This window comes from Mauremys mutica, chromosome 5, assembly GCF_020497125.1.
Source record: "Mauremys mutica isolate MM-2020 ecotype Southern chromosome 5, ASM2049712v1, whole genome shotgun sequence".
NCBI classification, from domain to species: Eukaryota; Metazoa; Chordata; order Testudines; family Geoemydidae; genus Mauremys; species Mauremys mutica.
The window spans coordinates 14111018-14183106 of record NC_059076.1 but is presented as its reverse complement, the minus strand read 5'-3'; the positions used below and the strand labels follow the sequence as shown (position 1 = coordinate 14183106).

General features: G+C 48.1%; 1 protein-coding gene across 2 annotated transcripts; it reads right to left on the bottom strand.

Annotated features, from left to right (window-relative positions):
- Positions 1–30540: 30540 nt before the first annotated feature.
- On the bottom strand, positions 30541–60958 carry BTC (betacellulin). Of its 2 annotated transcripts, none has more exons than XM_045019081.1 (6): positions 60807–60958; positions 51013–51108; positions 40080–40197; positions 34116–34262; positions 32003–32110; positions 30541–30648 (listed from the first exon to the last, which is right to left on the bottom strand). In XM_045019081.1, the coding sequence occupies exons 1-5, from the start codon at positions 60859–60861 to the stop codon at positions 32005–32007; spliced, it is 522 nt and encodes a 173-aa protein (XP_044875016.1). In that variant the 5' UTR covers positions 60862–60958; the 3' UTR covers positions 30541–30648; positions 32003–32004. The 2 variants fall into 2 exon arrangements, with proteins under 2 accessions (XP_044875016.1, XP_044875017.1); XM_045019082.1 differs by having other exon boundaries at positions 51013–51109; positions 60814–60925.
- Positions 60959–72089: the final 11131 nt, after the last annotated feature.

Below are 72089 nucleotides of genomic sequence, written 5' to 3'. Positions count from 1 at the left end.
ATGTGTTCCTTTTTTTATAAAAGGATTTTAAAACTCAAAGAATTAAAAAAAAAGTCATTTTTGTTTTAGCACAAGAGACGAGATGCAGAGTTAATGTTAAAGATGGATCCTATGCACATCCCAAGAGTTTGAGGGTCTGGTGCTTTTTTGCCAGATCTCGGTGGCTCAGACCTGCTTCCATAAGCTGGATTTTTATTGGGATGGGCAATCCGAATCTCTTTGGAAACATTCACATTCAGATCCCAGCTTTGTGGTCTGAGTGCCACCATTAGTCAGCATAGCTGGGATCTTATTAACGGGAAGCTCAGGGCAGGGTTCTACAATATTTCCCAGCTGTGGAGTGATTTATTAGTACATGCATTGCGGTAATACCAGGAGGCTTCAGCCAAGAGAAGTGCGCTAGGTGCTGTACAGAACCTAGTGAGACATATACCTCAGAAGCTTCCAATCTACATGCCAAGAAGGAGCAAGGGCGGGAGGTGAAGCAGAGAAGGGCAGTGACTTTCCTGAGGCCAAACAGCAGGTCAGTGGCATATCCAGGGCTAGATCCCACGCCTTACCCACCTGACCCTACTCTTCCCCTTCCATAAAGGGATTTGTAAGCAGCCTTTCTTACTGTTTCACTGGCTGCCACCAGCTGCTTCCCTTTCCTCTGGAGCTTGCTAGTGCTACATGTGTCTCCACCCAACTCTGCCTTAAACCCAAGGGGGAGGTCCAATGTATCAGGCTCTTGGGGCCAGGAGAACCCCATGGCAGAGCATGATCTGTTTAACCCAAATACACAAAGATTGCAGCACTTGCTCAATATGGAATTTGGTAAGAAACTAAACAGGATTCTGTTTATTCGGGCTAAAGCCCAATGAACCTGCTAACCTGAGGTTGTAAGCAAGCGGCCACTCACGTTACTGCCCGGGCATTTGTGTTTACCAGAGGAACCAGCAAAAAGGTTGTTCTTGTAGATTAGCAAGCATGGGAAAGGAAATCCAGAATGTTTGTGTGGACGTACCAAATGCACTTTTAGCCCATGGCTTTGGAAATTAGCGCCAATAGCTGGATGAAAGCCTTGAGCCTACACTGGCTCAAGGAGAGGAAGCCAGCACCAGTGTCTGATCTAACAGTCCTTGTTCAAGGCTATGATGAAAGCAACATTTTTCTGACCCTAAACATGAAGGAGAGAATCCCATCCTTGCCTTTGCACCAACAGCCCTCAGCATGGGAACCAGGGCACCAGCTATAGCGTGATGCACAGCTTGCAGGGCACAGGTGCCGGTTGAGGGCACAGAGAAGCCAGAGGGTGAGGTAGGGCTGGAGGCCCATCTGCCCACTATGTGCTGAGGGCTCGACTTATTCTAGTGCCCTGTCAGCTGTAATGGTTTGGTCTAATTTTGGTGCTTGGGTTTAGCCTGCGGGAGCTGGGTGGAGTTGGTAGCCTGTGGCATGCAGGAGATCAGCCTAGATGATCTGGTGGTCCCTTCTGGCCTGAACCTCCAGGCGACGAGGACACATGTAGGGCCACAGACTCAGCAGTGCTAGCCATGGGTGGCTATGCAGCTTCTCAGCATGCCAGAGAGCAGTCTGACCTCTATGCACCCACCCAGCCCCACAAAAAGCAGATCCACGTGTAGCATGAGAAGATGGATGGTCCATCCAGCGTGACCCACCATTAAGGACAGACTGAGATGCTTTCCCAGGTCACCACTTCCAACAGGAGAGCAGGGAAAGCCTCAGTACCATGCAACACAGCCTGTCTGGCTATTCACATTCATTCCAAAAATGGCCAAGAGTTATGCTCAACTGAGGACCATCCAGGCTATGAGTTCATACGGGACCAGCATCCATTGCAGCCACATCTTCCATGTGGGTTATTGTAGCGGTGTTTGAATAGGCTGGGTTTGAACTTGAATGGGATAAATCGTAGTTACTGTAGCTGGGTTACTGTCACTGGTCAGCCGAACTAAGCGTCTCACATTCATTCTCCTGGGCCGGCCAATGCATCACTGTGCTGGTGTTCAAGCAGGTCCATTATTAGTTGAATAAAGAAGCCACAGAACTGAGTGAATAATGGGTTTTTCAGCATAGCAGTCAAACAAAACATCTGGCAGAACAATTCTATTATTTTAACTGAAACTGAAGTTTTTCCTTGCCCCAGTAGAAAAATTGTTTCCAGTCGAACAAAACATGTTGTTCAACCCTAAATGAAACTTGCAGTTTTTCCATTTCATTTTGGAAGGGTTTCACTTTTTTTTTTTAAATTGCTAAATTTCTTAATTAAATCCTGTTTTGAAATGAAAAGTCAGTGTTTCATTTTGAAACTGTCAAAGTGAAATGCTGACACCGATTTTTCTTCCTTTTTTTTTCCAGCTGAAACTATTTGCAGAATTTGATCCCATGTCACAAATAATTTGGATGGGCCCAAAAATGCATTTTTCAGAAAAAAAAAATTTCCCCCCCCTTCTCCAGAGAAGGAATCACCCAGCCCTAGGACTGAGGTGTTATGGCTCAGGAAGCTCCTTAAAACAGGATAATCTCATGCTCATCTCAGGCAATTGAAAATAAAGCTTACATTACAGTACCCTCTTGTGGTAGAATGACAGACCTACATGGCTGTAGCGTACATAGAAAATATCCCAGAAGTGATGCGCACTTCAAAGTACCCAGGCCTTTATTTCTCACCGGGGACAGAATTGTCCCCCTGGCTTGTCTAACGTCATAGAACAGGAAGCTCTCTGGAGTTAGAGATTACAACCAGGTTCTGGTACTAGCCCTAGTTTCAGATAAACCCTTTGTCCCACAAATTGACTGATGCAAGTGGTTTAGCTTGAAAATTGCTAGGTTTATTCTGACAGGTTTCAGAGTAGCAGCCGTGTTAGTCTGTATTGGCAAAAAGATCAGGAGTCCTTGTGGCACCTTAGAGACTAACACATTTATCTGAGCATAAGCTTTCATGGGCTAAAACCCACTTCATTGGATGCATGGAGTGGAAAATACAGTAGGAAGATCTCACACACACACACACACACCCAAAAAATGTGTGTTGCCATACCAGCTCTAATCAGACTAATCAATTAAGGTGGGCTATTCTCACCTATTACCTTAATTGATTAGTCTTGTTAGAGTTGGTATGGCAGCACCCATTTTTTCATGTTCTCTGTATATATATATATATATATATATCTTCCTACTGTATTTTCCACTCCATGCATCCGATGAAGTGGGTTTTAGACCACAAAAGCTTATGCCTAAAAAATTTATTTAGTCTCTAAGGTGCCACAAGGACTCCTGTTCTTTAGGCTTATTCTGTAAGTGCAGGAGAATTTTTCAGCTGTGTTTGAAGAGAATTTGTCTTGTGTTTGAGTTACAGGTCACTTAAAAAAAAAATTTAATCCCAATAGGAAACTGACTCTTCTCTGTCCTTCATTTCCTGCTAGCCAGCTAACTTTCCATATTGTTTACATCTCCTGGAAAACTTCTCCACCAGCTGTATTTGCTTAATTATCAGGGCCGGCTCCAGACCCCAGCGCGCCAAGCGCACGCTTGGGGCGGCGTCCCGCAGGAGGGCGGCAGGCGGCTCCGGCGGACCTCCCGCAGGCATGCCTGCGGAAGGTCCGCTGGTCCCGCGGCACCAGTGGACTTCCCGCAGATGTGCCTGCGGAGGGGCCGCTGGTCCCGCGGCGCCGGTGGAGCATCCGCAGGCATGCCTGCGAGAGGTCCACCGGCACCGCGGGACCAGCGACCGGCAGAGCACCCCCCGTGGCGTGCCGCCCTGCTTGAGGCGGCAGAAATCCTAGCGCCGCCCCTGTTAATTATAATGAACTTTCTTCAAAGTTATTTATGCACCTACTTGTAGTGAGCAGAGATGTGCATGAACAGTCTGACTGCTAGAGGGGGAACCTTAAAGAACATATGGATTTGTTAGCCCTGTGTCACCACTGCAGAGGTTTGGCCTCAGCTCAAGGGGCAGACATCTGAGGTTCAAGAACCAGCATACAAACCCTGGATTTACACCCTTGTGTGGATTATTTAGTACCGGTGATTATTTGCAGAGGTGGATTTGTTGCAGAATGGTGCCCCGTGGTATTTTTTCTGCAGAATAGGCAGATAATTGGTCAAGCTCATCTTACGTCACCCTGATTAAGTAGTGGAGCCAAGAAACTTCTGAACACGATTTGCTTCAGAGGAAGGCTCAGCAAAACTATTCAATAAATAGTTATGGGACAACCTGGCCCTAGAGAACATTCCTCCAACCCCCACAAGTTAGAGAGTGACTCATGCCTTGAAACAAGAGGGTTTAGATTTCCCTTCCAGACACTCATTTGGTTTCTTAGTATTTATTAAAACTCTGGCTATTATTCTCCATGTAAATGTCTAAGCCCTGTTTCAATCCTGCTAAGCCCTTGGTTGCTGTGATACCTAGTGGCAATGAGTTCCACAGGCTCATTGTGTGAAAGTTCAGTACAGCTCTTGGGATTCACAAACATTTGATTACACAGAAGTCATCTGAATGCTCCAGTGTAATAAGACCTCATATGAAGCCTAGTGAACCAACCCCAGCATTCTGAGCTGCAAAAATATCTACACATCTGGTGTTTGTTTTGTTTTTTCACTGGAACCAGGGACACCGGTGTATCTTCCGGTCAGCCAGTTCTACTATCACCTGTCTGAGCTGCTGCATCCAAAGTGAATCTAATTCTTAAATGCCTGGGGCCCATCCTGACAACCCATGGGAGTTGAGTTGCAGTCTTTACTCAGGCTTTTCTCTTTTGACAGTGGGAGGGAGGAAAGTGATCAGAGAAGCAACGGACAGATGGTGATGAACTGGTCAGAGTGAACCATTGCAGATTCTGGTGATGTCACCTAATGAGGATGCTGAAGCTGGTGAGGAGGTGTGGAGAGGAAAAGGAGGAGGACCTGTTAGACTGAGGAGTCTTGGTTTGATGCCTTTGTTAAGAGGCCTCAGGCTGCTAAAGGAGGGCATCTGAGGGGAGCTGGAGCTCAACCATTCATTTATAATTGGTTGATGAATTAACCAGCCCTCCCACTATCTCAGACAGCAGCTGAATAGCCAGATTCTCTCAATGCCTGGGATGGGGCCAGCTGGCCACCCTGCAAAGCCATTGGGAGCAGGATGCTGGCTGCTGTGTACGCAGCAATCCCTTCCATGATCTCTTCACCATGAGGGACACTTTACAGGCCCTCAGTCAGCACCCCACAGAGATAAAAGGGAGTCAGGGATCTGTCAGGAGCAGGCTGGGAGGAGTAGCTGGGGGGGGAAGTTGTGACTTTCCAGGCTGAAGTTACACAGCTCACCCATTTCACACGAGGGTGACAGCAAACCAGGTACTGGCTGAGTTTAGGTAGAATCTCAGTGAAAGTCCAGGGGCACCAGCTTGAAAAAAAAACCCACAAAAACAAACCAGGCTTATGCTATATCCACATTTCACAGGGCTCTTGTAATAACCAGCCTGGACCATTCCTCCTTTGGCTTCAGGTCATAGCTACTTTACAGGAATAAAGTGGCCATTTGTGGAGTCTGATTCTCCACTGGGTTTCAGTACAGTCTAAAACAGGCAATATGGCCAATCAGCTGAACCTGTACAGCTAATAATGCAGGCGCACTGGAGCTTGGTCATTCCCATCACTATTGCAAAGGATCTGAAATATTGTGGTATTCTTCAGAATCGTTTCTTCTCATTCCTTCCTGCACGCTTCCCCTCTCTGCTGCCTGAACGATCCCGGCCATGAACCACAAATAGCACCTGGGACCAATGTGAATACAACCAAAGAAGGACATTTCTACAGGGAAGAGTCGTCAGCTCCGCATCTTCTGCTCAAGCTATAATTTGAGGCAGCTAATCTGCACTGATGGACTCTCCTAACTTGTGCGGAAAGAGGAGCTCATTCAGTCTGATCAATGCCCAAAAGCCCACTGCTTACTCCAGTGTATGGCAGGAAGGCAGACAGCCCAGTGGGGACTGAATTTTAAAATGGAATCACTATGGCTTGAAACAAGCAATTGTAACCTCAGGAGTGTGTGTATTGGGTGTGGGGGGGTCCTGTGCCTTTCCTCTCCCGGTGCTGAAGGCAGGACACTGCTCAAAGAAAACTCCCCTATGGATTGGCTGATGGGGCTGCAGCTGGTTTTCCTATTTCTACTGTTCTGCTCAGCGTAGCCCATCCCAATCAACTCCTAGGGCTAGTCCCGGGGCACACTGGACACCAGGTACGTATCAGCTGCCTGCTTTCAAGTGCGTTTTATGATTCACTTTCCCTCCTTTAAGAGAGGGTTAGTCTCCAGCTACACCCAGCGCCCCAGAGAATGACTGCACGTCACAACGACCTTCAAACGCACTTGCCCAGCACACGGTCATGTTGCAATCACATTGTTCCGGCAACTTTTAAAAGGCTCATTGGACATCTTCACTTCAAGCTGAAAAAGCAAACAGCCTTGTTTGCAAGCATCAAGTACCACAATGATCCCTCATGTCAGAGCAGCTGGGAACTGCAGGAGATACCCAGGAACTCTCTGTGTTATACAGAAGCTTCCTTGTAACTTTGACACTATGCAAATTAATTTAAATTGGGGGAATAAGAACCTGATCCAAAAGTCAACAAGCATCTTTCCTTTAGCTTCAGATCTGTGTGGTTGATTTTCATGTCTTACCTAATAGCATCGTAGGTGCAGGCAGAAACTAGCAAGTACAGTGACAAGAGGCAAAGGCTTACATTTTTAGTTGTAACCTTGACATGAAACAGAAGCCTCGGTCGGCACAACTGCAGGGTGCAGCAAGAGGTACTGGAAAACACTGAGTTAAATGTTGTACAACTACTACTGACTGTCCTTGTACAGCCATATAAAAATGCTCAGTCTCTCCATTTTTACAGGTCTGGCGAGTCAGTAGTAAAAAGGTTAGATCCTTCGGAGACTCGTTCAGTTCCTGAATGGCAGCAACCGTTAAGAGACAACCTTGGCCCACATTGCCTTATGGTGAGTAGTACTTTACTCCATGAGGTTGTTGTCCATTATAGTAGCTAGTGGCTCCGAGATTGGGGCCCCAGGGGCGGGCTAGGCAAAACAAAACAGATGAGCGGCAATTCACAGGATGAAACTAACAGCAGAGGGTGGCCTGTTTACGAGTGAAGACAAGGTATTGGTCTGGTCTATCTTGGAGTGCCAAGTGCCACACTGAATCCTACACCGAGGCAGCAAGCGGACAGCCCGCTTGTCTCATGAAAGGAGGATCACAGCCAGCCTGGCCATACTGCGCTTCAAAGATTTGGAGCCAACAATACTCTACAAGCCATGAGAGGAACTAGTTAATTAAGTCCCAACTCTAGAACGTGTGTTGTGATTTAATTTTATATGTAACCATTTGTTTCCAGCACTTCTACTCGAATCTCAGTTCTCTGAGAAATAACCCCTAGCTGTTCTTACTATAAACACATCTAAGTGCTGTTTGTCCAGCAGAGCAGTGATTGGAGGTGGAACTGGTAAGCTGGGGGGGTACCATTTCTTTGGAAGCAGTAAACCTGTGAATACTGAGAGTCTCCAGTGAACCAGGGGCTGGACACTCCAGGGAGTTGGCCTGTAGACACAGTGGGGCCTGCAAGGCCCAGAGGGGAGGGCTTGTGTTGATGGTGGTTTCCTTGCGGCCATGTGCCCTGGGTGTAAGGGGCCTCACAATCCCGGGTAGCATTAGGGTTGCCAACGTTCTAATCGCACAAAACCAAACACCCTAGCCCCGCCCCTTTGTGAGGCCCTGCCCCGCCTCTTCACCAAGGCCCCGCCCACCACTTACTACATTCCCCCTGCCTCAGTGGCTCACTCACTTTCATTTCAGGGGGCAGGAGAAGGCTCCAGGCTGGGGCAGGGAGTTGGGGTGCAGGAGGGGGCTCCAGGCTGGGGGGGGTGGGGCTGAGGGATTTGGAATGTGGGAGGGGACTGTGGGTTTGGGCAGGGGGTTGGGGTGTGGGAGGGGGTATGGGCTCTGGGCTGAGGTGGGGGATGATGGGTTTGGGGTGTGGGAGAAGGCTCTGGGTTGAGGCAGGGGGTTGGGGTGTGGGAGGGGGTGAGGGCTCCAGGCTCTGGGGTGGAGCTGAGGATGAAGGGCTTGGGGTATAGGAGGGGGCTCCAGGCTGGGGGGGTGGGGCTGAGGGATTCAGAATGTGGGAGGGGACTGTGGGTTTGGGCAGGGGGTTAGGGTGTGGGAGGGGGTATGGGCTCTGGGCTGAGGTGGGGGATGATGGGTTTGGGGTATGGGAGAAGGCTCTGGGTTGAGGCAGGGGGTTGGGGTGTGGGAGGGGGTGAGGGCTCCAGGCTCTGGGGTGGAGCTGAGGATGAAGGGCTTGGGGTATAGGAGGAGGCGCTCCAGGCCAGGGGGCGAGGGATTTGGAGTGCAGAAGGGGGCTGCAGGTTGAGGCAGGGGGTTGGGGTGCAGGAGGGAGTCCATGTTTGGGGGGCTCAGGGTTGGGGCATGGGCTTACCTCGGACAGCTCCTGGTCAGAGCTCCTTGTGCCCCTCCCCCAGCTCCCACTGGCTGCGATTCCTGGCCGATGGCATTGTGGAGCCAGTGCTCGGGGCAGCATGCGGCGCTGTTTTGCCCCACCCTCCTAGGAGCTGGACCTGCAGGCCGCTTCTGGGGCGCAGCGCGTGCCAGGACAGGTAGGGACTAGCCTGCCTTAGCCCTGCAGCAGCACTGGCCACACTTTTAAAGGCCCGATCGGCAATGCTGACCAGAGCCACCAGGGTTCCTTTTCGACCAGGTGTTCCAGTCAAAAAACCAGACACCTGGTCACCCTACGTAGCATCACACTCGCCCACACCAAACGTGAGGGAGGGAAGCGCCAACAGGCGAGTTCTAAAGGCCTGCTCCAGCTAAGGTCAGCTGAAAGAGCTTTTACCATTGATTTTAATGGCACCTGCCCCCATTCTCAAGGGTCTCTCTGCCCCACCAGTGATTATTGACTTCAGTGGGAGCTGTGGGTATTCAGAACCCCCAAAAATCAGGCTGCAGGGGTCTGCCGTCACTGCAATGTGAAGTCAGGCTCTTGGGTATTGCCTAACCCCCCCCATCCTGCCCAAACAAAACCCTCTCACCTGAATGTGGTGGTGCTTTAGGCACCAGGTGGAGGCAAGTTAGAGCCCAGGTTCCCCATTCACTTGGGGTAATCTTTGCAGATAGGAGGTAGGCTCACCCACTCGAGTGCAGATATTCCTCCAAAATTCTATCGCATTCGGGGGTGCAATCCAGACCAGTGAGAGGTTGTGTTACCACCTGGCCTGCAACCATGGGTGCCTCCCAATGCTTTGCTGCTGCAGCTCCCAACCTGGGCCGTTCACGAACAGCCTGCAGGTCACACCCTGAGTGTCTGCGTGTAGCCAGAACCTGCCAGCCACAGTCCAGCTTCCAGCAGCCTTGCTTACCACCTCCAGGGTGACCCCAATCCATTCCTCACAATGGTGTTCTGCACTGTCCAGCCCTCTCCTGGAGAGTGCAGATATCAGAGGTCCAGTGCCCCTGTAAGGGGTCAGTGCACAACGGCTTGCTACTTTAATTGGAGTTACCAGACATTCAATTTACACACGACATTGGATTAGTTTTGATAAATGAACTTTTTTAATTCATGTTAACTACAAAAAAGTGGGTCTTAAGTGTGTACAAGTATAAGGTATTGAAGTCAGCAATGGTTACAAGAGCCAAAGATAAAATGCTTTCTAGTAACTAAAACTTAAACTGGACTTGGCGCAAGGTAAAATCCTTCCCACATGTTCCCAGCAACAGATCTGACCAAGTTCTCAGGTCAGGATGCCTCCCAAAGCCTGGGGCCTTTGTCTTCGGTGAAAGAGAGCAATACCTGGGGTATTTTTGCCTCTCACTTTTATAGTCCAGTCCCTCTTTAATGTGGATCCTTCTGAGGATTACCCCTCAAAGCAATATTTATTCAGAAAAGAAAGCAACATGGAGCCGGGGGATAAAGGTTACCCTATGTTCTTTGTCTTCTCCCCTGTGTACGCCTAAATGCAGATTTGCCTTGTCTCCCTCTTGATGTCTCAACAACCTTGTTTGCTACATACATGTAAGTTTAGGTAGACACACACACACACCCCTTTGTTTAAGATAACCCCTCCTGCCTAACTAGGGCTACACAGGTCTATGTGGGCTTGAACCTGTGCTACCAATACCATACAGAGGGAATTCATAACATTACACATAATGTTGCTTCATACATTTCATCAGGACATTACTGGCCAGCGAGTTATTAGTTTTCAGATGGCTCCTCACAAGGCATATTTTGCACAAAGATAATTACACTAGTGTGTAAGGTGTGCCTATAGGGGTGCATTTGGTCACACCCTCCCACCATCCCTACTGTGCACCTAGGAGGACAGACAAGTTCCCCCACAAGTCCTTGGGAAAGACTCAGAGCAACTCAGCTTACTGCAGCACAAAGCACCATGAGCTAGGCCCCCAGAGGCCCCAGCAGCACTCCTGGGAGAATGCAGCACCAGTAACTCCAGTATGGCTGCTCTCAGATGGGTGCTGATCACCTGAGTTCGCTGTGCAGAGAAGATTCACCCTACACATCTAGTTCTGTAGTGCACACACCCCATAGGCAGCTCTTGTAAACCACAGGTAGTTGAGGAATGACTGTCACATGACCACCCATAACAAAGAAGTTGCCACAATACACCAGACTAATGATCCAACTCACATACCCTGACTCTAGCAGTGACACGTACCAGATGTTTCAGAAAGTGCAGTAGGCAGTTAAGGGATAACCTGGGAAAGCTTCCTCCTAACCCCCCACTAGTTAGATGTTGGCAGGGACAGAAGAGGTTATTACATCCCTTCCAGAACACCTAAGGAGAGCCAAGTTACAACAGTAGTTATTTACATAAACAGCTGATCCTCCTTTTGAAGCCTGCTAAGCTCTTGGCTCAATACCACCTTGGGACAGTGAGCTCCAAAAGTTAATTGTTCATCATGTGAAAGGGTTTCTTCGTATCATTTCAAATCTGCCACCCTTCAGTGCCACTGAATGTCCGCGTTCTCCTCTGAGACAGGGCGACTAAGAGTCCCTCATCTACCTTCTCCCCACCCGTCATTATTTTGCATACCTCTCTAACACGTCCCCTCACCTCTAAAGTGAGCACTGTCTTTTCACAAGTGTGCTTCCATTCCCCTAATCACTCATTGCCCATATTTACATTGACCACAGTGCCACCCTGAACACCCTGTTTCTGCACGGTTTTGAGATGGGTGCTGAAGATGAGTGATGCTCCTGAGTGCCCCATCATGTCCTGGGATGGTCCTGCAGACACCCTGCCTCAATTTCCCAGACAGGTTTCCGGAAATGACCCACTCAGAGTCTTTACAACAATATTCCCCCACTCTTGGGGCATAATATATTCAGCATAGGCTAGGTCCCAAAGTGAGCCCCCTTTCATCCACCTCAGGTTCAGGCTTTCCACAGCCCTCCTTCCTAGGACTGTGTGGTTCAAGTCCTGTCCTCCCCCACCTGCAAACCCTCCCCTAAGTTCAGGGTTTCCACAGCCCTCCTGCTGGGACTGTGTTCTTTACATATAGCCTCTCCGGCCTGGAAACTCACCCCTTTAGATGAGGGTTGCACAACCTGCCTGCTGAGGACTGTATCCTGGCAGCCTACTCCTTCTGCTGCATTCCTAGTGGCTTGGGCTCAGAACCTCCTTTTGAATCAGCTTCCCAGCCAACCACACAACCAACCACTTGATACTCCCCCTGAGTCTAATCACCTCAAACACCTGTCTGTGCAGGCTGGGAGAGAGGGGAGCCTTGCCCCACCCACTCCACACAGTCCCAGGCATTTAGAGGAACAATGGTTGCTCGGACAGAAAGGCCCAGAGCCTCGGATGGTATTTAGGTACTTAACTCCCATTGAAATCAAAGTTAGGAGCCTATATGTCTTTGAGGATCTGGGCCTAACCATTCCCCAGGACCCTCTTCCTCTCTCCCAAACACTGTTTCAATTATTTTTCCAGCCTTCATGTATTTTCCCAGGACACTTGGAATAGGATAACTGGGCTCCAAAGCTTCCTCTTCTGACCTTAAAGGCAGTACCTGTTACTATGTTCCATTCTAGTCACCTGTTTTTCAAATGAAGGCAGGCTATTGGTTTGTATAATTTCTGTTCTCTTCATCCCACCCCATATACATCCAATAATTTGTTTCCTTTTTGGGGGGGGGAACTGATGCTGCACATTGAGGAAAGGCATTGGTGGAGCTGTCCACAGAGATCCCCAATCCCAGGTGGTTACAGTTAACTCAGAATCTAGCCTGGGGTAGGAGCAGCTCACATAATTCCCTCCAACGTGCATTACTTGCATTCACTACTTTGGTTAGGTCACTCTGAAATTGCTGAGTCTAACTAGGTCTCAACACAATTAGTTAGGTTCATCATCTGCATATTTCACCACTGCAACCATCACCCCCCCTTCCAAAAAAATCATTAAATATATTAAACAAAACACAGTCCTAGCATAGACCCTCATGGCAACCACACTTGAACTAGGATACAAATTGACCCTTTATTGATTGGTTGAAGCAGAAAAGCTAGTTTCTGATCCAGGACAATATTTTGGCCTCGCACACTATGACTATTTAGGCTTGGTCTTCACTAACCCAAAAGGTGTTGGGGAACGGTGAGAGAAACAGCACAAGGTTATCTCATTGTAAAATCCTAAATGGGGACACAGCATGTGTCATTTTTGCCACAAGGCAGCTTGGCAACGTCAGCACTAGAGAGTCAGTGATCCCACGGTAGAAACCAACATTTTTTGAAGACATAGCTTTAGGTTTTTTTCCAGTAGCCTTTTTTAAGGGACTCAGGCAGAGACCCTTTGGAAATCCTCATTAGTTACGGCATCTGGTTCTCCATTATCCATTACTTTGACATGAGCAAAAAATTCTAAGAGGTGAACCTCGAGGAATGTCCAATTCAATCAACTGATTGTATATACTACTACTGTACTATAAATGTGTATTGAGTAACGTCGCTTACGAAAGCTGGTGTCACTCTGGTGATCAGTATCATTGTGAAATGTGCATATTAAACACTAAGTGAGGAATTATGGATGCTCACTAATATTACGGCTTTGAAGTCCGTGCCCAAACAAAAGGAGAAACAGGTTTTCTCCCAGACAGCAGGGAAGGTAGCTAGCTACCTGTCTTCAATGTAAATTAAGCACTATGGAATCATCAAAATGGAAGCCCTATATACAGAATGATCAGCAGGGGGATGGGACATCACCAGGAAGGGAAGAACAGCAAGAAGTCATCCTGCCCCATGGAGACAGACAATGAATGTTGGGGCATATAAAGACAAGCCATTTGGGGATCCGTCAGTGAGGGGACAAAGAGGGTCCCTAGGGTTGTTGGGTCCTCTGGTCTGGAGGACAGGGGATGCTGAGAACTCAACGTAAGTAAGGAAACATGGAGGCAAAGGTTGTAACTCGTTAGAATTATATTTTAGTCACTAGAAGTGTTTGGTTTGTAGTCTTTCCTCTCTCTGTCACTTACTGGTGATCACTTCAACCTCTGGGCCTGAGCGTAAACTTGGGGTACGTCTACACTACGGGATTATTCCGATTTTACATAAACCGGTTTAGCAAAACAGATTGTATAAAATCGATTGCGCGTGGCCACACTAAACACATTAAATTGGTGGTGTGCGTCCACGGTCCAAGGCTTGCGTCGATTTCTGGAGCGTTGCACTGTGGGTAGCTATCCCGTAGCTATCCCATAGTTCCCGCAGCCTCCCCCGCCCCTTGGAATTTCCGGGTTGAGATCCCAGTGCCTGATGGGGCAAAAATCATTGTCGCGGGTGGTTCTGGGTACAGCCTCACCCCTCCCTCCCTGAAAGCAGCAGACAAGCGTTTCGCGCCTTTTTTGCTTGGTGAACTGTGCGGACGCCATAACACAGCAAGCATGGACCCTGCTCAGCTCAATACCGCAATCGTGGATGTTTTAAACACCTCGCGCACTCTCGTGCAGTATATGCTGAACCAGGACCTTCAAACCGAGGCGAGGAGGAGGCGGATACGGCAGCACGGCGATGACAGTGATGAGGACGTAGACACAGAATTCTCTCAAACCGCGGGCCCCTGCGCTTTGGAGATCCTGATGGTAATGGGGCAGATTCTATCCATTGAACGCCGATTTTGGGCCCGGGAAACAAGCACTGACTGGTGGGACCGCATTGTGTTGCAGGTGTGGGACGATTCCCAGTGGCTGCAAAACTTTTGCATGCGTAAGGGCACTTTCATGGAACTTTGTGACTTGCTTGCCCCTGCCCTGAAACGCCATAATACGAAGATGAGAGCAGCCCTCACAGTAGAGAAGCGAGTGGCGATAGCCCTGTGGAAGCTTGCAACGCCAGACAGCTACCGGTCAGTCGGGAATCAATTTGGAGTTGGAAAATCTACTGTGGGGGCTGCTGTGATGCAAGTAGCCAAAGCAATCACTAAGCTGCTGCTACGAAAGGCTGTGACTCTGGGAAACGTGCAGGCCATAGTGGATGGCTTTGCTGCACTGGGATTCCCTAACTGTGGGGGGGCGATAGATGGAACCCATATCCCTATCTTGGCACCGCAGCGCCAGGGCACCCAGTACGTAAACCGCAAGGGGTACTTTTCAATGGTGCTGCAAGCACTGGTGGATCACAAGGGACGTTTCACAAACATCCACGTGGGATGGCCAGGGAGGGTTCATGACGCTCGCGTATTCAGAAGCACTACTCTGTTTAAACGGCTGCAGCAAGGGAATTACTTCCCAGACCAGAAAATAACAGTTGGGGATGTTGAAATGCCTGTCGTTATCCTGGGGGACCCAGCCTACCCCTTGATGCCATGGCTCATGAAGCCATACACAGGCAGCCTGGCCAGTGGTCAGGATCTGTTCAATTACAGGCTGAGCAAATGCAGAATGGTGGTGGAATGTGCATTTGGCCGTTTAAAGGCGCGCTGGCGGACATTACTGACTCGCTCAGACCTCAGCCAAACCAATGTCCCCTATGTTATTGCTGCTTGCTGTATTCTCCACAATCTCTGTGAGAGTAAGGGGGAGACCTTTATGGCGGGGTGGGAGGCTGAGGCAAATCACCTGGCTGCTGATTACGTGCAGCCAGGGAGATTAGAAGAGCACACCAGGAAGCGGTGCGCATCAGAGAAGCTTTGAAAACGAGCTTCATCAATGGCCAGGGTACAGTGTGACTGCTGTGTTTGTTGATGAACACCCAACCCCCCTTGATTGACTCATTCCCTGTAAGCAACTCACCCTCCCCCTTCGAGTACAGCTTACTTATGCAAATAAAGTCACTCTCGTTTAAAAATCATGAATTCTTTATTAATTTATTATAAAAAGAGGGAGAGAAGTAAGGGTTTGGTTTGGGAGGAGGATAGGAAGGATGGAGAAGGCCATTAAAACAATTTCACAGTAACGACAGCCTTCTGGTTGGGCTGTCCACGGGGGTGGAGTGGGCGGGTGCACGGAGCCTCCCCCGACGCGTTCTTACACGTCTGGGTGAGGAGGATATGGAACATGGTGAGGGTTGAGGGTGGTTATACAGGGGCTGCAGCGGCACTCTGTGATCCTGCTGCCGTTCCTGAAGCTCCACCAGACGCCAGAGCATGTCAGTTTGATCACGCAGCAGCCCCAGAGTTGCATCCCGCCACCGCTGATCTTCCTGCCGCCACCGCTGATTTTCCTGCCGGTCTTCCTGCCGCCACCTCTCATCTCGGGTGTCCCTCCTGTCCTCACGTTCACTGGCCTCTTTCCTGTAATTTGATACCACGTCCTTCCACTCATTCAGATGAGCTCTTTCATTGCGTGTAACTTCCATAATATCCGAGAACATTTCATCTCGCGTCTTCTTTTTCTTTTTCCTCCGCCTTATCTGTGCTAGCCTTTGGGATGGAGGAGGGATGGTTGAAAAATTTGCAGCTGCATGAGGGAGATAAATATTTAGAAAGATACATTTTACAGAACAATGGTTATAGTCTTTCACAGTGAACAGCACTATTCACCTTACATAGCACATGTGATTTCCCTACAAGGTCGCATTTTTCATCTTAATAGTGAGTGCCTGCAGCTCTGGAGTTACAGATCTCACAGACACAGGGCCAGGCATCAGAATTCAGCTTGCATGCGGCCATGGTAAGCCACTGTCTTTCGGCTTCTGCAGTGATTTACCCCTCCCCCCAATGCATGGCTAATACCACGCTAGCTCCCTGCTAATCAACACCCTTCCCACCCCCCCCCCCACCCACTGCGTGGCTGGTAGCTTGGGGAAGCCCCGCTGACCAAACACAAAAAAGATCATCGGCATTTCATTCCTCCCCTCCCCCCGCTTGGCTACGTGGAGGAAAGGATTTTTTTTTAAGCTGCTGCAGTCCACAAACCCAGTAGGAAAATGGCCATCCCCCTTAATTAAATTCCTGATTTTTAACCAGGTTATCCTGAACGATATCACTTTGCTGAGGATAACACAACAAGATAAAGAACGGATGCTTCTTGAATGCCAGCAGTCACCAGGACCATACGCTGCTATGCTTTGCCACGCAATGATACCTGATTACTTGCTACATGCATGGCGTGGTAAAGTGTCCTACCATAGTGGGCGGAACAAGGCTGCCTTGCCCAGAAACCTTCTGCAAAGGCTTCTGGAGTACCTACAGGAGCGCTTCATCGAGATGTCCCTGGAGGATTTCCTCTCAATCCCCGGACATGTTAAACTTTTCTAAGTAACTATACTGTCTGCGAATGCATCCCAAGTCCTCAGGGCAAATCAATCATTAAAAAACGCTTGCTTAAAAAACAATGTTTGCTATTTACAAAGGTACACTCACCAGAGCTCCCTTCCATGCATGCATTGTCTGGGATAGTGGCTTGTGAGGGCTGGGAGGACGGTAATTCCGTCAGGGTGATAAAAAGCTCCTGGCTGCTGGGGCTCACGGAGTGCTGTGTGCTCTCTGCTAGGTCTTCCTCCTCTTCTTCATCTTCATCTTCCCCATCTGCATAATCCTCAGCCATGGCAGAGATTACAACCCCCACCTCGGAATCCACGGTCAGGGGTGGGGTACTTGTGGCGCAGCCCCCTAAAATTGCATGCAGCTCAGCATAGAAGCGGCATGTTTTTCGACCTGCCCCGGACCTTCTGTTTGCTTCTTTGGTTTTCTGGTAGGCTTGTCTGAGCAACTTAACTTTCACTCTGCACTGCACTGAGTCCCTGCTGTGGCCTTTATCCGTCATAGCCTTAGAAATTCTTTCAAATACTTTTTCATTTCGTCTTTTGGAACGCAGTTCTGTTAGCACTGAATCCTTTCCCCATATAGCGATCAGATCCAGTACCTCCCGTGCAGTCCATGCTGGGGCTCTTTTTCGATTCTCAGGAGACTGCATTGTTACCTGTGCTGATGAGCTGTGCGTGGTCACCTGTGCTGATGAGCTCTCCACGCAGGGGAAGCAGGAAATGAATTTCAAAAGTTCGCGGGGCTTTTCCTGTCTACCTGGCCAGTGCATCCGAGTTCAGATTGCTGTCCAGAGCGGTCACTGGTGCACTGTGGGATACCGCCCGGAGGCCAATACCGTTGATTTGCGGCCACACTAACCCTATTCCGATATGTTAATCCCGATATTAGCGCTACTCCTCTCGTCGGGGAGGAGTACAGAAACCAATTTAAAGAGCCATTAAAATCGATATAAGGTGCCTCCTAGTGTGGACGGTTGTGGCGTTAAATCGGTTTTACGCTCCTAAAACCGATTTAAACGCCTAGTGTAGACCAGGCTTCAGTCTTGTTTTATTACCAACCCACCTCAGTGCAGCATATGAAACTGAGGGGTGGGTCTTCAGCCCGGTTGGTGTGTGCGCTCTGTCACTCTAAGGGCAGTGAACGTGAGGGCCCAGTGAGGGCCTGACCACTGCAGAGGAGGAAGTTCTGGGGAGACTTGGGCCTGGAAGGGCTGCTGGTGTCACCCCACAAGGAGTAAGCTGGCTGGTGGGAGCCGGCGTCAGGCCACGGTGCTGGGAGCAGGCTGCTGGAATCGGGGCTCTGAGCCAAAGCTGCCAATAATTCCATGCATTGGCTTCTTTAGCCTGAACTCTTCGGGAGAGGGACACTCTCTTACCGTGAGTCCATACAGCACCTTGCACTTGATCTCAGTTGGGGTCTCCAGGTGCTCTATGATACTAATAGGGGACATTTGCAATAACATCTTAGCATGTAAATTTGCCATTCCCAGCAGCCGTACCAGGGACCTGCTGGACATTCCATCGCAGGAGGTGGCATTTCGCCCACCGAGCAATGAAGCCTGAGCATTCCAGAGCCTCTTATAATTTCCGGTGAATCACAAGCTGCATTTAGAAATAGTAATAGCCTGATGCTGTCCCCACTTCCATCAACTAAGAATTTTAAGAGCCAAAGCCAAGCACCACAATGATATTTTCAACCTCCTTCCACTTCACTATCAACCTCAGCCTGAGAGGCATGAGTCCATTTCATTTAAGAAACAGGATCCAGCATTTCCCCCCCGTCCCAGGCAATGTTTCATAAAAGCACCCTCATCATTTGGTTATTGTCTGAACTACGTGGTAGGAGAGAGTCAGGTTTAGCTCCAGGCTAGTTTTTCATTTCTGCAATATTATGTGGTCCATGTATTATACTTCCACTAAACCATAGTTCTACGTGGCCCTTCACAGCCTGTGAGCTATACACACGCACAACATACTCCGAGCTTAGCATGAAAAGCAAAAATACATAGAACTAGAAAATATAATACTGCAGAATCTGCAGTTACTGGACTGATTACACTTCTTTATGCTCAAATAAATTTGTTCATCTCTAAGATGCCACAAGTGCTCCTGTTCTTTTTGCGGAAACGGACTAACAGGGCTGCTACTCTGAAACTTCTTTACCATGCGTCTCAACGAGAGTGAAGGCTCAGGGAATGCACTCAAAAAAATCCGTGTTTGTTTAGGCCTTGTCTACACTTTTGCTTTCCTGACAGTTTCCCACTTATGTATAGCATGAGCGGGCGTGCTCATGGAGGATGTTGCTGCTGTTTAGACCACTGCTATCTCCATCTGCGCTGAGCACGCTCGGACAACACTGGTTAAAATGCTGGCTGCCAATCTACGCTACCCGTAAGGGGGCTGCTTGGTGAAATCTTAAGTGCTAGTGTGAACAGTGGTAGGCCCTCTGCTGCAAAGTCTGAGAACTCTATTGCAGGCAGCAAGACCACTCATTTGCATGAAAGTCAACATTTGCTGGATTAGCAAAAACCTACAAGGAGCCCTTGTGGCACCTGAGAGACGAACAAATTTATTTGGGCATAAGCTTTCATGGGATATAAACCACTTCATCAGATGCATGGAGTGAAAAATACAGTAAGCAGTATATATATACACAGCACATGAAAACATGGGAGTTGCCTTACCAAGTGGGGATCAGTGCTAACAAGACCAATGCAATCAAGGTGGACCTCAGCCATTTCCAACAGTTGATAAGGTGGTGTGACTATCAGCAGAGGGAAAATTACTTGCTGTAGTGACCCATCCACTCCCAGTCTTTATTCAGGCCCAATTTGCTGGATTGAGGCCTTCCTCCACCCAAAGTATTAAACCAGTGTCTTATTATGAATGAACCACTAGATGGCACTTCAGGAGGACATGACTCCGTATCAGAACTCCAGGTGGGGCGGCTACAAAAACTCATTGAAGGTAGGGTCGAATAATCAGGTTGATTCATGCCAATGCCATATGATCAGACACAGCAATCCGAGACTTGCAGAAGTGCTGTAGAAACACTGTTAGTGATTTAGACAGCGACCACTGAATAATGAAACCGGAATCAAGCATTTGAGTCTCATTTTTCAAATAGGCACAACAGAAAATATTTTTAAAATAGGTTTTATTACTGGCCCTTAGGCTAGATTCTGCCATCCTTACTCCTGCTGCAGGACATCTTGCTACAGAATTAGTGCACAGCATGAGGTGCTAATCTGGCCACTAGGTGGCAACTCTAACATCCTGCTCTGAGGAGAAACTTTGGTGTTTGCGATTCTCTTTTAAAGGGAAGCCCATGGCCCAGCTCGACTGCCCTTTTGGCAGCTGCAGCAGCCTGACGCATAAGGGTAGCTAGTGCCTCAAAGCGTGCCAAATTCCCTGCACTCGGCAGGGGGCTGACTTTCAGAGGGCGGGTGCTCATCATCTTCTGACAGTTTCAAGGTGGGCTCCCAAAGCCCTTCTCTCTTGCAAACTTAAGCCAGTAACTTGGCAGAACTGCCTTTCCTAAAACGAGACTGATCATTTGAAGGGACACCTTGGTTATTGGGAACATTACAAGCCACTTTTAGTCCAAACTGCTGACCGGCCCTCTAACCAGACACTGTGGTCTAAATATTATTTAGAGCAAATAAAGCCCTGGGGCCAGCATCTTAAACCTACTGTTTTTCCTTCATACCTTATTATAACAAACCACGAATTACACTCCGTGAACCATATAGAAGCAGAATCTTAATATAAAGGGTTAGCAAATTTTATCAGCATGTTACAGGCATGAACAGTGTCCATTATAGGTTATAAGCACAGTGATTGGTGTTCGGGTGGTTACAAGCAATTTATTCACATCTAACAACCTGCAGCAATCGATGCCCATTCAGGGTGGTCCCACCTTTTCAGTGCTGTGGGCCAGGTGCTAGGTTTGGGGCACCTCACCAGGCCACATCCTAGAGTCAGATCTTGCTTTAGGATTTAGCCATTACAGCATTAATGGGGTGAAGAACTACTGACATGAGAGAGGAGAGCTCCCCACTTAGTGAGAATCCGGAGGAAAAGGTTTTCCTTACAGTAGCGCCCCAATGTCAATATTTCTAAACTATTCACAGTGGCAAGCTGGAGCCAGGGGCTAAAGGTAGCCTATCAAGGCAATAGCACGTCCAGGCATTTTTCAGATGGTACACTTGCCACACTCACTCCTGACTTAGTGAGGAGCCTCTGCAGCAGCCTCACTCATTAGTGTTGCCAACTGGCATAATCCTGGCTGCATTTTCCTTCGGTAAGACACAGATGGATACTACCATTCTTATTTTCCATCCTTGCTCCGTTAACCAAGTGCAATTAACATGCCCCAGGTAAAGAACGCGAGGCAACATTCTTTTTTATTCTATGCATCACTCAGTCATAACTTGTCATTACAACTTCGCGACGGCCTGGTGCTGGAGATTAGACACTTAGATTATGGACGATGCATCAGGTTCTCTAGAACTGAGAGTCTTGGACCTGAGATTTGCCCAACTGGTACCTGAGGTACTGGTTACAAAGGCTCCTGCGTGGAGGGCTAGATTAAAATCTCTCATTTTTCCGTATCATGTTACTCTAAGTAGCCTCATTTAAAGCAGTGGGCCCACGGGAGAAGTAAGGTAAATAGTCAATAACACTGAAGTAACAAGAACAGGAGTACCTGTAGCACCTTAGAGACTAACATTTATCTGAGCATGAGCTTTCTTGGGCTACAGCCCACTTCATCGGATGCATATAGTGGAAAATATAGTAGGAAGATTATACACACACACACACACACACACACACACACACACACAGAGAGAACATGAAACAATGGCTGTTACCATACACACTATAAGGTGAGTGATCAGTTAAGGTGAGCTATTATCAGCAGGAGAGAAAAAGAACTGTTTGTAGTGGTAATGAAAATGACCCATTTCCATCAATTGACAAGGAGATGTAAGGAACCGGGGCGGGGAGAGGGGGAGATAAGCATGGGGAAATAGTTTTACTTTGTGTAATGGCCCATCCACTCCCAGTCTTTATTCAAGCCTAGTTTGATGGTGTGCAATTTGCAAAGTTGCTAAAGTATCAGCATCCAGTCCTGAGGGAGGATGTTGAGACTCTGCCTACGTCTTCACTACCCGCCGTATCGGCGGGTAGCAATCGATTTCTCGGGATCGATATATCGTGTCTCATCTAGACGCGATATATCGATCCCCGAGCGCGCTCCTGTCGACTCCGGAACTCCACCAACCCGAACGGCGGTAGCGGAGTCAACATGGGGAGCCGTGGACATCGATCCCGCGCCGTGAGGACGGTAGGTAATTTGATCTAAGATACTTCGACTTCAGCTATGTTATTCACACAGCTGAAGTTGCATATCTTAGATCGATTTCCCCCCGTAGTGTAGACCAGCCCTCTGGCAGGAAGTCACTGGCTAGAAGAAATTGTTCTCTGGCACCGCACTACTATGAAGAAGGGCTGTGGGAAGAGGCTAAGGAGACAGAGCTAAGAGGCCTACATCACCTGAGGGCAACCTAGAAAACTGGTCCGGGCAAGGGCTGCAGACCTGCTTTGAATTCATGAGAGGGCATCACCATTCCCAATCAGAGCAAAACAAGGTTTTCTTAAGAGTTAGCACACAGCAGTTCTCTCAATCCGCCACTGCAAAGGCAGAGCTAAAGTCAGCAGTGGTGGTTCAGAACCCAGCCCCAAAACTGGGAGAGGCTCCAACATTTGGATGTGACGCCCACAGACAAGTCGTCATCACTGGAGTGACACGATATGGTCCGCACTTGTCAGGCTTTCCACCAAACCCTGAATTTACAGGAAGTCTCTACGGCTGTTAGAAAAGAGATTGAGGGTGTTTGAAGCAAAGGAAGCACTAAGGGAAGTAAGAGGTGTTCAGGGCCGGCTTTAGGAAGCGCGGGGCCCGATTCGAACAGTTTCAACGGGGCCCCGGCAGGGATGACTTAAAAAAAAAAAAACACGTGGCGCTTGTACTCACCAGGCGGTGCTCCTAGTCTTCGGCAGCGGGTCCTTCACTCGCTCCAGGTCTTCAGTGGCACTGAAGGACCCGCCGCTGAAGTGCTGCTGAAGACCTGGAGCGAGTGAAGGACCTGCCGCTGAGGACCCAGAGCGCTGCTGGGTGAGTAAAAATTTTAAAAGGAGCCTCTAGCCAGGGAAGGGATTCTCCGCCACTTGCCCCACCCCCCGGCAGCTCTGCCACTGGGCACGGGGCCCGATTCGGGGGAATTGGCCTAAAGCTGGCCCTGGAGGTGTTACAGCAAACATTCTTCTGTCTGAAGAAATGACACACTGTTTATTGCAGACCGCTCAGGAGAATGGATTCAGCATGGGGCCCAAAGCAAGTTCTTTTAAGCAGCCTGGAACTGCTTACCTCAGAACATATACACAAAATTTAAGCATGGGAAACTCTAGCAGCATAAACTCAACAGCTCCTTCCTGCAGATTTTTTTTAATGCATGGAGAAAAAAACACCACACCCAGGCTTGTATTACATGGAGTCTGCTCAGATAGAATCTCTCTGTGCTGGAATAGGCTGCATAACGGAATCACTTGTTGCAGTGTGAAACATGACAAAAATGACTATTTTTAAATATCCCACAGGGGAAACAAACAACTAAAGCTTACATAGGGAAGCACCCCAGAGAATCAGGAAATGGCAAATGTCATGTTGCCTACCCTGTGCATGTATAGAGTATCTCTCACAGCACAACGGTTTTCCCCATAACCTTACCTTACGTGCAGCATTTTGTACTTCTGTGCATGACAGATCAGGAATGCCACACATTTCTATGAAAGTACTTAGCACAATCAACCAAATTAAGATGCAGCTATCCTCAACAATGGGGGAATAAACTCACCATCTTAATTAATTACCTCAGAGTTGGTATGGCTACTTCCACTTTTTCCATGTTCTCTCTATGCAGATATATCTTCTTAATATGTTCCATTCCATTTCGTGCTGTAGCCCACGAAAGCTTATGCTCAAATAAATGTGTTAGTCTCTAAGGTGCCACAAGTACTCCACATCCATCACTGCTGTTGCCAGCGATTGAGAAACAATGGAAGATTTCCCCCAAATGAATAGCACAAACAGTGCAAGACTTGGGGGTTAATCGCACCAAAACAAAACCCCTACTTGTACATACCAGGTCAGCAATGGCTACTGAACCATGCTCCAGCTGCAAGTGGAGATAAGCCAAGCAATGTGCAGCACCAATTCAGTCACTTGCATTGCCTATTGCAATTAATAACTGGAACAGCTGTGGGAGTAGTACATTAACTAATTGCCTTGCAGACAAGGGCGGCTCTAGGAATTTGGCCGCCCCAAGCACGCCGGGCCCACGGCTCCGGGGGACCTCTTGCAGACGTGCCTGCGGAGGGTCCTCTGGTCCCACGCTCCGGTGGACCTCCTGCAGGCATGACTGCGGAAGGTCCGCCGGAGCCGCCTGCCGCCCTCCCGGCAAAATGCCGCCCCAAGCGCGTGCTTGGCGCGCTGGGGTCTAGAGCCGGCCCTGCTTGCAGAGAATTGTCCCATTTACCTACTTTAATGAGAGACACCTGCTTAAACAGATCTTTGCTTGAGTTCCTCTTTGTCCTAACCATTCACCATCAGATGCCGGCCTATGCATAGTCCTGTATTGCTGCTCTGAAATGGAATGTGATCAGTAGGCCATTCAGTGCGTTTCAGGCATATTTTGCGGCAATTAATCAGTTAAACCAGCAGGACTGGCTGAATCCCCTCCTGCTAAGTTCAATTCAATAAAGCTTTTACTTAAGCAATCTACCTCAGAGCATATGGAAGATGGTACACACATCTGCATTTAGCTCTGATTGCATTGTGTGCATGCTTTGAACTTGCCAGCGCCGATATGAAGACAGTAGTGCGGTGACACCTCTTCCACTGCCAAACAAACTTGCGGGGGGAGGGGAGCGTGAAATCCAGGACAGAAGAAAAATGGCTTTACCTGACAGGCACAGGAGTACTTTTAAAAACCAACTCAGGTTTATAATGAGGCAGCTGCTTGCGTACGCCATCCTTTGTGCAAAAATGGCCCCGTTAGACGTGGCTATTGAATTGAACGGAAAGCCAAAGTCTGCTTTAGAAGTGGGTGTTCAGGACGGATTTCTTACATGCATCTAGTTGAGATTAACCCCGGCTGCTTTCTGGAATCTTCCGAGCAGGGGCCCGCTCCTTCCATAAAGCTGATGGCCGCTCACCAGATGAGGCAGTCAAACTGATTTCAGACCCTGGATTGAGCAGGAGGGGTTCCTGGCTCCATATGCGAACAACACTCATTTAGGCGTTATGCGATGTGCTACAGACAGGTGGATTCAAACAGTTCCACAGCAGGACATACATTTGGAAAATATTTTAAACATGAGGAGATTCCTGTCTTAGGAAAACACGAAAGGCAGAAAAGTTTAAACACGAGCATACAGTCAGTCACTCTTCAAAGCCCCTTCACTAACTGGCACACTCAGTTCATTTATACAAGCACAGATCACATAGTTCAAGCTTTTACAGAAGGTGCTGAATAAAAAAAAACCCAATGTTTAAAGAACTGGGGGGAGGGATGCAGGTTCATTCCCCACCCCACACACACTTTAATACAAATCTGGCATAAGAACAGGATACCAAAATGCCATTTAAATTAGCATAGACTATTACGTACATCTTTGGTCTTCTCCAGTGACTACATGACACGGATGTTTAAAGCAGACTGCACACAGAGATAAACAATCTCAACTGCCCAATCGCTGATGGACTCCAGTATAATTTACCTGTTAAGATAAACTGTAATGCTGCACTTGCAGCTTCACTTTCCTAATATAGAGATTTGAAGAAGCCATCGCACACAGAAGAACGTGTTCTGTTTGCACAGTTCTACCCTTCAAGGCAAGAATGCACTGAATAAAGTACGTACTGCTTTGGGGTCAGTTATAACACACTATATTTGCCTAACGGTACGTCCAACTAGCATGTTAACAGCTGGTAACGCTTTCAGCGCTAGCACCAGGAAAGGTGTCGCCGTAGCAATGGCAGCGTTCTCCTTTGAAAACAGGATTTGGTGCAATTGCGCAGTAGACGCTTGACAGAGTGAAGGAGAGATTCCCAACTAGAAGCGATGCCTTGGGAGAATCCTAAAACTCAGCCACAAGCGTGATGCAGAACACTTCGCAAAATGCTAGTTAAGATCCACCAGGCAGCAAAATACTAACAAGAGAAGGGTACTGCCTGTGATCCTACAGAGCAGAGTGTAGTCAGTAAAGACTTTCTGTTTTTCTCGGAGTAGGGGTCACAGAGCTCTATTAAACGCTATTGCTTTCCATTCTATTTCCATTACCCTCCAGAGCAGATCTATCAAGGCACTCCCTGTCTGCACACGTCTCACTGGCTCACAAGATAATGAAAATGAAGGCAAACTTGAAAACACATGTTGCACTAGTGTCACCACCTCCTAGGCATGGCTGCTGAAAGTTAAAGCCCATCTATGCTTTGGGCTCAGGGTCATGAGGACTATCCCAACAGCGCAGACGTCATCTACTGAATATGGATCAAAGGACCAAGATGCAAAGCTGTTCAGCAAAGGACTTACGCCTGTGTTTAAAGCTGTATTAACAGATACACAGTTACTCCAGAAATAAAAAGTTACTTTAGACAATGTACAATTTTCCCTTGGCTTTAATAATACCTCTTATACAGCTTTTTTCATCCATAGATCTTGAAGTGCTTTTCAAGGGAATTAAGCATTTTACTAATGGGGAAACTGAGGTGCAGGAAAGGGATTTGCTGGAGGTCACTCAGTAGGCCAGTGGCAGATCTGGGAACAGAACCCTTGTCTCTGGAGTCCCAGGCCAGGGCTCTAGCCACTCAGCCATGCTGCCTCCTTTTATGAAAAAAGGGAGCCTGTTTTACTAGTCTGTTGCCTACTGCATGCAAAAGGCAGCTCCTGTTTTCGTGGACTGGTACCTGGTGTCCTTGAGAGCTTTGCCCTACTATGTACTGTAGCTCCTGTGTGTGCGCGGTGACCCTCACTGGTGACTAGCAAACTCTCAAAGCAGCACACTGGAAGCTTTAAACGTGGCAGCAGCACCCACACCGGAGCCACCAACTTGTTCCCCTCAGAGAAGAGGGTCCCCACAGTTCCTCTGGACGTGTTCACCGCTGGGTTCCTTAGGGCACCTATTTTTAAGCATTCTGAAACCAAAACCTCTCTGTGGGACAGAAGCCATCCCGTATGGCACTCTGCCCTGGTGAGGGCGTCTTGACGTAGGTTAATGCCACCATTCCCTAACAGACTCTGCTTTCAGTGTGTACGTACTCTCGAGCGACGGCAGGGAAATCCCCCTCCGGAAGATGAGTCGCCACACAACGGACGTGAGCCCAATGAGTGCCGTCCGACCTGCGAGAGCACCATGCTGTGAGAGCGACTCCACAGAACGCCTTTTAAAAGCGATGGCACCAATTCATCCCCAGGGTAACTCGCTTCACTGGGACGGTGCCAGGGAGCAGCAGCCCTGTGTGTTTACAGAGAGGCTGGTCTCCAATGTGCTGCACAGTAGGCCCTTCTCTAAGCCAGTGTGAACGTAGCTACAGCTCTACAACTGCATCAACTCACCCATGCTTCAAACACATTTTCTTTGCTGAGAGTTTACAGTGCTGCAAGGGACCACTATCCAATAGCAGAATTCTTTTCCGTTGATAAGCCACTTTCAGGTGCACCAATCAACGACATTATTTTGGCTATTTTCTAGGCAGTATTCATAGATTCTAGGACTAGAAGGGACCTCGAGAGGTCATCGAGTCCAGTCCCCTGCCCTCATGGCAGGACCAAATATTGTCTAGACCATCCCTGATAGACATTTATCTAACCTACTCTTAAATATCTCCAGAGATGGAGATTCCACAACCTCCCTAGGCAATTTATTCCAGTGTTTAACCACCCTGATGGTTAGGAACTTTTTCCTAATGTCCAACCTAAACCTCCCTTGCTGCAGTTTAAGCCCATTGCTTCTTGTTCTATCCTTAGAGGGGAAGATGAACAAGTTTTCTGCCTCCTCCTCATGACACCCTTTTAGATACCTGAAAACTGCTATCATGTCCCCCTCTGTTTTCTCTTTTCCAGACTAAACAAACCCAATTCTTTCCGCCTTCCTTCGTAGGTCATGCTCTCAAGCCCTTTAATCATTCTTGTTGCTCTTCTCTGGACCCTCTCCAATTTCTCCACATCTTTCTTGAAATGCGGTGCCCAGAACTGGACACAATACTCCAGTTGAGGCCTAACCAGCGCAGAGTAGAGCGGAAGAATGACTTCTCGTGTCTTGCTCACAACACACCTGTTAATGCATCCCAGAAGCACGTTTGCTTTTTTTGCAACAGCATCACACTGTTGACTCATATTTAGCTTGTGGTCCACTATAACCCCTAGATCCCTTTCTGCCATACTCCTTCCTAGACAGTCTCTTCCCATTCTGTATGTGTGAAACTGATTGTTCCTTCCTAAGTGGAGCACTTTGCATTTGTCTTTATTAAACGTCATCCTGTTTACCTCATACTGGTTCTCCAATTTGTCCAGATCATTTTGAATTATGATCCTGTCCTCCAAAGCAGTTGCAATCCCTCCCGGTTTGGTATCATCTGCAAACTTAATAAACATACTTTCTATGCCAGTATCTAAGTTGTTGATGAAGATATTGAACAGAGCCGGTCCCAAAACATATCCCTGCAGAACCCCACTTGTTATACCTGTCCAGCAGGACTGGGAACTACTCTCCGAGTATGGTTATCCAGCCAGTATTCCCGCGTGTTACTCAATATGCACACAACCACTGATGTGTCAAAAGTGCACGTGTCCCATTCATATCAATGAGATCTTGCCAAGTTAAAATAAATTACAGGTGGACTTGATCCCGGCTGCCTATAGTTAAGCTTGGAGGGATGAGATTTTTTGCCGGTAACTGCGGGTAAATATGGATTCCCTTGTCCATTTGGGCGGCGGGTGAATGCGTCCTTGGGGGAGGCTAGCCACCAGCCCCTCCTCCTCCGCCCCATCCCTTCTGCTCCCCCAGCAGAGCACATCACACCACGCCCCTGGCCCGGCCCCAGCATGTTTGCAGTACTGGGTGGGCAGGCAGGCTGCACTGCAGGAGTACCTCTGGCTCCAGCGTAGTCCCAGCACCGGGAGGACGGGTTTCGCGGCTTGTCATGGCCTTGTGCACCACGACCCCCAGCCAGCCACAGAAGGGAACAGCAGGCAGGAGGGAGCCTGGTGGAGTGTGGGCGGGGCCACGCCAGGCTATCTGGGGAGGCCAAGCCTCCCCCTGCCTACAATACCTGCCGCCCAGGCTTGTACACACTCCAATGGTCGGAAAAAAAATATATCCACTGATGATCATCTACATTTACAGATAGGCAAGAAAGAAACACACTGCTTGAGAACTTAAGAGTTTAATGTTAGGATATTTACTTCGTATATTTTGGTATGTGATGTTGACAATGTGTTTTAATGGTTATAAAACTAGCTTTTTGAATCTCAATGTCTACTGATTAAATATTTATTGTCTGGCCCTCCCATAATTTCCCACAACTGAAAAAGATAAAAATAGGGAAAAAAAAATCTTAAAAATAAACTTAGTTATTACCTGTCAAAATCATAAAGTCTAACACTGTCATGCCTACCTATAGTTAAGGGTGCCTCCTACTTTCCATTATGCGATTGTTTTCAGTTGCTTGTAACTTTGTAAAACTAACTGTTTGGTCTGAGACTTTCCATGCTGGGTGTTTCTATTTTGGAAAGTTTCAGCTAAAATGGTTCAGCTGTTTCTGATGACAAGATTAGGAAAAATTTTGTTTTGCCCAAGTTAAAAAAAAAAATTCTTACAGCTGTTAAATTGACATGCTCCAGTGCCTCCGTGCTTAGGGACGGGGACTACAGTTTTACAGCTGGGGATCCGAAGCAGAGAGATGAAGGTCATTTATCAAGTGTCCACTAATTTTGGGTGCCCAGTTTGAGAGGCCTACCGCCTGATCTTCCAGAAAACTTAGCATTATACAGCACTGGAGATGTTGAAAGCACAACTCCAGCGGCAGATCTGAGTGCTCAGCACATCTGCAACTCTGGTCCCAGGTATCTCAAACAGGGCACCCAGAAAACGAGGCACACAATTCAGAGCCAACTGAGCATTTTGGTGTAAGAGACTTGCCCAGCATCACATAGGAACTCTGTGGCAAAGGAAGGGCTAGAATCCAATTCTCCAGGGCAGCATCCAACTGCCTTACCCAGGAGCCCATTCCCTCTCTCCCTGCAAGTCCTGCCTCATTCACTACACACCTTTCAATTGCAACAAGTGAGGCAGGGGCCCGACAGACAACAGCCTCCTTCACTACATAACCGTGTTTCTCTCCTAGTGCACCGTCCATCCTGCGCACTGAACGAGGCAGGGTCCTGTGGGAGCAATGGCATGAGATCAAACAGTAACATGGATTGGGAACCCCTGACACAAAATCCTCATTCCATATGCCAGAACCATAACGCATTAATTTGTTAGTAAAAACCTATCGGTTATCCTGATAAACGTTAGCTACACTTGCTCAAACGTATTACGGCCAAGAGATTTAGGAGAAGACTTTCAATAGCACTTGTGGCCTCTGTTTTCACAAGACAGAGCTACAAATAAACAGTGTAAAAACACCTGTTATCATTCATCTGCATTTATTATCCAGGCAATAGCCCTTCGGTGTCCCTCTCCAATGGAGCAAGACATTGTGCTGTTTGGAACCTGCCTGCAGGTGCCTTCAGTAACCTGTAGAGGTTTAAAAAAGAGAGAGAGAGAGAGAGATGTATTAACAGCAGCATGAAGACCTGGCTTGTTAGAATTGTGTTACTTCTAAGTTAAAAAACATCCAAAAGTTTCTATGTGGGCGGGGGGAGGCTAACCTGCGTAGGGCCAAAACATGACACGTGAAATGAGCTGCTGGGGGGGGGGGGGGGGGAGGAATGTGCGAATAGCTGCTGGATTCTACAGAGGCTTTGGGAGAACCACCCCCTACCGCAATGCCCGTACGAAGGTAAAACATGCACTCAGAACTCAGTGCAAGAGCACTCAGGCTTTAAAGGAGGGGGGAAGAGGTGTCTTCTGTGTAGGATTTTTCAGATCACTCAGTGCTGGCCTAACTCTGCTTCCACTGGAGCTGGCAATGAAGCTTCCATGGGAGCGGGGTTAGGCCACCGCTGAGTGCTTGGTGAGAGGAGTTCAGGCCTGCCCAGAAGGGGAAGGAGGCAAGACTGATGGAGCCAGGGAACCTTGGGAGCCAGGGGGAAGCCCCCCCACAGCCTGGCTTACACTAGCGAAGGACCCGCCACGAGTCACTGCCAGCACTAACTGCCACAGGGATTTTCAGCAGACACCTTCCTGACCCCCAATCCTGGCGCTTCCTCAAGTCTGCAGCGCCCCTCCACAGAGCCTGGGCCATTGCTCCCCATGTCAGGGGGCTTCTACACTCCTCTCTGTGTCGCAGTGTGTGCGTGTGTGTGTGTCGCAGCCAGGGACACCATACTGGAACCTGCTAACAACAGGCGTGTTTGAAGCGGGGCTCTGCTCTCATGAACGAGGAGGCCCCATTGGCACCCGTGGTTCTTCTTGGGGTCGTGGGGGAAAGCGTCTCTGGTCAGTCATATTTCCTCACTCTACTGACAACACACGTCCCTCCTTTCACTCCCCTCTGCCCTGGCCCAGCTGCAGGAGAGTACAGGGGATCCAGCCCTACTCACCCCTCTGCAGACCTTTCACTGTGTTTCAACCCCGCCCTCCCTCCTTCCTGTCCATCCCCAGCCCCTGAAACAGCGCTGCAGAGGGGAACCCGAGGGATGACTCTGGCCTGCAGAAGCCCCAGGTGGGACAGGGCAGGAGCTGGAAAGAACACCGCTTGATTTTCACAGCCCAGCTTGGGCTGGCAGGGCTGGCTCTTAAAAAGGATCTAGTTTTTAATTTTAGACTGAGTAACTCTGGTACGGAGTCACTGGGAGGCAAACAGAGAGATGCCCCTAGGGCCATTTTTAACAGAGTCACCCCTAACCCAGCTGCTGCATGTGGCGTTTAAACCGGACATTGACAGGGCTTCGTTTTCTGCATCCCCCCAACCCCCAGCCTAACTCACCTTCATGCAATGTCCGTCTCTAGGACATCCTCCTGTTTGGTAGGCAACTCTTTCTCTAGCGTTTCCATTTCTTCTTCCTTGCTCCTCCTGCGGCGCTTCCGACAGTGACTTGCAAAGGGAAGTCAGCGATTAACCCAAGCTAGCTTGGTTAGTAGCAGAAATTCACTCTTTCAAATCAGATGTACTCCCCCCGCCCCCACCACCCCTTTAAAATAGTATTTTAAGACCCATAGAGCACTTCCCAGAGCCCTGTATAAAACATGATCAACCTTCCCAGCACACCTAAAAGATCATTAACTAGTCTCCACAACTTACAGATGAACAAACTTGAGGTCGGCTCTCCTCCAAGCCCCATTAAAAATCAATGCAGACTCCCACTGACTTCAATGAAGGTTGAAAAGGGTCCTAGGGCTCCAATTCAGCAAAGCACTGAAGCCTCAGGCCTTCCTAGAAACGGCTATAATTAAATCGGTACAAGAACGCTGCCTTCCACCGGTCAAGTGAATTGTCCACATCCACAGAGGGAGTCCAGGGAAGAGCTAGACTGGAGTTCTAACCCATGTACCCGGACCCACTGCCTCCACCTTCAAGTCACTGGTCATTCGTGGGCCCCATTTCTCATTGCCTGTTTACCAAATCAAGGGATCACTTCTGTCCTGTTCAGTGCTTGTTCCAGGTATTAGCAGGCCCGGTATAGGGGCTGCTCCTTTTGTCATCAGTCAGAGGTTCTTGGTGGAGTAAGAGGGAGTCCACCATCCTCAAAAAGAAACGTGTAAGATCTCTGGGGCAAGAACGGTCCTATTGTTTGCCTGCACAGCGCCCAGCAGAATGAGGCCCTGGACCACGACTGGGGCTCCTACACACTACCACACTACCGACGGCTACCCTACAGAAAAATCCAGTGCTGGCAGGAACCCAACAACAGTTTTCATCTGTCAGGTTGGGTCCTGCATCCCTTGAAATCAGTGGTAAAGCTCCTAGCCACTGCAGTGCTGCAGGATTGGGTGCTGAAAGGGGACAGAGCCCGTGTCAGCTGGCTTGGGCTTGAGGTGTGGGGGCTAGAAAGAACAGTGAAATGTTCAGGCTCGGGCTGGAGCCTGGACTCTGAGATCTGCCCCGCTCGCTGGATTTCAGAGCCCAGGATCTAGCCCAAACACCTACACTGCTGTTTTTAGCCTCACAGCCCAAGCCCCAGGAGGCCAGGCCAGCTGGCCCGGGCTCTCCGACTCTGTGCCGCGGGTCTTGTATTGCTGTGTAGATGTACCCCGGGGTTATTAGGAGCAATGAGAAATCAATTGTATTGCAAAGCCACGATGAGAATCATCATGAGCGCACCCCAGGGCCGCCCAGAGGGGGGGGGGCAAGTGGGGCAATTTGCCCCAGGCCCCGGGCCCAGCAGGGGCCCCCACGAGAGTTTTTGGGGCCCCTGGAGCAGGGTCCTTCACTCGCTCCGGGGGCCCCGGAAAACTCTCGCGGGGCCTGGCCCGGGCCCCCAGAGCTTCTTTGCTCCTGGTCTTCGCTGGCGGGGGGGTCCTTCCTCTCCAGGACAGAAGGACCCCCCGCCGCCGAATTACCGCCGAAGCAGGACCCGCCGCCGGAGTGCAGCCGAATCTTCGGCGGCGGGGGGGGGAGGGGTCCTTCCGTTCCGGGACCTGCCGCCGAAGTGCCCCGAAGACCCGCGGTGGGGGCTGCACTTCGGCGGCAGGTCCCGCTTCAGCGGTAATTTGGCGGAGGGGGGTCCCCGCCGTGGGTCTTTGGGGCACTTTGGTGGCGGGTCCCGGAACGGAAGGACCCCCCGCCGCCGACTAACCGCTGAAGCGGGGCCCCCCGCCGCCCAAGACCCCGGACCCCCGGAATCCTCTGGGCGGCCCTGGCGCACCCCTTGATGCATTCCTCAAAAGGCTACTGGTCCTGCCATGAGGGCAGGGGACTGGACTCAATGACCTCTCGGGGTCCCTTCCAGTCCTAGAGTCTATGACTCTATGAATGCCTGATGTTTCCTTTCCAGGCCAAACCCCCCCATTGTAGAAGCGATGGAGGAGTTAGACAGACCTCGCTAGTGTTCACATGCACCTGCACAACAAAGAGATGTAAAACACACAAGCATACTTACTGACTGCACGTGCATATGCATATTATCAGGCCAACCAGCGCCACCATTGCAACGATCAAGCAAATCACTACAGCCTGGCCTTGATCTCCTCTCAAGTAGAATATGTCCACTCGCTCGCATCTTGCGCCAGTATAGCCTTTCTCGCAGCTGCAAGAGGGAGGGAAAGCAGGACAACATAAAGACTTGACACTGCACCGAGAACACCCAATGGTCACAGGACCGGGAATCAAAGGCCAGGTCCTTCAAAGGCGCACACGGACATGATCATCGAGGGCTGCATCGTAACTCCGCCAGCTGCCCTGTGCAAGGGGCAGCGCGTAATCATGCTGCCCCAGGAGCGGAGCACAGCATGAAGTGTGGCTCCTGCGCCGTCCTTCACCCTCGCCCTGGGGAATCACTATGTTACGTCACTTCCTTTCCACCACCTGGTGTGGGTATCAGGCGGAGCAGGGACCACACACCTGGAGCCACAGTCTGAGCAAGGGCTGTGACAATCCAGCCCTATATGAGTAAGGTTTTGCAGGATCGGGGAATTGTATCACTTACTATCCACTGTATCAAAACCCGGGGCCCAAAGGAGCCTTTGGGTGAACCCTGCCACCAGGCTGCTGCAGCTGTGGTCAGGGATGGGTTAAAGCCAAGCATAACCTTTTTCAGCTCAAGCTTGCTCATACATGCCTGGTGGGGTAGGGACCACCCAAAGTGTTAATACGCCACCCCTGAGCGCAGGGTGCCCCTGGGACCCTGGAACTCATCAGGGTGAGGGACCTGGGCTGGTGATCAGAGACGGGTGGTTTGATTTTTCCTGCAGGGTTTTGGGCTTTGGCTCTCCAAGGAGTGCCCCACTGAGAACACTTGCTGCCAGCATCACTCACAGCAGGCAGGGAGACCTGCCTGGAGACCACTCACGCACCAACGCAAATCGATACCAACCAGAGACAACCTCCTATTACAGCAGCAGGGTACCCAGACTGGCTAGTAAAGGCTCATTATCTTGGGCAGATTTCACTGCATTTTCAAATTTCTCATGGTTAACTTTAGCATTCGCAAGGGTGCTGCGTTACGCTCTGCTTGGAACGTGGGGAGTCACTGTCCGCCGGTGTGAAACGGCACAGCTGCCAAAAATCACCCTGGGCCTTGAAAATCTTTTTGCTGCAGAAACCGATGGCAGGGTAACCTCATTAGCTGACTTGTGAGCCAGCCACTACAAGCCAAGTCTCAGTCCCCCTGATGAAGTGGACTGAATGTGAACACCTCCCCGGCTGTCTGGTGAAGCCGATTCCATGCCTTCCGTTCAGAGGGGCAAATGAAATCCACAGTACATAAGGCACAGAAGTGAAGAGAGCGCACACAGGGAGAGGGACTCAGGGCAAAAATCTTCATCCTGAATCTCTCTGCTTTCCTCCCTTAGGCATCGTGGGGTCAATCCACTGTAACGTCCCTCCATCAACAGCAGTGCCCCCCCACCTGCCCACAGGAAGGCAAGCATCGGTGGGAGGCTGATCTGAAAGGGCCTGTCTACACTGGGGGGATGGCACTAGACTAGCGGCAGCACTGGGTATAAGCGGCCTGCATACAGCAAATCTACCGCCCGGGTTTGAACCAGTGCCACAGCAAACGGTGTTGCTACATTGGGGCAATACAAAAACCATCCCTGCTCACACTGGGTCTTCCTCCCGCCTCTACCCGCCCCCCCTTTCCTATTGAAAACGGTCAGGCAGGGAAAGCCCCACACAGCGCGAGCATGCTAGACAGGGCCGGCTCCAGGGGTTTTGCTGCCCCAAGCAGCAAAAAGGAAAAAAAAAAAAAAAAGCCTTGATCGCGATCTGCGGCGCTACCGCCGCCGTTTCAGTCTCTGGCGGCAATTCGGCAGCTGGTCCTTCGCTCCGAGAGGGAGCGAGGGACCTGTCGCCGAAGAGCCGGATGAGCCACCCCTTTCCATTGGCTGCCCCAAGCACCCGCTTGTTGAGCTGGTGCCTGGAGCCGGCCCTGATGCTAGAAATGCTGCACCTTTCGTCCTGCTGCCGGATATCTGCAGTTCCCATCAGCACACTAAGTCACCTCTACCTTTCCCAGTGAGCCCCATCTTATCACCAAGTTACCTAGATGTGTTCAAACAGGGTTAGCTGACTCTAGCGGTATAAACACCTGTGGCCCATCTACACTCGCTCTCCCACAGTTCGTACTGGTGGGAGTGCTAGAGCCACAGCGTGAAAAGTCAGACGCACACAGGCTGCAGGCGCTTCTGACTGTATAGTCCCCGGGGCACCCTGCACAGGGCAGAGCAAACAGCGAACGCTGAACAAATGCACAGTCACCCAAGCAGGCCACAAAGCATCAGAGGAATGTTAGTGTGGATACGGTAATTAGCATTATCTAAAGCTCACTAATCCCCCAAACCACAAGCACCGAGGCACCAACATGAAGCGTGCATCCGTCATTCTAACAGCCATTCCAGTACAAAGCCTGGCCAGTTCGCCAAAGCTCAGCAGGCGAGGGGCTGTGCGAACATTTCAGAGGCCAAAAGCTGAGACTCATACATATCTTGGGCCCACATTCATGAACGGAGGGTAAAAGGTTGTTCAAACCTTGCATCCCACCTTCGCCATGTACCTGTGCAGCTGCCTTCTTGGAACACTTGGGGGGGGGGGGAGGGCTTGCAAGGGGGAAAGAACAGTGACCTTTGTTCCTATCCCCAAAATCTTCATGGGGCAGCCACTGACTTTCTGCCATGAGGTGAGCGAGGCCATGTCTACCCTACTACCGCCGCAGTAATAGCATTGCTTGCACATGTACATTTTGCTCCTTGTGTCAGCGGTGTGAGTCCTCACCAGAAGCGCTTGCCTCGACTGTACTGTCAGCGTGGTACGACTCCTGAACGTCATTAACAGTCAACAGAAACAACGCAGTGTCTACACAGACACTGTGGTGAGCTAACTACATTGACCTTGACTCCACGCCGCTCATGGAGGTGGAGTTAAGTCAGCGTAGTGGGGCAGTTACATCAGCAGGAGCGAAATTTAAGCGTGGACACTTCGACAGTTAGGTGGATGTACGCTGCCTTGCGTTGACCTAGCTCTGTACTGCAGACCAGGCCTCGGTGTGCACACACAAGAGTGAGGCAAGCAGGATCTCTAGTCCCCACTTCAGCCAGGTTCTTATGCTCTCACTTTAAGCACAAGTTGCTCCACTAAGTCAGTGGAATTAGTCACATCCTTAAGGCTAACCATGTGTTCTCTTGCTGAGCTGGGGCCTTGGTGAGGAAGTCCTGAATAGGAGCGGCTTGGTTTGGACAGTGGAAAACCTTTCCCCTACTTTCCAAAATCACCAGGGCAAATGCACAGCGATCAGCTTCCACAGACTAGGACTTGGGAGACCTCGGGTTCAGGTGCCTGCACCACACAGACTCCTGTGGGCCATGAAGATATGTGCAGCGCTCATACTACGGCAATTGGGCAATTACTTACCCAAGACATCAGTTTTGAAAGCTACTTTTATTTCTGTGTAAGATGAAAGCTTAGATTATATAGTCAGTTACCAGCTTCTCCTGGATATCATTATTGCTCCTTACGGCACTCTCAGTGCAATGGAACTGTATGTCGAAAGACTTTAACCCAGCAAGGAAGAGTCATCACGTGCAGGAGACCTAACTAGTAAAACTGGAGCGTTATGGGCCACGTTTTCCCAGCAGGAAGTGGATATAAAATGAGGACACATTTTAAAGAGTGCAATGCCCAATATTTCCACCTCTTTCCCATCCAATTCTTAACGTGGAAAAAAAACTAAACAAAAAGACCCACCAACAGTTTAAGATATTTTTTAAAAAAACAACGATTTTCACTCCATGCACCTGAAGAAGTGAGGATTTTTAACCATGAGAGCTTATGCCCTAATAAATCAGTTAGTCTTAAAGGTGCCACCGTACTCCTCATTGTACGATAATTTTGTTCATCTTGGACAATTCACTCCAGGTAATTACAGCAAATGGAGAAATATATTGCACTGTGTGACAGCACTGAATGAAGGACAAAACTGTGGTTAGAAAAACACACAAGATACCTGCGTCACATCAAGCCCTTATTCTTCATAGAAATATTGTTATTATATGAATCTGGCATAACTAAGCTAGGTTTTATGCAAGATAGGTCCTGTGAGGTATCATTGGAAAGGTTACGCTCTACGGAATGTGTGTATCCAATTTGTATACGTGTACCATTTCTGCATCTGAAGTTAGGAATATTGACTATGTAACCATTACAACTGTGTGCGTATTTGGGGGAATGCCCACCAGACAATCGGCAAGCAGCCTGGACGAGCCATTAAGAAGAACAATAAAACTTTGAAGATACTAATCTCCCACCTTCCTGAGACGTTGCTTTGAAGTGCAGGGTCATGTGATGAGGTCAACCGACATGGAGTACCACCTTGGACACTGCTGGTATTTTTCCACTGGAAACAAAAGATTCCCGCCTTTTGTAAATTCCATTTAAGTCTGGGCAGTAAGTCAACCACGGCTCTTCTCCATTGCTTCCCCACCCAGGAAGGAAGACGGCTAAAAATACCTGGAGAAAGGCAGGGCTGAGTCTAGCCTTTCAAGAGACATAACTGGAACTCTGAGCTGCAAACACCCTGCAGCCTGCTTAAAACACTTAGGGCAAGAAATTACTATTTGTAACCTGTTTCTTTGGTGTATTAAGCTTAGTTTGTGTGTTTTGTTTTATTTGCTCAGTAATCGTCTTTGTTCTGTTTGCTATCCCTTATTATCACTTAAAATTTACCTTTTGTAGATAATAAATTTATTTTTTGTTTATTTCAAAACCCAGTTTGTTCAATTTATATATTGGGGAGGTGGGCAAAAAGCTGTGCCTATCTCCTTCCACATTCAGGGAGGGGACAATTTTTAGGAGCTTGCCCTGTGCAGATCTTTCTATACAGCGCAAGACAATATTAGTTTGGGTTTACGCTCCAGAGCGTGTGCACACGGGAGTGCTGCCCATTCTCCTAGCTGAGTCCTCCCATGGAGAGCTGATCGCAGACTCTGCGTGATTCTACAGTTGGGCGTGTCCCTACTCGTGGGTGGGCTGAAAAGGGCCTTGACAGCTGGTCACCGCAACACAGAATGAGGGAAGCCCCGGCTGATGCGACAGGCAGGCTCAGTGGGACCCCAGCACTTCAGATGGCACCTCAAAAATGAGGGGTCCAACCCGTCACAACCTGGACACATCTTTGACCATTCCAATTCAGAGCAAGCTGATCCAGTGTCCCTTCCTGGCAAAGATCAGAAAGGCAGCTTTACTGGGAAATTGCTGGGAAGCAGCAGGCTGACCATATTTTAATGAAATTTAACAGCAGCTTAGCTAGAATTGCAGGGGAAAGCACCCCTTTGGGCTGCTACCTCATGCAATCTTAGCCCTTCTCCACACTGCTTTAGGAAACTTATCCTGCTGAAGACAGAGAGAGCTTTGCCATTAACTGCAATATGAGCAAGATCAGGCCCATTTTTGATCTCTAGTTAAAAAAGTGTTTACCCCTGGCTTGTACTCAAAGTACCTAGGAAGACAACTAGCCAAGCTTTCTATTTACATTTTCAATGAGAAGAAAGGTTTCAAAAAAAGGCTCTTTCCCACTGTCACCACCTGTGTGCCTCTGTGTTATTGGAAAACCTAAATACTATTCGACACAGAAGGTTTTGCTTGCGTACTTTCAGCCAGCCTGGGAAAGGTTCCAACCTTGAACCAGATTCAAGACTTTCATGCTCTCACGTTTCAGTAGGAGCGTCTGCGTCACCCTTTCAAAAAGCTCCTGACACTTTGGAACAGCCCCCCAGTGCCGAGAAAGCAAGTGGGGGTTACACGGACCAAGTTAGTTAGGAGTCGGTCTGCCGATAGCGAAATATTTCCACCGCGTCAAGCCCCGGCTAGTGCAATTTTATGTCCTTCCCCTTGGTTTGGAAGTTTTACTTACACGCAAGCTGGTGTCTCTTCTGCCATTACATAGCGACATCGCCCTTTGACACAGTAATGCTTGTATTCCTCGGGGCACTTAGAAAAGTGCCCTCTCCGCCGCAACTGCGTGATGTTATCTGCAAAAACAAGAGCGAGTTTTCAAGAGGACACAAAACCAGGTTTAAGCTATGGACGATCAACTTCACTGCCAAACTCCTAACAAAACATTTCCATTCTGTATGTTATATAGGTGGATAAAACGCTGGCCCGAACCCCAAAGGTAAAATTCCAGAGGAGCTATAAGGTGTCAGATGAAGGAGTTAATTCAAAATAAGCACATTGTCAAACCCTCCCTGCCCCTCGGAGAAGCATCCACACCACTGCAAGAAAATTCAAAGCAAAAAATCAGCGAGCTAGAAGACTTGGCAACTGAAGAGGGACTTGATCCAGCAGACATCCTAGGAACATGGTCAGATGGCAAGAGTCAAAGGGATACAATACCTGGCGATGGGACAGATTAGCTCCGAGGTGGGGGTGTAGTGACGTAGCTAAAGGAGTCCATAGAATCTACAGGGGAAAATTCTGGTTGCACAGGACCATGCAATAGAGTAGAACGTGTATGGATACAAATCCCAAGTTATAGGAATACACATACGCTAGTAGATCTCCAGATGAGGAAAGACAGTTATAACGGGTGGCTTCAACTTCTCAAAGAAACTGCTCCAACGTCATACCAGGGCAAAGCTTCCTGAAGCTACTTCTCAACACTGGTAACAACAGCTAGTTCTCGAGCGTGCAAAAGGAGAAGCAATTATCTACGGAGCCCTAAGTAACACAGGACTTGGTTCAATAAGTAACGACAGTTGAGTCATTCGGCTACAGTGACAGCCACATAACTAAGTTCCAGATCTTTCGGGGGGGATCCTATGAACTAAGTAGCTCAGTGACACTAAATGGTAGAAAATGATCCAAAGAGCCAGTCAGAAACCCCGAAGTCAAAAGGGAAGAAGGAAATTAAAATCGTAGGATAGAGGCTACTTACATGGCCATGAAAGAATCACAGCAGATATCCACAGCCCGAAAGAAACACATCCAGCTATGGCAGAGAAAATAGAAGCTAAAATTATGATGGCTAAGAGGGAATCTGAAGAGCACTTCTGGGACACAGCTAGGTCTCTACATGGCTGAAAACAGTGTTTCCTGTTGTAATATTGGGCCAAACAACTGCTGGCCTTTCCTGGTCTATCCCCCCGCTACTTACCATCTCAGACTATCAAAACGCTGACTCCCACCCCTGCTCGCCAAGGATGCCAGTCTCCACTGCCCACTTGTTCAAACAAATCCCTCCGTGCATTCACCCAAGCTGCCCCTTATGCTTGGGAGGCGCTCCTAACAAACATCTGCAGAGCTACCTCACCGTCCTTCCTTCCGATCCCTCCTTCAAACGCTCCTTTGCTGCGATCGCTACAAAAAAACCTCGCAATAGCTAGGCAGCTGACGTGCCGAGAACACGGCTGTCTGACTGTTTCCTTGTCATTCCCAGTCTGTAACCACTTGTCTACTGTCTTATGGGACGCAGTTTAAGGAAGGGACCACATTTTTGTTCTGGGTTCATGCAGCCCCTAACGCAGTGGGGCGCCGATCCACAACTAGGGTTTCTAGGCACTGCAAATAAACTACTACCGTGCCAGAGGCAGACCTTCGAAGCGTGGAAACTTCAAAAGGCTCATACAGCGAGAGGTGCCAGACACTCCAGGCACAGAGAATACCCAGAGACTTGTGCTGCGATAAATGTTACGTGTATTTGTGTGTGTGAGCGAGGGATCGTATTCTAGCTCCCGGGGAGAAGGTCACGGTTTCCTCCAGGAACTAAAATCAGCAGGGGACAATTACTAGAAGTTTTCAGACTTCAGGTAACCGGCTCCACTGAAGTACTGCCCCTAGGCAGAACTGCATATCCCGGTTCAGACTGGGCTCAAGAAAAGAATGGGCTGTTGGTATAAAGGAGCAGTGTGAACTGATTTGGGGACCCCCACTCTGATCCTCTAACAGAGAGAGCAAAACCCTGGTAGAAGGGTTGGAAGGACTGGAACCTGCCAGCCTCCCCAAGCGGAAGACGGGGGACACGTGGTAAGCTTAGCGTGTTGTGTCTTGACTGTTTACTGTTGTGGGACGTTTTCTCTAGTTGTTTTTGTCCCAAGTAAACAGACTGTGCTCTGTAAACGCTGACAGGTTGCTGGTAACGCTGTCACACATGTGGGAGAGAGCAGAATTGCATGTGCTGGACTGAGGTCAGGCCTGCTGGGGGATAAGCACAGTGAATGGCAGGGAGATGCAACCCTAAAACCACCATCTGGAGGGAGAGGGATGTGGATCCTGGACACGCTAGTAAAGCAGGTGCCAACTCTTGCCAAGCCTGTAGGTGTCAGCTGAGCACTGACAAATTCATAGCTGGAAACCAGTCCAGCTCACCTATATGTTAATATCGTTCAAGACAGGTGTTAGACTTGTAAGAACGTGTTTATACTCTAGAAAATGCTTGTCAGTTGCTGCATTAATCTTACTTGTAACATCTATATTCCATGCTATGAAGTACAATATAAGTATATTATAATTGTAAAAATGCCTGCCCTGAACTTGTGACTACAGACGGGAAGAGTAGCTTCCCCCGCCCATCCAGGAGAACTATTAAAATTAAGTGGGCCATTGTAGGACAAAAGCTTTTTGATTGCCCCATCCACCCATGGAGAAGAACGTGCAGAAGGACTCGTCCCACTGGTTGGAAGGTAGGAAGAGGGAAACAAAGACAGTAGACACGAAGATAGTTCAAAGAGCAAAGAGATGAACACTTACAAGGGCTGGAGTTAAGCAACAAAAAGCAGAGATCCCCAGGGTCAACCGGGGTTAGCCCTGAAAAGACATTCAATTCAATGTCACCTTTTGGAACCATAGACTGAACTCAGTTGTGCATACATGATACCTGCATTAACCGATAAATAACTCATTTCTTTTTCCTAGTTAATAAATCATTCATTAGTTTCCTATAGGATTGGCTACCAATGTTGTCTTCGGTGTGAGATTTAAAGTACAAACTGACCTGGCATAAGTGACTGGTCCCTTGGAACTGGGAGAAACCCGAATATTTTGTGATTTTTGATGTAAGTGACCATTTATCACAAAGTCCAGCTTTTGCCTGTGAGACAAGATAGATCAGAGAGCCCACAGGGACTGTCCGTGACTCCATGGTACGACTGTCACAGGGATCCATGAGTTCACATTTGTTACTGAGTTGGTGAAATCTAGGTATAGAACATACCACCAGGTTGGTGTGTGTGCCTTGTGGTTGGCACACTCAGTCGTGAACCACTCCAGACAGCACGATGATCTCCACCCATAGATGGCTGGAGACTTGAGACCCATGGGGTACCCTGGAGGGGGTGCAGGTAACCAGAGAATTGATTTAACATGGTTAACCCTACTAACCATGTTACAACAGGGTCCCTGACACGGCTGTCATTGGAACCCTGGGCGGGTACTTGGGGGCGGTGGGTTGGGTAAGTGAGCTCTGCTGGCCCGGATTTGAGGACAGCTCTATACACCGATTAGGGTATCAGAGAGTGAGGCACAGGGATGTATTCCTACTCAACGCCATATTGCTGTGTGAGCCAAGGAGCCATCACACACATGAACAGATGTTCCCCTTGGCTATGGCATGGCTCCTCTTGACCAGAAGGGTACGGTCCCATAGCATCACCCAGCAGAAAGTGAATAATAAAAATTACTTGCAAAAAAAGAAAAAGTAAGTGTTCGGTTGGGACAGGGCATTAACAATCATGACCCTCAGGTCAGGAAGTCCCAGCTGTCCAAGTTACTCCAATCACAGCAATGGCTGCAATGAACATCCTACTTCTCCCACAGACAACGCTCGCAGCGTTAATATTCTAAAGGTTACATGTAAAAACCAGGAGCAGACATTATCACACAGGCACAACGTGGCTTTATGGACCCCGTATTATGAGTGGGATTTCCTGACTCTGGAAGGCCTCATCAAGCAGCTTTTGTTCTGTGGTAGAGAGATTTCACTGAAAGGAGGAAGAGGCAAATCTTGGCTACCTGCCTTGGGAGGTTACCAGCTTTCCCAGCAGAACCTGCCAGGCTCCCCAGACTAGCAGCTCTTCCCTGGGCAGAGCTCTTAAGTGCTGTAAGCACCCGGTCACCGCAGTTCTAGTAGAGCCAGCTTCAATTCTGGCCTCTTTAACTGCTCCTAAGTTTCCTGGCAGGAAGCTATTCAGCCTGAGGAGGTTACAGGTTTAGTCTGGTTAAGGTTACACTGACTGATCTCAAAAAGCATCAACACCATAAGGGAAGGCACACGCATACTTTTTTCCAGTCACTATTGTATAAAAAACAACATTATTCAGTCTTCTAATGTTCCTGCGGGTCAATGGCCATAATTCTTACCAAACATAATGAGTCTCGTCTCAACAGCCAAGCGAGTTGCTGCATAAATCCTCTGCCTACCAGCATGAACCCATCTGTGCTTCTACCCATGCCAAAGAACAGCCACCTTCCGCTATACCATGGAAGCCAGACTTGGTCAGGGCAAGATGGACCCCACACTCTTCTCCACTCCGCTGCCGTACCATCCATCCATCCATGCCCACAGCAAGTGTCACTAACTGCGGTGCACTAATGCTGCATTCCAATGGACCCCAGAACATCTACACCGCTTCAGGGACTCTTCTGAGTGCTTGAAATTAACCCTCCACGCTTTAATAATTCACTGTACGACGGGTGTGATCCAGGAAAATGGCCTCTCTCAGCGAGTCCCCCCTGTTTTGTTCCTCCAAGAGTTCAGTCAACTGGCACTGAACCCCTAATCTTCCCATGCTCTTCAGGAGTGCAAGTCATTACCAGAGACATTTCAGGGGAGGTCCCAGCAGCACAAAAGTGCCACCACACTGCAGGGCAGGGGGAAGAAGCTAGAGGAACAGAAGTTAACACGGGAAGAAGAAAGGAGCAAAGGGCATGCCTGATGGAAAGGGAGGGTGCAGGCTACGGAGACAAAGGCACAGCAATAACCAACAGTTTCTGTAGGACGTCTGACCATTTTTGCTTCCATGAATATTCAAATGCCTGAACCTCACTATTGCAAGTACTCCTGGAAAAGGTATTATTTGAGTGTTTATTACTCAATACCTATTTCCTAATTGTACCTTAGGTTATGAGAGTCCCAGGGTGCACCCATTCGTGAAATGAGTCAATCAGGGACAGGAAATATCACCACGGAATTGAAAGAACCATCATAGCTCAGAACACAATAAACACAGACAACAACCTGCACAGACCGTGCATTATTCTTTGAAGAGATTCAGGAAGAATTTCAGACAGACATTCAAAAATTTGATAACCTGCTGCAGGATAACATGCTGGCAGGGGTGGGGGCGGGGGCAACTCCACAAACATGTTGAATGCTATTCAGTGTGAATTATTTGGCCAGTGTAAGTTTATTGAGCTTTTCTTCCCTCCACCCCCCAATCTTTGTGTAATTCTTAATATTTAACAAGCTTCGAGTTTTAGGAAGGTCCTACCTGGCTCTGAGCATCTGAGCTCACCAGCTGTTAACTTGTGTTAAGTTGCATGAAATGCCAAGCTCTCGTAATCTACTATTCACTAAAGCAAACTTACCTGCAAATTGAACTGTGAACACCTGAATTCCCTAGCCAAGAGCAGGAGGCAACTGATGTAGCAGAGCAGAAACGAAGCTCTCCTCCCTCCCAGCAGTAATCATCACAAGGGTTAAAAGTTAATTCTAGTACAAAAGAATAATTAGTCTGGAGCGTAGCCTTACCATGCTGGTGCTAAGCAATACTCTTAAGAGCACAACACCAGTACCCCATGGGATTATGTTCTCAATGGCCAGGATATCTAAACCTAATTGCTCTCTTCCCTGTTTGCAAGAGAGGGATGGTAGCCCAAGAGACTGTATCACGGAGGGATAGCATGGCAGCCACTCGGGTCAGCCTTGCTTTCGGGGCCATACAGGGTTTTTGGTGGGTTCGGTGTCCCAAGATCATATGTTTTAAGAATCTGCCTGATGACACTAGAACTGCTGAGCGTTTTGATATACTGACACATCATCTCACTCTCACCACCCCATAATCAGCAAGAATTTGCATGTGGGGCATACAAAAATCAAGGTAGAAGACTTCTAATACCTGAAATGCATGTATTTAACATTTGCAATATCAATCACTAACCATACATATGTGAATAACAGGGGTACATAAGGAGGGGATTTGAGGGTTACAGCACAGACCTCAATCTTCATTTGAAACACTGCCCACTCTTTTTAACGTGAAAAATATTCAACAAATATTATTATACATACACAAAGTTATAATTCTAATAATAATTTTAACCAAATGCTTCATTTGGAATCATAAATGACGAGTAGTGTTCTCTCTCATTCAAACTACAGCTGAGTGTCCTGATATAGAATCATAGGACTGGAAGAGACCTCATCTAGTCCAGTCCCCTGCACTCATGGCAGGACTAAGTATTACCTAGACCATCCCTGCCAGGTGTTTGTCTAACCTGCTCTGAAAAAATCTCCAATGATGGAGATTCTAAAATCAACCTAGGCAATTTATTCCAATACTGGTCACTACTTGTCAATCGACATTCTCATCTGCAAATGCTAACACTGATTTTGTCAGGTCATTGCAACACACACACACACACACACACACACACCCCTCTTCACCTCCACGTCCTGCACAGAATATGGTACAAGGCCATTTGGCACTGTTATATCCACATTTCACAGATTTACATGGTACCACACTCCCACAAGAGCACTTGCTCCTCCAGATATTTTGAAGTTGATCAAGTGAGACATTGTCTGGTACAATTTTTGGAAACAGATTTGGAACGGTCATCGCATATCCACCCATGCTGAATGGATCAAGTGCTGATGCAAGAGGAGCCAAAACATTTTCCCACACACATCTGAAGATGTGCTTGTGTTTGACGTTTTCCTATAAATGCTTCACAGCTGGTGATAAGGAACTGAGAGCTTTGGTGTTTACATGGTACCTTTGCCAATTTATGTGGCCAATGATTTCTACTGTGCTTCAGACACAGTGGCACAATTTGAGTGTCTGTAGCATGCAGTCATGAATGCTTGCAGGATCTTCACCATAGTGCCTTTGACCAGGCCAAAAAAGGATGCTCCTGTACCATAGTCTAAGAGGGCGTGGGCAGCTAGGAGTCCTGGTACAATGTTCCGGTGTTGCCCAGCTGTCCATTACAGCTCTCTCAGACTGGGGGCTCCGTGATCACTACAAACGTTACGCACTCTTCAAGCTAATGGTGCAAGAGTAGGGCAAGTACATCAGCATCACCTGATAACACCGACATTCCCAATGGTTGCTCTTTTGCAACCCGCACCGTTTGTTGTGCAAGGATGTCGTTGGCTTCCTCATCCAAGCTGGCCATAGATCTTCGCTGTTGAGCACCACGCCTGCCTGGTTTATTTCAACTGAGAGGATGTTGCGTCTGCCTGCAATAACCAGCTAGTGCGTCGCTGGTGAAACTTCTTGGCTTGAACGAGTTCTGCACAAAATAATATCAATCAACTGTTTCTTATTTTCAGTGACTGTCAAGACAATTTTCAGTGGAGGCAGCTGCGTACTTGTACTCAACTGATGCACTCTGCTTGCTTCTGTAGCTCGGTTAGATCCTCTTTGTGCTGAAGTCTTTGCCCCTGTCAAAGACAAGTCATACATCGTTTGCTGCAAAAGTGACTTCTTCTGAAGTATGTCTAGTTGACACCTCTGTCAGCAGCTGCTTCTTTAGGTTAGATTTAGCCTGGCAATCCTCATGTCACCAGAGTCAGTGAATGTTGACGTTGGTACAGGAGTGAATGCCTGTGACAAAATATTCATGATGTCAGCCCCTTGTGAACTTGCTTGTAGGCCTATCGCTCTTGAATAGATAAGGTTGGTGTCAAATACCTTTGTTGGACCAACCTGTACAAGCTTTTTTGTCACCAGCAGCATCTCTTCTATCCTCGGTATTGTGTCTCAGAACCCGACAGGCCAGCTATGTTCAAATTCTTGTATTTAGCAAATTCCAGTTGTAAGTGCGTCATCAGCATTGACTGGTGCCACACTACTATTGCCTCTGTGCGCTTAGATGGGCTTAAGGGACTGATGCATACCTCTAGCTTCTTACCAATGACTTCTCTGTTCATTGCATCTGCAACAATCCTAGGCTTCATTTCTTCTTTGGGGATCTCTTGGATTGTATTTGATGTGCTTGGTTTATATGTTAGCGTCTCTAACTGTTCAAGAGTGGGAAAAATAATTCTCATGAGTGACTATGTAAGAATTTATTAAGTCAGCGCGCTCTGAGTACAAAACTATTCCTTCTGCCCGAGTTCGAGTGGGGAAGATAGGGCTATATTAGCAAAGTATACTGATACAGGCTCACATGTGTACCTCCTAGCTAATTATGTTCCATGACAAAAATATTACTGATGTTTTCATTAAAAATAATTGAAATTCAATGAAAGTGGTTTCACTGTCATCTGGCTTCTAAAGCAGGAGGAGGTGGTAATAAGTACTCAGATTTCAAAATGTGCAACAGTGACACGGTGTCATCAGGCAGTTTCTTTCAATTTAGGGTCTTGAAATTCAGAAGGGTCACACACACACACACACACACACACACACACCCCGCTTGCATTTGGCTACTGGACTCGAATGTGTCACCACTAGCTCATAGATCCCAGTTACATCAGGAATGGCCTAAGGGGGTATTTTAAACTGTTGGGTGTATCATAAAGAAATGAGTTTGTCTGCCTTACAAGAAGCAGCTGACGGACGCTGCTCTCATTTAAGTGGTAATACCAGCCTACAAAACAGCAGCCCAAACTGCAGCCACACGTTTGTGTCTCTCTGAAAGAGAGGACAGTACTACAGCAGCAGCAGCCAGATCTTGCTATGAGCACAGGATTGGAGGAGGGAGAACAGGTGTCCAAAGTGGAAATCCCATGCTGCTAGGGGAAAACATTCTAGTGTGGGCATGGCAAACTGGCTGAAAATCAGTTCCTAAGATCATTCCATTACAGTCACTGAGTTTCCCCAGCTCATTAAGGCTCCCATTATCAATGCATTCCGTACTGTCAGAGTTTCCTGGCATCGCAATCCGCCGGTTATAAGGCTGAAACGAATCTAACTTACCTCTCTAACATACTGCTTCTCTCGGTTCACAGTATTTCTTTAAAGAAGGCCTTTCTAAATTCTTCCTACGCGTTACCAATAAAAATAAGAGTGTGACCCATTGACAAAGTCGCAAGTGTGCACGCGACTTTAGTTTCTCTGTCTTCAAATTGTAACAAGACAACTGTAGGAGGGATTTTCACATCTCCTAGGCCTAACTCAGCTCTCACTGAAATCAAAGGTCAGACTCCCACTGACTTTGTAAGGCCCATGCTGAGTGCTTTAGAAAACCCCACCCTTTATATTGTTATTTTTTTAAAAATACAAATAGGATTTAAAAAAAAATGTTTTATTCTTTAAAGTCTCTTTTCAGTAGATACCAAATTTTTGCTGCATTGATCCTTTTTGTGCGAGTGGCTGATACTTTGTCATCTTGCTGCTAGACAAGGGTTGCCTGCAAGTGTCCCATTTCCTCCCATCGGCCAGGATGATAGTCAGTGACACCCCTCCTAAGCCCTTGTTTCCACACCAGGTAAAGCCAAGTTAACAAGATCTTCAAGCAGCACCACTGCTGCACTGGGGAGATCTTGGTTAATTTCATTTGGGGGCTCAAAACTGAGCCTAAAGAAAAGAACTGGCACCTTATACCAAGCTGTATCCGTCTGACCTGATCCCAGCAGAAAGGAGCCTTCTGCTATTTTACTGGGTGGCAGGAAGTCACCACAATTCAATTAATTCCTGTCTGATTTTGCCCATATTATATACAAGTCTAAGGGAGTCAGACTATGAGTTGGGGAGCAGTGACAATTCCCTAAGGGATTTTCCCTCAAGTCTCCTGTGTTTTTAAGAGCATGATGCTATACCCACATTGCTACGATACACACTCACAAGAGATGGGCGCGCGCATGTCAGGAAAGCAATAGACCCACATTAGGGCAATGGCAGTTCTGATGCTTCTTTAAGACAGTCCTGGGTCTGGTGTATAAATTACACTGGAGTCAATGGGGCCCAGGTGTGCATATCCGAAGGCTAAAAAACATCTGGGATGAAGGACACGCAGAAAGCATGAGAAAGTATCTCTGGCACACTGCAGTCCTGGCAACCAGATCGGGGTGGGAGTGGGGGAGATTTCCCCTCCTGGATAACATGAGCTGCATCCACGTGAGTGGAGTCTAAATGCATCTGAGAAGGCCTGAAATGCCAGCAGCACATTCCAGAACCACTGCCCAATGAGCTCGGGGTAAGGGCTTTTGAACTCTTCCTCTGATGATGCAGCAACAAACAGCATGATCATAAGGAAGTCTAGTGGCACCATGGCCAGCGTTAACCTTGTCAATGTGCAGCAGTAACAGGACAATTAGCTCTTCGATGGGGCCCGGGAGATATGGTTTGCAAAACTGAATCCAGAACAGTTTGCAGCGTAAAGAGTTAATTTCAGGAGTTGTACCCAGTGCGGCCACATCCCCAAGGCAGACAGCTAGGGGCTCGTTAACGTTACCTTTCATTTTCAGGCTGCAAAGACACAGTTATTAAAACACTGTTGCAGAATCAGTATGCACCTTGCAGGCCTGTCTACCCCAGGATGGACACTGGAGCATTGAAAATGCCTTGGCTGTTTGCAGCACCAGGCCAGAAAGCACCATTGAGACCTATACTGACTGTACCATTTCAACTCACTGGTTTGCTTTTAACCTGAATCGGTATCTTGTTATAACGCAGAGTTACCTGTACAGTCCTCCGGAGAGCTGCATAGAGGCCTCTTCACTCCGTAGTCAGCAGTCACGTTCCAGCCGGCACCCACACAGTTGGAAACTGCTAGGCCTTCAATTAAAACAAAAAGAGGTTACTCCAGGGTCTTCAAAGGACTCCATCTGCTCTGGCTAGGCGCGGGGTAGATGCCGCCACGATAGCTAGCTGGGAATTAGAAAGGCCTGAGCCTAATTTACAAATCTGGTGCACATTCCTGGCCACACCCATGAGTCGCCTCTGCTCCCCTCTGGAGTAGAATGGAGCTCCAAGCAATGTCACAGCATGTTTCATTGGGGACCTAACCTCACCGACGTCCCCTACTTTTATCACTTTGAAACGTGGGAAAAGGGCAACGATATGCCAACGAGGGAAGGGAAAGTAACGACTGGGTTAGAGGGAAGATCACTACTCTTTAAGGCTCATGCAGTCTGATGGATTCCTTGGCCACGTAATTCCTGTTAGGCCCAAACTCTAGCAATCAACGCACACGCGCTGAGTGAAGCAGGGCGATCTTGGAACTGCACAACACGGCCTCTCTGCCCTGCACGCCAGACCCCTGCACAAGCAAGAGAAAGCGTGCCTGGCTCACGCTGGCAAATACCTCGGCATTAACATTTTAAGCCTCGCCATACCCAGCCCCGCAGCCATCGGGCAGGGTCCCGCGCTGTCACACAGGAAAGCCGTGGTGGGAGCGGCCTTGGCACGCCTGCCCCCTCAGCTGGCAGGGAGACGGCACGAGGCGGCGGGCTCCCAGAAAGGCCAGCAAGAGGCAAAGACACAGGCAGCTAATGTTTCAAGCTCAGGATAGGCGAGAGGGGCCTGAGCTCGGAAAGCAGAGGGTCAGGCTCTCTCTGTGGGGCAGGCTGAACTGCCCCGTAAGGGAGGGGGCTGGGCCCTGCAATTGCCGGGGCCCGTGGGAAAGGCAGGAATTTACGGGACTGGTGCTCAGGACAGGCCTGTGCTGCTTCCAGCACCGCACAGGACGGAAACAGCCGAAGGGCAAATGCACAGCACCTGTGGGTACCCCTGCTGCCGCCTCTGCCAACTCTCCCCTATCCCCCATCCTAGCGTCTCCCCATCTCTCATCCCTCTTCCAGCTACTGGCCCCCTGGCCAGCACACCCTCTCCTGCCCTGCTCCGCGCGGACAGAGGGAGAGCAGCGTGCCGCAGCAGACACTCATCCGCCCTGCTCCTCACAATGCTGCATGGGGCAGGGAGCAGGCAGACGGCTGGGGAGAAGCAGCACTTCATTACTGGAGCCAGAGCCCCTAGCACCTCTAGGCAGAGCCTTGGCAACAGAGGCTTTTCTTTCTCACCTCCGCTCCTGAGCAGGCAAGCCCAGCTGCCTTTCCCTTCTCCCTCAACTCACCCTTCGCCGCCATGGGGAAACCCACAAGAGGCTCCTCTCTCACCCGACCTGCATCGTGGGCAGGATCAGGGACCGAAAGCCAGGGAGAGAGAGGACAGCACTGCAGAGCTCCACTACTTATTACCATGGCCCTGCTAACTTCACAGCCCATTTCTGTAAATGTCACATTTTAAAAGTCTTGAATTTCAGGGTTTCTGATATTTAAATCTGAAATTTCACAGTGTTGTAACAAACAAACTACAGGGATATGTATTTAAAAATGGAAAATAAGCACGTAAAGCCGTTAAGAGCATAAGAACGGCCATGCTGGGTCAGACCAAAGGTCCATCTAGCCCAGTATCCTGACTTCCGACAGTGGGCACTGCCAGGTGCCCCAAATCAGCGTTTCTCAAACTAGGGGTCCCACCCAAAAGGGGGTCAGATCCCCCATTAGCAGCTGAGTCAGAACTAGGATTGCTACATGACTGCTCGAGGCTTTTCAAACAGAGAAACTGCCTTTGGTTGTACATCAAGCTTTATCCTTAGAGATGCTTGACGACCTGCTGTGTCAGTGGACCTAATTGCTTCATTTGAACATCTTGTAAAATTAAGGACAAGACTGAAACAACCTTCTCTCCTCTCCACAGAGGAACAGATGTGGGAGTGGAGTGCCACAGATCCTTAAGGAAGTCATGAGGCGGGATTGTATATGGGGGGCTTTTTGCAAGTAACCAGTGATTTTGGTACCTCAATTCAAGACACCTGAAGGAGCCTGATCTTCAGAAAATGTTGAGTGCCAACCCTCTGACAATGACACCATTTCAAAGCATCTCAAAAATTGGATTCCTAAAAACCGAGACATCCAAAAGTCACTAGTCACTTTTAAAATCCTACCCTTACGTGTATTTCTAACTCTGCTCCTATTGATGTCAATGGGAATTTTACCAGAGATAGATCACCACTGAGTGCCTTAGAGCTCCTTGCCCATAGTAGGTTATCCTTATGCCTAGTTTTATACCACTGTTTAAAAGTCAGTCAAGACAATCATAGATCTGTTTTCCATTTTACTTAGCATGGGCGTCACACCTAGATCACCACAGTTAGAAACAGAAGCGATCCATCAGACCAACCGCATGACCCTGGAAATACAGAATACAGTACCCAGATAGTTAAGATATCACATATTTCACATACATGCCTTGCTGAGTTTTCTGCCTGGCTTGCTGTTCTCAGTCACTGATCTAGGATAATTGCAAGGGAAGGGCAAGAGAAACAATTCTTTTCCTTATTTTAAGCCTGCCATAATAGCGTCCAGGGGCAGTCGAGGGGAAACAGGTGAGAAGCGGCAAGTTACACCTGTTATGAGAAGAGAGCTCCCTCCCCTTCCTCAGCACTGTGTCCACAGAGCAAAGTCTCGACTGCGTATAAATGTTCTGGTGGGCTATTCTGCCAACCAGCTTGTTGCACAGAGGGCAGAGTTACTGCTTTGCAGGTGGTTCTGTGTGTATTTCTGTCTCCCTGGGAACAGGCCGCACCCTCTCCAGGCATGCCTCTCATGAATGAATGCAGTCAAGCGGGGAGAGAGGTGGCGGGTCATGGAAGCAGGAGGCTGCAAAGCAGCACCTGCTCCGAGCACATGCACCTACTCCACACCACCACACCCACAGCCAGAGCAACACAGACCGCACTGAAGGCAGCAGCACATGCCTGCTTCTGAGGGACATGGGTGGGGAGAGAATCGCCCCTCTCAACCGGCAGAGCTGCTTCTCAGCCTGTGGGAAGACTGCAGTAACTTCTGCATCCCCACACCCGCTCCGCCGGGCAGGAGTTGGGGGAAGAGGTGGATACCTTCTGGTTCCTCACAGCCCCACCTGCTTCCAGCCTCACAAAGCCAAGCTTCATGGCGGCAATGCAAATTGCTGGCACGGCTCCCCATCCCACAGACAACGGAGCCGCTCGAACCACAGGGGCAGAATTATCCCAACTGGCTTTTTCTGTTGTTTTTAAAAGAGCAAGATCTACACAGATATTTTCCACTCGATCACCAACAACAAACACTGAGACAAGGTCACTGGGAGAACGAAAGAATCGTTCTAACAAATTCTAACAAATTTAGAATCTTGGCATCCAACGTTTGCTCACACCCTCACCCCGGGATCATTCAGTCTCACAGCTGGACAGTTTATCTACACAAAAGCTAAGGCCTCCATCCCTCGCCATTTGCCCAACTGTTGAATGCAAGCACGGGAGCAGTTCCATTGACATCAGTCAGACTACTCATGGGTGAAGTTCAGCATAAGTCTGAGCGACAGCAGGATCAGAGCCTAAATCCTTATTTTAGATGCACTTGCAGCGCTACAAGGCCAACTGAGCACAGATCTGGAGTGCCTACTTTCAGACACCTTAAAGCGAGCTGATTTTCAAAGAGTGCGCTCTTAGCATTTTCTGAAAATCAGGCCCCTTTCAGATTAGGTCTCTAAAACTGGAGGCAGCCAAAACTGTTAGTCGCTTATGAAAATCTTGACTTCAATGTCTAATATGACTCAAATTCAGGAAGTGTAGAATAGCAAAATAAAGCCACTGCAAAACCAGTGTAATTGCAGCTGGGCAGAACTCCCTTCTCTCCTGAATTGTTAATACGGCAGCAATCAAGCGCCATCACATTCCAGCAGATGGGACAAGGATCTATCCCACGTGTTAAATATAGAGCCAGTCCCATGTCAGGAAGCCTTTCCCACCAAGTATTACTCACCCAATCTATACCAAGGCTGTTTTAAAGCTTTCGGTTAAGTTCTGTGCTTAGGGCCCAATCCTACCCCCCTGAGTAACCTGGCTAGGGTGACAAAAGTCCCTTGCTCTCCCAGTGGTTGGCAGAGATAAGGACTTGGATGACAGCTGGCTGGATTAAATTCAGTCTGCGTGAGAGAGGGGTGATGCTGTCTCTCTCCCACTGACCTGCTGTGACACCTTGGGCAAGACATTTCTCCTCTGTTCAGAAGCCAGCGGGAGGGCTGTTCAGAGTAAACATGAAGAGACGGGGCTCGAAAAGGCTGATTAGAGGGGCTCATGGTTCCAGGTTTCATAGGACTGTTGTCCAATCACAAGTTATTGGACTCAGTGGCGTTCACCTACTTAGAAGAAAAGAATAATTCCCCCTGCCTCACAAATTACTGGGTTATCCAGGAGATCAGACTAAATCAGGGGTTGGCAACCTTTCAGAAGTGGTGTGCCAAGTCTTCATTTATTCACTCTGATTTAAAATTTCACGTGCCAGTCATACATGTTAACGTTTTTAGAAGGTCTCTTTCTATAAGTCTATAATATAGAACTAAACTATGGTTGTATGTACAGTAAATAAGGTTTTTAAAATGTTTGAGACGCTTCATTGAAAATTAAATTAAAATGCAGAGCCCCCCGGACCAGTGGCCAGGACCCGGGCAGTGTGAGTGCTGCTGAAAATCAGCTCCTGTGACACCTTTGGCATGTGTGCCATAGGTTGCCTACCCCTGGACTAGATGATTAAACATAGTGGTCTCTTCTGGCCTTAATATCTATGAGTGGAGTCCAGGACAGGTAGCACCCCACAAACTTTAGCTGGAGGGTGTGGGTTCCCCAAAGCGACTGAGTTTGTTGTCAACTCTTTTGAGCCTTCCAGCAACAATTAAAAAAAAATGTTCCTGCCAACCCCCATAAGAACTCCCTTCGCTTGCCAGTCAATAACAAAACAATATTGTACGTGATGCATAATTTCTTAATGACAGTGTCTCCGCACACACTAATTGTATTGACACAGGAGTACTCAGAGCTTGCCAGTCCAAAAATCCCCACGCTGCAGGACAGCTTCAGCCCAGAGAAGAGCAAATTCTATTCAGTTACACTACACTGGGACGTAACAAATCGCTGAATGTGCAGAAACTCATAGGAACACATCTTATTCCCCAGCTGGCGTGTTAAAGGTCCAATTGGATGCCACAAAAGCACAGAAGTCCCGTAACCGTGCCCCACCCATGCAGCCCAAACCCCACGGACCAGTAATGAAAGGGCACCTATGGAGTGAAGCAGGTTGATGCTGGGAAGGCAGTTCTCCCCTCTGCCATGCATTCCCCAAGGACCCAGATCTGCCAGGCCCATGTCCCTTCCATTTAGGGTGACCAGATATCCCGATTTTTGGGACTTCCACTCAAAGGTAGACGGAATAACGCATGCCTCCTCTCTGTACAAACAATGGAGTCTTATTTAAAATGGGTGAGCTGAAATCTAGCATATCAGGGTAGGGACGAAAGCAGCCTGAAGCCAGCAAAATATTAAAATATTTGTTGCACTGATTTCACTAAAAAAAAAAACCTGCAACACCAAAGGAGAATGCCCTGCTTATCACCAGGCATTAGCTTCTATGGGTTTTAAGGCTACTGAGAATGCTTAGGACCCAGATCCAAATTCAAGGTTTGCGTGGCAATCTTGGCAGACTGTCACTGCAGGAATACCTGGAAATAATCATTTCTGACCCCCTGCCCAGGACAGGGGCAGTGTGTGTTTAGACAGAAATCAGAGCCCGCTGCAGACAACACTGCACACACTATGTCAAAATAGGGTGACCAGACAGCAAGTGTAAAAAATTGGGGTAGGGGTGGGGGTAATAGGCGCCTATATAAGAAAAAGCCCCCAAGATCGTGACTGTCCCTATAAAATCGGGACATCTGGTCACCCTATGTCAAAAGAAAGTAAGTTACCACTTGTATATAGGACTTGGAAAAGTTACTCGGAGTCTACAAGCCCCCAGACTAAGGGTAATCATCAGGCAAAGACGCACTGGTACCCCAGACACACAATCCCAAATCCCCCAAGGGCCCCACACCCCCTCCCCACCCCAACTCACACCTTATCCTGCTCAGTGTCTGGGCACTGCCACTACTTTGGCCCCGAAGACCTGGCTCTTCCACCAGCTGAATGCTGCCCCCCGTCCAAGCCCCACCCTTGCCAATATATCTGTATGCGCTGGGGTGACAGCAGTTTCAGCTCGTAGGGTCCCCTACACAGAGCCCTCTGCTGATGTGCCCGCCCCCCTCCATGAAGCAGCAGTAGCAGCCCCATTCCCCAGCATCCTATTGTAAACAATGGGGGACAGCTCCGTTCCCCCACCCCAATAGAAGCCCCCGCACCAGGCAGTGCAGCGGTCTCTCTGCTGGCTCAGGCAGACATGGCTGCATCCGTTTTGCAGCACGCTTGTATCTGAAGGTTCTCCCGGCAACCCCAAGGACTGGAGACATATGGCCAGAAAGAGCTCCGCTGACATTAAGACACCTATATGCGGGGGATGGATTTGGCAGCTGCTAGGAGTGAAGTCCTTTTGAAAATCCGACCATGAATTCCCACCCCCACCCTCCCACAATGAAACCTTTGCCATCAGCAGGATCTCTCTCTGGCTAAGTGGATTCGTCACGCCCTGCTGATGTACATATAAAATGCCATCATTGTTTATTTAAATGGAGTTACTAAGAAGGGATTAGGAACAGTGTCCTGTTCTGCTGCTGGTTTTCAGACTCCTGTAAAAAGCCCAGAATTCTGGATAGGGAACTGTGCTGTGTGGCGTTCACATGCTCCATAAAGCCGGCAGGAACCCAGCACTTCTCTGAAGATTGGTAAAACATTTTATAGGGCAACTTTCATCTGGGTTGTATACTTCTAAAAAGGGGTTTTTTTTAAATAAAACAAAACAGGACCTTTAAAGCTTACTTTACCACCACCACCCCAAGATGGCGAGAAAATTTCAATCCAGCCTTAGGTAAAGCAAAGCCTTTAAAATGGAGTCCCTGCCATGAAAACACAGGTGAGATGGGTCTATTTTTCTACCCGCATGCTCCATTCCCATTGATACTGATTGTTATAGACATGCACTGACAGGAATCAGCACAGGCATTCTCAAAACAACCAACCGGGATCATCTGAAGTCTCGGGGCTGGATCCTGCGATTGGGAGACCTCAGAAGATTGGAAAGGGAGGATTAATTCCATCCCGAGTGCCCACAGAAATACGTATCTAACAACACACGTGGAGTACAGCCTCATGATGATGCGGGGGAGCTTCCCCTCATATTACTACATGCACTCGGAGAACAGACCTTCAGCCTGATGGGACAGATGAACATTGAAAGCCTCACACTAATGCTGGACAGAATGGCAGGTTTAAAGCCCCACATGCATCAAATTGAAAACTGTACCTCTGCAGACAGTGAGGGCAACCCAACCCACCGAAGGGAACATGCACAGGGGAAATATTATGAATTTGTGCCCTTTCTAGCTTCTTTATCACGTACAAAACGGCTTGAAGGGCTTGTTGTTGGAAATTGATTTCCTCTCCCTCCTCAGGTCCCAATGGCCCTGGAAGACAGTGTCATGACCGGACAAGCAGTGAAACGACAGCTCAAAGGCAAAGTCGAGCAATTGTGAAGGAAAGTGATTGTTAGCCAGTTGTAACTCCAATAACTCTGCAACACATTAGGAAAGAGCTGGGCTTGTTACAAGATTCGGCAAAGGGGTGGCAACACACATCACTAGACCTCCATCGGCTCCGCCATCGAAAGCAAGACTTGACACTCCTACCCGTGTTGATGGCCTTGTCTACACTAGACAATGTTGCTGCTCTAACCAGACCAGTATAGTTAAAGCAGCAAAGAAAAACCTACTGTGACATAGTGACACCAGTGTAAGAGTGCTTTTAAGCTTAGACAAAGCCTAAGGCTGAAAAACAAAAACAAAAAACATTTTTAAATAAGACTTTTGGACCCTCTTTATACATCTTAAAGGACTAAAATAGGAGATAAGTCTAAGTCTTGTAAAAATCCTTTACAGTTCATCTTTAGGGCTGATATTATATCGGGGCAGGGTGGGGGAGCCATGAAACCATCCCTTTTGCTAACAACTCAGTAAATCTATCCATCCCTCAAATACTTGCAAGGAAGTCAGCGGCTCAGAATTACCATAGGGCCCATTCTGACAGGTTTAATTTCAAAGTTACCAGGCTTCTCCCATCTTATTTTAGGTTGGGTTTTCTCTCCCCCTTTCATGAGATTTTTCTTGGTGTTTTTTTAAAACAATCATTTAAATGACTCCATTGAAAGATGGAAGAAGGACCACTCAGAGGAGCCTGGAAGAGCTGTGACGTTTCAGGCATGCATTTTAGGTTAATAAGCAGCAATTCAACCATTAACTGATAAACATGTATTTTGTTAAAAACTACATGTTGCTTACCAACCTTCATGCTAGCCAAAAACCCCTTTACTATTTATTCTCAGATGTTAAGAGCCATCAAACATCTAAAGGGGGTTGGTTGGTTGTTTTGTTTTGTTTTTTTCTGAAAGCTTTAAACAGAGCATGTTTTGAGCACAGAAGATTTGGAGGCCACACTTTATGAAGTATATCTTCAATATAAATGGCTAATAAGGATTAAGAGATACTATATACGTGTTACCAACACCAGTACTGGGTTCTACATGGTTATAAGTGTATCAGTCAAAGCTGTTCATGATTGTTAGAACCCAGGTGTTGACTATAACGACTGATCAGTCAGTTGTAAGACAGCTATTAATCACTTATTAACCTTTCACGTGCCATTTATAAATGCACCTTAATCTACAGGGTGCCTGATTCTTCACTTACTTTGGTCAAGGAGCCCAACAGTCTATTGGTGTCTCCTGCTTGGACCACTAATGGCTCTGCCCACATCCTTCCAGCAGCCATCCCACCCACACCCCCTATCACCACCACTACCAACACCACCTGATGAGGTTTTTAACTGAAAATATCTCGAAGGGTCTATGCAGAAAACTGCAGCTTTTAAACAGGACCCAGCAGGCGTTTTGTAGCCAGATGCACTCAGCGTCCTAACCCTGATCTGTGGCTCCGGGACTGCACAGTGCCAGTGTGTAAGAAATAACCCAGTTTTGAGTTACAGGGGCATGGGAGCGGACAAAGCCCCTAGCTACACCATGCCGCGCTGGTTTTCTTTTGCTAACATTTTAACGCACGAAGAACTTGAATCCTCAAGTGCCTTAAAATAAAAATGTTTGTTCTACAGCTAAAAATAGCCCCCCCGCTCTCGCTCGGGGCAGATTCCGAAAGCGGAGAGACTCAGAAACCCCTGGAAGCAGGGTGCGGGCCGGCGAGGTCACCGTGCAAGCAGCCAGGGTGACAAGCCCCCGCTGGGCACCCCGGGAAGGGCCGGATCAATCACTCTGCCACGTTTGAGTTGGGGGCTTTTCCCTGCAGGGCGCAAACAGCTGGCAGGGAAGGCAGCGGGGCTCTGCCCCCCCCGCAGCGGCAGCGGCAGCAGCGACTCCCCTCTCCCAGCAGCGCCGCTGGAGCCACCCCGCTCCCATTGCAGCAGTAGCAGGTGGGGGCTGCCCTTTGCTCCGTCCCCTCCTTACCCAGCGCCAGCAGCAGCAGCAGCCCGGGGCCGCTGCCCAGGACCACCGCGTCCATCCGAGCCCCGAGGCTGGGGGAGCAGCCGCCTCCCCCCAGCAGCAGCAGCACCTGGGCAGCGCGCGCCCCGCAGCGCAAATAAACCCGGGCACGGCAGGGATTGAACCAGCGCGGCCCGCCCCCTGCCAGCGGCCCGGGGCGCGGAGCGCGCGCCGGTTCCCATTGGCTCCGGGGCGGGCCGGGTGTCGCGCGCCCCGGAGCCTCGTGGCAATTCTCCGGCCGCCTCGCGCCCCGAGCGCTGCGCCGCAGGCAACAGGGGGCGCCCAAGGGGCCGCGCTAGGCAGCGGGTGCAAGGATGTGTGGTGGACACGGGGCCTCGGATCGGGGGTGAACACGCAGCGTGCAAGCTAAGCTGATGAAAGACCCTTGTGTCCGTCCACGCGCGGGTGTGTGTGTAAACAGAACTGGTGTAAAATCACACCTGTTCGTGAAACGGCTGCAATTGGCGGGATGGGGGGGGCACACAATCATATCGGTTTAACATGCACCGTGCAAGCTAAGCTGATGAAAGACACCGATAAGAGTGTGAACACAGGGTGTGGGTGTGTGCGTGTAAAAGAGAACTGGTTTGAAATCACACCTTTAGCTAAACTGGGGCACGTGCGTGTGCGGATATGTCTTTATACCCTAGAGTCCCCTACAGAGGGGGGTTGGATTGCATACACACCCGATGGATATTAGTAATGAGGACATGGCATCATCCTTCTTTTTAATTCTGCTTCTCTTTTGCCAGCCGTCATGATTTTACCTCATAGCTTGCTTGTTTTGTTTTGTTTTGTTTTTTAAGTCCCAGCTGCTGGAGCCAAGAGAGGAGATAGCATGAGAATCTCAGCTAGATCAGTACACTTCTAGCGCTCCTGGTTACAGAGAGACACAAACCAAGCGAACTCTGAAGGCTAAAAACCAGAAGTCAAATAAAAAAAAATTGGGAGGGATTAAGTCATGTGTTTAAACCATTTTTCTGAGTTGTGGGGGGATGACTCTGGACTTTTCACTATTTGGGGTTGACACTGTTCTGGGTTTGCTGTGTTGATCAACTAATTACTCCCTGATACAATCTCTATTATGTCAATAGGATGCAATAAAACAAACGTGTCGATGGTTTGGCTTCGATCCAGAGCAGGGAGTGAGTTTGCGGTAGGCCCATTTGTATAGCGAATGCCAACCTGATAAATGGAAAGAGAAGTCACCTCCAAACAGAGAAAAAAGGATTGGGGAGGAGGGGATGTATGTGACGCTCTGAAGTTCAACCCAGTCAGAGGTTTTGTTACTGCCTGCCCTGTAACTCTGGCTGAGAGCAGCTGATGCCAGCAGGGTGCGCACAGCACAGCGGCCTGGTTACACCATGCAAGGTGCCACTAACCCTCCCAGGCTCGAGTTCTCCCCAAAACCATCTTGCTCTGCAGTGCTCATCCCCTCAGACTGTGGCACCCACAAACCCGGCTCAAGTTTGCTGCTCCTTTACAGGGACAGCACAGAAGCTGACTAACGGGACTGGACAAACCCGCCACTTCCATCAAAACACTGTGTTGGCTTATGGCAAAGGGAAAACCAGGACATAGGTTTAAGGGAGACCACACATGAGGAATAAGGACAGAAATGGTTACAAATGAAAAAAGTAAAAATATGCTTCTGAGACTAAAGCACAACTTAAGAGTCCAAAGACGTTTTTGCCACCTCAGTCATTCTTGCAGCATGGTTGGCCCATTCTTTAGCCAGGACCCAATGTACAGAGCTCAAAGCACTTGGTTTCTTGACTCCTCAGGAGAAGGATGCCTATGATCGGGATCCCAGTGGAGCCAGCTGAGATCACTCAATTAGGGTGAACTACAAAGAATGGGGCAGACAATCCCCAAAGCTTGTGGATATTTCAATACTTAGATTTACCCAGCCAGCACAAAACAGTTTCTTTATTACCTCATTGGTTGTCCAGAAGCCAACAACACAGTTCCCAGCCTCAGGTCTCCACCCAGATACCCAAGTCAAGAATGATGAAGATTACTGAAAATCTTTTTCATCATATAAAAGAAAAGATTCTTCCAATCCCAAAGGATCGGACACATCACCTCCCACATTAATGAATATTCCAGATCTTACCCAAATACATGCTTACAGCCAATTCTTATTAACTAAACTAAAATGTATTTAAAAAAAGAAAAGAGAGAGAGTATGGTTAAAAGATCAGTATATGTACAGACCGGAGTTCAATTCTTGAGGTTCAGATCCCTAGCCGAGTTGGTGAGCTCTGAAGTTGCAAAGAGTTCTTTTAGAATTTAGTCCATAAATTATAGTCCAGTGTTCAATATCAAATTCAGGGTGTTCCAGCTTAACTGGGATCTCAGTCTTGCAACTCAAACTTCCCCTGATGAAGCTTAAGCAAATCTGAGATGACAGGATCAGGCCCCAAGCATCTTTTATACAGTTTTCTAGCAGCCGCTTGACCATACAGTCCTGGATAAACAATAGGCTTTTGATGTAGCCTTCTGTTTCCTAAGCACCACCAGTAATAAGTTACACAAATTAACATAGGGTAATTTATCCATTAGGCAGTCTATCACTAACTTCAAAGAGACATACAGACAATGACATTATTTCACCCAAGATTCATCTAAATCGGTGGATCCCAAACTTGGTTCGCGGCTTGTTCAGGGTAAGCCCCCAGTGGGCCACAAGATGCTTTGTTTACATGAGCATCTGCAGGTACAGCCACTTCCAGCTCCCAGTGGCCACGGTTTGCCATTCCCAGCCAATGGGAGCTGCGGGAAGCGGTGGTCCGGTCTGCGCTGCTTCCCACAGCTCCCATTGACTGGGAACGGCGAACTGCAGCCACTGGGAGCTGTAAGTGGCCGTACCTGCAGACGCTCAGGTAAAGCGTCTCATGGCCCACAGGGGGCTTACCCTGAACAAGCCACAAACCAAATTTGGGAACCACTGATCTAAACGTTAATATTTCCTTTTGATCCTTGAATTAATAGTTATAGTGACAGACAGGAACTGTCTGTTTACATGGCTAACGTTTATGAGTACACACAGACAATTAGTATTACTTCTTACTTCTAACTTCTAACAACATAAGTTTGCCTTTCAAAATTCTGGCCTATCTAGCATTGAATGGCCCTTATTACCATTCTAACATGACTTTAAAGGTTGGCTTTGGGTCATTCAGCCTGCAAGCTGTTTAACTCTTTCTGGCCATGTAGTATCCTTTGTATAAGGGCTGGTCCACACTAAGAAGCGGGGTCGAACTAGGGTACGCAAATTCAGCTACGTGAATAGCGTAGCTGAATTCGAAGTACCCTAGTTCGAACTACTCACCCGTCCAGACGCCGCGGAATTGAAGTCCGCGGCTCCAAGGTCAACTCCGCCACCGCCGTTTGCAGTGGTGGAGTACCGGAGTCAACCGCGGCGCTTCCGGAGTTCGAACTATCGCGTCCAGATTAGACGCGATAGTTCGAACTCCGAGAAGTCGAACTCACCGCGTCGACCCGGCTGGTAAGTGTAGACTAGCCCTAAGATTCATTGCGATTATATAACAGTGGTAGCCATAATGATTTGCATGGTTACATTTTAATTAGACAACATCACAATGCCAAAATGGCTTTTTCTCTTTGCTTATAGCCTCCAAGTTTTATCTTCATTTTCAAAGGCAAGAAGCCCTTCTGGGAGGTCCACCAGCAAGCTGATGACATGTTAATTTGTGCAGTCTCCTCCCCTGGTCAAGATTGCTTCTTAATTATCTCCCCCACTTGCTAGTTCGATGGCTTTGTTGACCTTTTATGTAAATGTACTTGCATTGTCTCTCCCTGCTTAATTTATACTGGACACATTCAAGCAGGCAGGACCACATTCCTTTGTCTAGGGCAGGGTGACTTCCACCTTACTTGCCAAACACATGCTAAGGCCATATTTCCATCATATATTTATAATTTTTCATACATCAACTCTGCATATACCACACAATAATATTAATGAGCAGCACGTTACCAGTTTGCATCTGATCCCTTGCATGATACTTTTTAGATACAGATTATTACAACAGTGAGTTGGAGTACACCCAGCCGGTCAGACCAGCTGAGATTCACTGATGTTGGGAAGCCCTTGCCCTCTGGCATTAGGGTGCTTTCAAGTCACAGTCTACATTAAGGAAATTCTCACAACCCTGCACCTGCACTAGGTAGCAATGGTGTCAGTGTTGCATTGATGAGGTGAGGGTAATTTTACAACAGAGCATGTTTTCATGATATAGCCGTAAAACAGCTGAAAATTGTCTTCATGCCTGACCTAGCACCACTGCATCTGTACAACTGGTGGAAGTTGGAACTTAGTTTTTCTAGCATTAGACATACCCAGAGCCCATCGTTTCTTTCTGTTGCCCCCACTGAGCTGGTAGCCAGTTTAATTATTTGTTAGGCACTTTGAGGATGAAGTGTGCAAAGTCCACAGGAAATTGCCTCTTGACTTCAAAGGGAGCAGAGTCAGGCCACGCCTGAGTGCTTTTGAAATCCCACCTCTAAAAATGGTTTAGAAAGTGCCAAGTACTGGTAACAAAGATTAGTGCCAGAAATGAGAGTTGGCTTCTTTAAAAACCAACAACAAAACACCCTGTTCCTGTTCTCCTTCAAGTCCCCCATCCTGGAAGTGACGCTGCGGATTGACCGCTGTGCTTTGCAGAGCCCCGTTGACTTCAGAGGGGCCCTGAGCAGGGGCAGGGGTCTGTCCACACTGAGCAGTTTGCAGGACTGGTCTTAACAGAGCACCACATCTGTCCTCAGTCCCCTCACGGACAGTCCTTAGAGCAGCCACACCAACGTTCTAGCTGGGAATGTGCAGCGGCTGGGACAGAACTTGGAGTCAAAAAAGCCTCATGCCTGGCTCAATCCCACCCTCGCTGGGAGTTTGGGCAAGTCACTTAATTTTTCAGTGCCTCAGTTCCCCATCTGTACAATGGGGACACTGCTACTTTCCTTGTTCCCGGGCCAGTCTGAGGCTAAAATCCCTCAATGATTGTGAGGTTCTCAACTACTATGGTGCTAGGTGCCATTCAGGACCCTGGAGAAAGAACTGGGGAAGCATTTTCATTATAAAACACTGGGTTTTTTTGGCACAAACCTGGGAGGAAATTGAGGATGTTGATTTCTACCCACTGATGATAATATAACAGGGTTGGGGACTGTTCCCTTCACCACTGTAAGTCCGTCCTACACTGGTGTGGGGCTTGGAAAAAGGAACTATTAGAGGCATTTACTATTTGGCTTCGAACAAAACATATCAATTCCTTTTGCAGTTGCATCCTTGCCAGAATGTGATGCTCAGATGTGGGGAGTGAGCTCCGTAAATTCGCCAGCCTCCAGAGCCCTGTGTGAGCTTCATTAATGTCAGTGGAGATTTGTAATGCATGGCGGGTGGGGGGAATAGAGTAGCAAAAAAAAAATCCAAAGTGTTTAATTTCTTAATTACAATCTGGACTTTCTTGCTAATGAGATTTTTCCCCTCCCTAAGTGAATCAGCATCTGCTCTGTGGCCGTGTGCTCCAGAAGATGGATCAGCAGCAGTAGCGTACCCACGTTTATTGAGAAATGGAATACAGACGTGGAACACAGGTACATTTTCCAAGGAGAGTTACCTCCGCCTGTGGGGCAGGGATAAAGCAGCGAACTGACGATACATCTACGCCTGCGCCAGGCATTTCTGCAAGGCTGCCACTGCCTCAACCATTACTGTCAGATTGGGTCACAAGGGGGAATCCTGGGAGTAGATCATTTTGACTGTAATTAAAGTGACCAATGCCAAACCACACCTCCCCAAAAGCCATTTCTCCTGCACCAGAGCATTAGGAAGTGGGTGATTTATTCATGGCAAACTGCTAATTAAAACCCTATGAATGTTTCGAGAACAGCAGCAGCAAAGGTAGTTTGTTCGTTTTACCAGTTACAACCAGAGGAAATTTGTCTTAAAAAATGTGTATCTGAAATTTGAAGGTAGTCTTTTAAATTATTTGTATTACAGTCATGTCTAGAAACCACAGTTAGAGAACAGAGCCCCAATGTGCAGGGCACCATACATACATACAAACAACAATAAGACAACCCCCTCCTCCAGTTGAGTTTTATCTGTTAGCTTTCTCGTTTGGGGCTAATTAAACAGAGTCACATAATAATATCGCACTTTTCATGCATCAATAACAAAGCACTTTGCAAAGCAGGCCAGTATCATCAGCCCCATGTCACAGATGGGGAAACTGAGGCACAGGGAGCCCCCCCCCTTGCCCCACTAGGCACTGTAGTCTGCTCATTTGGGCTGCTCTTCATTAGGGTATGGAGGGCTATCCTAAAAGCCTCTGCAGCACAGCAGGGATCAATATGAGATACAGGAATGCCCCAGAAAGCTATTCAGGGGGTAAGGTGACCAGAGAGCAAGTATGAAAAATTGGGACTGGGGTGGGGATTAATAGGCACCTATATCTGACAAATCCCCGAATGTTGGGACTGTCCCATAAAATCAGGCCATCTGGTCACCCTAGGATGGCGTCATTCTTGAGGCTATTCCAGTTCCAGGGGCGGGGGGCGAGGAACAGCAACAATACACAGGCCGGGTTGCAGCTTTGGAGGCTTTCCCCAGGGTTTGTGGGGGAACTGCTGGCAAACACGGGACTCTTCATGTTTTGTTTCTCCCTATCCCAGCTTCATCGGATTTACCGACCACGTCTGCCCTCCCCACACGCTGGCTGCTAACGCCCAGGACACGGGGAAAGCTTTCCAGTTGTAACAGCCGCCTTTCACAACATTGCAAGGGTGCCAGCTCACACCCAGGCCTCATCCCCGGGTGACTAATGGAAGCCACAGTGATGCCGGTCCACCCATGTGCTGCGGCTTCATCAAGGCAGGAGGGTAACCTGTCCGACCGGTCACAGCCTGTACACGCTCTCCTCACTTCTCCTCCCTCCTCTTGAGAGGCTTCTCCTGCAATTCCGACGAAGTGGGTATTCACCCACGAAAGCTCATGCTGCAAAACGTCTGTTAGTCTATAAGGTGCCACAGGACTCTTTGCTGCTTTTACAGATCCAGACTAACACGGCTACTCCTCTGATTCCTGCAGTTTAGTATCAATCACAGGCCCTGCTGCAGGGATTGCATTACTGAATTTCAGGGGCCATGCAGTCAAATCCTGTGTGCACTGCTACCGATGAAGCAGTCACACCATTTCAAGTCTGCTTCAGCTCCCAGAGGTTCCTGCAGCGGCATTTAGGTCTAGCTTGCCGCCGAGTGCTCAGAGACGTGCCGGTAAGCAGCTTTGCTCCCAGGAAAAGACGGTACAGCTAACATTTTGCTCTGCAGTCATTTTCCAGCTGCTATCATTAAATTCCTGTCCTCTCACAGAGCTTGAGCTAGGGTGAGCAGATGTCCCGATTTTATAGGGACAGTCCCATTTTTGGCATCTTTTTCTTATATAGGCTCCTATTACACTGGGCTACAATTTTTGATAAGTCGTCTGCTTCAGAGATAAAATGTGCTATTTATTATGTATTTTGATGTGCTGAATTCAAATATGACAATTAAAACAACTGATTGGCTACTGTTTCTAAGATATTTAAGTTTTTACATTTTATGTCTATGTATATTGTGTAGATAGTAGAGTTTTAATCATAAATTGTAAACCTAGGTCTTTTCATGTGTTTATGGTTGTTTTACATGATAATATTTCACCTGTCCTGTTTATGTAACACTTTAAAAATCAGCAAAAGGGTTATATAACTAAAATTTATTATGAAACAAAAGGCAAAAAACTATTATGTACATAGTTTAGTCCTATTCAGTGTCTACTCGGCGCTTCTTGGCTTGTCTCTTGTATTCATTAAATGGAGCATCTCTTGTCACTGTCCAGCAATAGTCTGCAAGCATTGATGGGCTCCATTTGCCCTGATAGCGTTTCTCCATTGTTGCAATGTCCTGGTGAAATCGCTCGCCGTGCTCGTCGCTCACTGCTCCGCAGTTCGGTGGAAAAAAATCTAGATGAGAGTGCAAAAAATGTATCTTTAGTGACATGTTGCAACCAAGGCTTTTGTATGCCTTGAGGAGGTTTTCCACCAACAACCTGTAGTTGTCTGCCTTGTTGTTTCCGAGAAAATTTATTGCCACTAACTGGAAGGCTTTCCAGGCCATCTTTTCCTTGCCACGCAGTGCATCGTCAAATGCATCATCTCGAAGAAGTTCACGAATCTGAGGACCAACAAAGACACCTTCCTTTATCTTAGCTTCACTTAACCTTGTAAATTTTCCACGGAGGTACTTGAAAGCTGCTTGTGTTTTGTCAATGGCCTTGACAAAGTTCTTCATCAGACCCAGCTTGATGTGTAAGGGTGGTAACAAAATCTTCCTTGATTCAACAAAGAATTATTTAATACTTAGTGTTCCGATTCTGAATACACTCATCATATAAAGGTCTACTCTATTTTATTCTTGCAAGCTCTTGGCTTATACCTTGGCTTATACCTACCAGATGCTTCAGAGGAAGCAGCCCTACAGTAGGCAGTTTTGGGGTAACCTATTCCTAGGGAAAATTACTTCCTAACCCCAATAGTTAGAGATTGGTTTGTGCCCTGAAGTAGGAGGGGCTGCATCTCCTCTAAAGTGCTTGTTTATTTAATACTTAGTGTTCCGATTCTGAATACACTCATCATATAAAGGTCTACTCTATTTTATTCTTGCAAGCTCTTGGCCTATACCTTGTGGCAGTGAGTTCCACAGATGAACTGTGCACTACAGAAGGACAATGCATTTTTGAAGAAAAAAAAATTCTCTCACTAAAATCTTCTGCAGTGTGAACTTGGGCCATTGATCTGAGTTCATGTGGGCTTGCATTCCATCTAAGCATGGCAAAACAAGGGTACTTCCTGCCTGAACTTTCATTTCCTTCCTGGGTTAAAGTGCAAATTACTGAGGCAGCAGGTTGGGAATCTTCCTATCCATAATCTGTGTGTGGAGGAGACCCCTGCATGACAATCTCTCACTGCCTATCCTGAATGGGATGTCAGTCACTACCAAGGCATCATCTGCTCCTTTCCAGGAACCCATGGAAGCCCTCTACGGGGTCAGAATTTGCAGGAACGAATGTGACTGAGGAAGGGCCCTGCATTGGCTGGGTTTGGGTCTAACTACATTAGAATCTGAAAACATCCAGTACAGAGAAGGACAATTCTGCTTGCCGTTACAAGGCGCTTGTACTATCACTCCACTGAACGTGGAGCAGTTACTCCAGATTTGCAGCAGAACAAATACGATTAGAATTTGCACCCAATTGTGTCACCTTAACTTTTTTTTTGGCGGCAGGGGAGGGAGTGGGACAGAAGATCTCATGATTTCTGTTTGTAGAACACCAAACACTGGCGGTGACAATCTGTTGCATGTTTTCTCTCATTCTTGCGTTGCTGTGTTGTAGGCTTGGTAACAAGCTGTGGAAATTTGGAGAAACAGCTGAACGTCTGGATATTTATCGGCTGAAACACACTCCAGGAGTGTGGATTTTCACTGTGTTCGGGGCTGGTTTCTTACAGACTGATCTATGCATTTCTGCATCCAAAAAACACAGCCCTCACAAAGCAAAGACACATTCTTGCTTACGCTAGGGGCTGTTTTAACCATATGCACCTGTGTGTGTTTGCTGGTCTCGGGGCTGGTGTATATTGGTGACTTTATATATTATGGGTGAGTTTTTCAGATGCCTCATCACTGCTCCAACAGCAGTTCACTGAAGTCAATGGTAAAAGTCTCCCTGGCTTCATTGGGAGCAGAGTGAAGTTAATGTTTAGTGCTTTTGAAAATCCCATCTGTAATATATCTGTATACCATTCATAATTGTTGTGCTGGAGGCTGGTATGTTCTATGCTCTTATACAGTATGTTGATTAGTCATCTTGAGCCTGGGTTTGCATAGTGTCTATTCGATTCCCCTGCTGGAAACAGGGCAGGAGTTATTTCAAAAAGGGAAGCAAATGATTTCATCTACGATTATCTCATCAGCGTGCTTGGAACTTAGAAAATACATACTTTCCCTTCCCCATAGGATCCAAAACCACGGTGGTTTGTTCTTGCCATAAACAAAACACAATTGGGCCAGATCCTCAGCTGATGTAAATTGTCAGCCCCACTGAAGCGATGCAGATATACACCAAGGGAGGATCTGGCCCGGTGACTGAGGTTTTGTCAAAAGCCACACACAGTTACTGCCTGAACCCTTCTCTAGTGTATCCAGACACCCATTCTAGGGTCTGAATTAATAAAGGGGAGCCCCTTGCTTGTGATGGAATTCTCCCAATGTATCCATTCTGATGCAGTTTCTTATATGCCCCGTCCATCACCACCGTATCTGAGAACCCCTCTCTGCATGCTGCTAATTTTATCCCTGCCAACAAAGACTTATTTTTTGCTCATGAAGTCAATGCACATTTTTACTTTTGATCTGCACCACCTGATAAATGTTTACAAATAATATTCCCAAGGTTGAACACCCCTGGACTCCTCTAAAAAGATTTCAATCCCCCCTCCTGCAAATCTGATCACAGGAGTGGAGGTGAAGAAGGGACGTGGAGGAGGAGTGGAAGAACATAGGGAACAGTAACATAACATGAAGATGATAACTATTAATACAGCCACTGACATAGCCCCAAGGATGCAATTTGGCCTCTGGCCAAAACTGCATGAGTTCTACTGCTAGACACGATGCATGGCCGTAAAGAAATGCCAGCTCTGGTTCCAAAAATGATTGGACAGTTGCAGAATGATGCCAAGTTAAACACGATCAAATCTGCAAATTATGTACCTGCTGCGCTAATGAATCCTCAGTTCAAAGTTTTGGAACTACCACACGACTTGACAGAAGACTGGCACTACCCTGACAGTGAAGGTGCAAACGTGGAACAGCAAACAGTGAAATCCTTTGCAAACATGAAGCACAGCCCTGGTCTGATTGCCACTGTAGCTTCCACTTCTACTCCAGTCAATGTTTTCCAGCTGCAGATGAAGCAGCAGCAGCTCTCAGACTCAAAGGACCCGTTCCTGGACTCTGCTCTGCATACTCAGCAAAAGCCAGCTTACCAGGTACCAGAGAGCCAGCGTACAGGGATTCCCACACCACGCTCATCCCCAGAGGAGCTGAGATATCTGAGTGCCTTCCAGTAGTGCATTAATCAGCATGACTACACGTGTCACATGTGGTTTGGTTTCTCATGATGAG

Excerpts from the sequence above, each read along its gene's own strand:
- BTC (XM_045019081.1), bottom strand. The coding sequence starts at position 60,861 with ATGGACGCGGTGGTCCTGGGCAGCGGCCCCGGGCTGCTGCTGCTGCTG. Across the intron at positions 51,109-60,806 it reads GCTGCTGCTGCTGGCGCTGG|GCCTAGCAGTTTCCAACTGT; the intron begins GTAAGGAGGGGA and ends TTTTAATTGAAG. Across the intron at positions 40,198-51,012 it reads CTCTCCGGAGGACTGTACAG|ATAACATCACGCAGTTGCGG; the intron begins GTAACTCTGCGT and ends TTGTTTTTGCAG.